Here is a 72,089-nt window from a genome sequence, read left to right on the forward strand (position 1 = left end):
ATCAACAAAAACTTTAAACAGCTATGCCTTTTGTTAAGGGATCAATAATCATAAGCTCAGTAGGAATATGCTCGACATGAGTTTTAAACTCTTGTTTTCTCTCTCTCATGAACAAACTTTATCTCAAAGTGCTTTGTTCACCTTGAGCTCTTATTGTTGAGAGAGAAGCTTACCACTGTAGAGTTATCGCAATGTATAATCAGAGGGTTAGAGATACTCTCCACAAAATCAAACTCAATAATAAAGTTTTTCAACTATATTACCTGATGTGTTGCCTCATTACAAGTTATATATTATGTTTCCATGATTGATATGACTGTAAGAGTTTGTTTGACACTCTTCCAGTAAATAACTCTTCCAGCTAACATGGATACATAACTTGATGGGGACTTATGATCATATAAACAATCACCATAATCAAAATTACAATAATATATCACCTCAAGGTGATCTGACCTCATATGTGTGTAAAGATATAATTTTTGGTACCTTTCAGATACCTCAAAACACGCTTTGCAACATGCCAATATGTCATACTAAGTTTACTCAAGTATCTCCTAAGTACACTAACAACAAAAGCAATATCACACATATATAAACTTGAATATACATAAGGCTGTCAACATCAGAAGAATAGGAAATTTTCTCCATGTCTATCATTTCACTTTCAGTTTAACGATACTTGGCATTATAAAATTTCTCACCTTTTTTGAATGGGTGCAACATAGGGCTTAAAAATTGCATATTGAACTAGTTCAGGATTCTATCAATATATCCTTTTTAAGACAACTCAAGGATATTGCAAGATCTATTGCGATAAATCTCAATGCTTAAAATAAAAGATATATCACCAAAATCCTACATATCTAAATGAGTTGTAAGCATCTATTTAGTTTCATTTTGAAAACTCACATCATTACTAGCCAAAAAGATGTCATCAACATAAAGAATAAGAACAACAAATTTTTAGCCACTATTCCACAGATAAATGCATTGATCAATTGTATTTTTCTTAAAGTCAAGAGAACTTACAATATGATCAAATTTCAAGTACCACTGTCGAGAAGCTTGCTTCAAACCATAAGTGGATTTTTTCGATTTACAAACCATATGTTCTTCACCATTTTCAACAAAACCATCAGGTTGGTTCATATAGACATTCTCAAATAAATTACCATTCAAGAATGTTGTCTTAACATCCATTTGATGAAGTACTAGATTGAAATGAGCAAACAAGGCCATCACAATATGAAAGGAGTCTTTGGTAGAGATAGGATAAAACATTTATTTATAGTCTATGTCTTCCTTCTGATTGTACCCTTTAGCAATAAGTCTAGCTTTGTACCTCTCTATCTCTCCTTTAGCATCATATTTGGTTTTAAAGACCCATTTAAAACCAACAGGTTTGCAACCTTCGACAACTTTGTCAAATTTCATACATCATTCTTTCACATGGAAGACAATTCATCTTCTATGGCAGCTAACCATTGTGAACCATGAGAATTAGAAATGGCCTCATAAAAAGTAACGAGGTTTAGAACCCTCAACACAAGTAAACTCATGTTCTTGCAAATAAACAAAATAATCCCTGAATCTAGTAGGTCCAGTAGATTTATGAACATGTTCAGATTACCTCTATTAAGGCAAAACATCACAATTATGAACATTATGATTAACATGTGGATTAATATCAACATCAACAATGGGATCAACCGTTTCATCATGGACAACAACAGTTGGCATAGGCCTCAGGCAAAGAAGTAATAGGTACAGGAATAGTGACACACTCTTCTCTGAAGATAACAATACATGACTCCTGATTTACAACATGTTTTGAATTATTTTTAAAATATATAACAGAATCAAACTTAGCAACTTTGATGGTATGAGCATGACAATAAAATCTAGAACCCCTAGAGCCTTCATAATATCTTACAAAGAAATTGCTAATTGTCTTTAAATCAAGCTTCTTTATTTTTAAATTATAGTATCACTTATGCCTTACAACCCTAAACATGAAAATGCTTCAAAGTAGGCCTTTTTCTTGTCATAAGTTCATATGGAGTCCTTGGAACTGACTTATTAGCCACATGATTTAAAATGTAGGTAGCTATCTTCAAAGCTTCTCTTCATAAAAAAATCAGGAAGAGTTTAAGGCTAAGCATACACCTAACCATCTTTATGAGAGTATGATTTTGCCTTTCAACAACATGATTTTATTGTGGAGTGCCTAACATAGTATATTGTGCTTCAATATCAAAATCCTATAAAAATCTTGTAAAGGGACCAGGATTCTTACCATTTTCATCATACCTACCATAAAATTCGCCATTTCTATCTGACCTAATACACTTAACTTGTGTGTCAAATTTCAACTCACTAGCAGCTTTAACGGTTTTGAAAGCATCCAAAGAGTCTGATTTCTCATGCAAGAGATGAACCTAGCCAAATCTAGAGAAGTCATCAATGAATGTGATAAAATATCTAAATCCTCCCAAATTTATGGGAGTAATTGGTTCACATATATTTGTATGAATCAATTGTAGTATCCTTTCAGTCCTGACAACTATTTTCTTCCTTATTCTAGCAGTGAGCTTCACTTTCACATAATCAAAACAAGTATTAAAATATGAGAAGTACACATTATGAAGAAGGTTCTCCTTGATCAATCTCTCCATCCTTTCTCATGATATATGTCCTAATCTTTTAACCACAACATAGAAGAATTCTTAATAACTTTTCCATAGTTTTTACCCAACAGCATTATTAACATTGGAATGTCGTTGTTCAAAAGAAAGAGGGTTAATATTCAACACATACATGCCATTCAACTTAATATCATAACCAACAACAAAAAATTTATAATATAAAACATTATTAGATCCAAATTGAAAAGAGTAACCACAATCCTCAAAAATAGAAATTGAAATCAAATTCCTTCTCATAGAAGGTACATAATCAGTGTCTTAGAAAATTAACTCATGTCAACTATTTAATTTTAAAGCAATACTCCTATATATTCTACTTTTACATTTATTCCATTTCTAACTGCAACAAACACCTCCCTTTCATTTGGCTTTCTCTTCGTTCTTGGTTCCTGATATAGTTTGTAGTATGAATAATAGTCCCAGAATTTAACCACCAAGTATGAGAAGGTACATCAACAAGATTATATTCAAAACACATTAGACCTAGATGAATACCCATCTTCTTCCACTCTAGCCACATCTTGAACTTGAAGCAAACAAATTGTTTATGCCTATACACATTACAGTGCTTGCAAGTGCCACTGAATCTCCATTCCACACCAGATGGTTCACCATCTTCATGAACTGAAAGAGGTGTAGAATTGTTATTCCCCGTCTTCTTGAATTAAGGCTTACTACACTTTTTTTTAATGTGAATCTTCTTCTTGTCATAACTTTTATGAGAAACCAACTTAACAACTTAAGTCTTACCTTTCCTTATAGTTTACTCCTCTTAATTATAAATGGTTGCAAGCTCATCAATAGACCACTCTTCTTTTTGTGCATTATAAGAAGTCTTCAAAACATCAAATTCAGAAGGAAGAGAGTCCAACACTTGTCAAACTAGAAAATCACTTCCTAGATCCACTTTCATAGATTTCAACTTGTTATCCCAATTAGTGAGCTTTATAGCATGCTCACGAACACCAGATACACTATCATAACTAGTGTTCGTCAACAACAAAAGAAAATAAGCCTTCTTTGTCTTATCAAACTTCTTAAATTTCTTACGCAAAGACTCAAGAAATTCCTAGCATTCTTCTTCTTGGGAATATTATCTTTGATAATCTTGTCTATAGTGAACTTCATAGTCATTAGACACACTTCATTAGAATAAGTCCACTTATCATATTTTGTTCTAGCAGTAGTGAAAGATTCAGGTATGGGAGCATTTGGCTCCTTCTCAATTAGGGCAACATCAACATTAGAAAAGGTAAGGAACAATTTAACATAATTAACTTCGTCCTCATAATTACTTCCATTCAACTTTGGTAAAGAGTTCATGGTCATTGACAAAGCTGAAATTTATACATTAATGGGAGATTTTTTATCAAGCAAACCTAATAGACAAAATAGAGCTTATGACAATAATAAAATTACCTCATGCAATTATAATCCTGCTGAAGGATCTCAAATTACAATACGAGAGTTAACTCCCACATTACAAAAGATAATTATATTCTTAAAACTAATATCAAGAGAATACTGAAAACTTTAAGTATAACTATTAATCATTAGGAACTTTATCAATAAAGACAAACTGATAGGGTAGGTGCATTGTTAAAATAATTATCAATGTCACATCAATAATTTTCATATAACAATATTTTATCACAATTCGTCCTATGAAAGTGAGCTCACAAATGTGAAAAATATCCAACAATAGTACAAAATGATGTAAAACAATAAGGTATACCTTTGTTATTCAAATGACCAAACATGCCCTAAAAGCGCATTAAAAAAGGCAGACCAGAAAGTCAGAACACCCCTATTTGGAAAAAAATGAAATTTTACAAAGTTATAATGGTGTTTTTTTGAATAAAGGATTTTCATATAGTTGAAGTGTATCTAAGGTATCTTACTTGAAACACATGACGTAAAGCTTCATTATTCTTTTCAAAAAGTTATGGCTTTTATTTAGCCTAAGTATGCATTTCTACTAAAAGTTAGTACAATATAACCATAAGGCTCTTTTTACTTTTTATGAGTTTTTTGAAGTAAGGAAAGACTAGATAAACACTGATTTCTAGTTGAAAAGGGACTCACTTTTCTTCAATTTTTTATGAAACAATGATGACTAAAGAAACACTGATTTCTAATTAAAAGGAACTCACTTTTCAACAAGTTTTCCTAAAAATATGAGGATTTAAGAAAATATGAAGTTTCTAGTCAAAATAGAGGAACATGGAATTTTAGTCAAAATTAAGAGATATTTTTTGATTAATTTTTTGTAAGAAATTTGTGACTAGGATAAACACAATTTTTAAGTTAAAAAACATTTCAATTTTTTGGCAAGTTCATGATTGGTTTGTAGGTAAAGCTGCAAAAGTCTAAGAATGTTAATAGTAAATCGGAAGAAGGTATTTCAACTTGTTTCCTCAAAGTTAGTCAAAAGAAGATATTTCCCAAAGTTAGTTAAAAGAAAGTATTCTAACGTGTTTTTTTAGATTTAGTTGAAAGTTATTTCCTCAAAATGAATTGAACTGTTTTAAGTACAAAAGTATCTAAGTTCAAATAACAAAGGCATCTTAAAAAGAGATTGATTTATGTCAAAAAGAATTCAAGTGCATTGAGATAGTTATCCACTGTTACTATTAGATGACGATCAAGACACATGGTAATGATCGTTGACGACAAGCAATGGCGATTACAAAGAACATTTTTTAGGCCGCTGTAATTAAGTTCCTGTGTAAAAGGCAATTAAGAAAAAACATTTATAAATAGGTTTTCATTTTACTGTTTAAAGGTTACGACTTTTCATATAAACACGAGCAGTCACATCTTTGCATGCTAAAGTTTTACACTAGTTAGACCCAACTATTAAGAAATTCACGGGTTCTTTGTGTTAATCGTTATTGAAGTTGTATGTTTACATTCTGCAATTCAATTTAATTTCAATTGTTTCCCTTTAACTTTTTATCGCTTTACTTTGATATTGTTTCATAATTATTCTTCTACTCTTTCTATTTTATTTTTCCTTTCTTACGACGTTAATTTAATCATTACATTGAGAGTACACTTAAAGAACTAAAAGAAGATTTAAAACGTAATCCCAAAACGCTTTTGAATTTATTTGTTTGTTGAAACTAAATTCATTGTAAACATCTCCATTACATTTTGGGGAAGTGACCAAGGAATGATCAAAAGGGGAAAGCGTGAATAAATTAAAAGATAAAATGCACTCCATGTAGAAATGCATATCAATGTTGTCTAGAAAAAGTGAGCAAAGGACTTAATTCTAAATAAAGATGTAAATTTGGGCTTGACCCGTCAGGCCAGCCCATATAAGGGCAGGTTGGCCTGTCGAGCTACTATTTAAAAAAAAATTCTTGTGTTGGACAAGACTTCACCTATTAAAAATTTTAGAAGAACTCTTTTCCCCACCTGCCGTGAAACATCCCTTATTTATTTAAATAATTTTTCTCTAAAGAAAAATAGAAATATCAACATGATGTGATTACAATAAGTAAAAGATAAATAAATAGAAAGGATTTTATGTGTAAAATCTAAATCACTTAAAATGAGCAAAACTTTAAAACTTGATATATATAAATCTCGTTCGTAATAGAACTGAGGATATAATTTTGAGATTATCAATTTACAATTACAGGAAAGCTAAAATTTATATATTGACAATTAATTATTAAATATTAGACATGTACTTTGAATCATCATTTACATTAGATTTATTAAAATACTTCAAACTCTCTGTAGAAACTTAATCAATGTAATTACCTTTTTCAGAATAATCAGTCCTAAAAGAGCAGTCTCTTTCTACCATCCCTTACGAGTATGATCTTAGAACAGATTGATCTTCTTTACCTAATAGAATCTTCTAGTCTAAAGTTCAGCATATTTCACTTTTTCACCATTCAACACATATATTATATATAAAAAAAAGTAACTTATCCATAAACTTCGTCTCAAGTGATTTTAAACGGATTAAAAACCTCTTTTATACCAAAAATCCATTTCAAAAATATAAAGTTTCAAGAAAAAATTATGGATTTACTTTTTAAAATAAGATAGTCCCCTTCTCTCAAGATTAATAAACATATTTATGTAGAACTTAGGGTTCAGAAGTAACTCCCCTTACCTGAAAATAGATCTCAAGTACTATGTTATTCGTGAGTTCTAGAGAGAAACTCCACATATCGGCCAAAAACACTGCCCAAGGACTAAAGTTCTTCCTAATATCACAAAGTAGATTACTATTATGAAAAGAGAGAATAGAGAAACAAGAACGAGATTCAGGGGATGAACTTCAGAAACTTACTTAGATTCAAGTATAATGGATGTTTGAGGTCAAATCTGAGGGAGATCCAGAGTTATTAGAGATTTTCTCTAGGAAGGGAGAGGGAGAGAATGGAGAGGGAAAAATGATTTCGTTAACAATGAAATTTTTAGGACGAAATTTCTTTAAATATTTTTCAAACTCACGACTTTTTCGCTACAGTGAAAAAATTAGACAATATTTTTTCTTTGTTATCTGTCATTCTAGCTGCTATAGCGAGAGATCCTTGCTACAGTGAGAAATTCTAACTTTAACAAGAAGGTTGTTAGATCATCCTTATCCACTTCTCGCTATAGCGAGGGGACTCTAGAGAACCTGATTCTGGATGACATATCTTGCTACAGCAAGAGATATGTCGCTACAACGAGATATTTTGTAGTTCACATCAATTAAACACTTCAAATTTCAAAAATACACAAATAACTAACATAAATTGCAATAATAATAAATAACAAAATAAGGGTGTTACAGCCATAGCCACCCACCGCATAGCATTTTTCTCTCCCTCTGCTTCTTCAAATCATCGCGGTACCGCTACAGTAGCCACTGGATAACAACTTCTCTCTTCTTCGGCACCACACAGCAGCGCGCCTGGTGCCTCAACTTGCTCTCTCTCTCTATATATATATATATATATGTGTGTGTGTGTGTGTGTGTATATATATATATATATCTCAAGCTCTCTCTTCTACCAGCTACAGCCACCCATCGCATAGCATTTTTCTCTCCCTCAGTTTCTTAAAATCACCACAGCACCATTGCCGCAGCCATTGAATAACAACTTCTCTCCTTCGGCACCACACAGCAATGCACCTGGTGCCTCAACCTCTTGATGTCTCTCTCTCTCTCTCTCTCTCTCTCTCTCTCTATATATATATATATATATATATATATATATATATATCTTAAGCTTACTCTATAAAATTTGTAAGTTGTAATGTTGTAATATATTTATGATACAGGGAATTATAAAAATCTATCACAGTGTTGTTATCTATTATGCATGAATACATATTATAAACTAATAACTCAATTTGTGTTTAACCAATCCCTTCAAACATATTTGATTTTATAGTATTTGTTTTTTGTCTAAATCCTTCCCATGTTACTTATTATGTATTACACTACTTATCCATCCTTGCACCAAATTGAAATGTATGATATACAATTAAATAAATAATTCATAACTCGTTATTTTAGTTAAAGATTTTAGTACCCTCGGAGTATGAAGAAACCAAACAGAATCAAGGGAAAATGGTTTTAGTATGGTGTGCAATAATTTAGTTAATTATAGATTTTTTAGGAGAAGGAAAATAATGAAAAAGTTTATTTGCAATTATGTAATTACGTTGTTTCTATTTGGCTATGAATGATCAAATAAGTTTGATTATTATTTTTAAATGTTAATATAATTATAGTTTCAATGCCTATTTAAGAAATTTGATGATAAGAATTATATCACAGACACAAAATTATAATTGTATTCTATATTTTATTTTATATATTTTTTTAATTGTTTTGTTTCTAATAATCTTACTTCTAGTGATAATAATATGGAGTGTATTGTATCTAAATCTGTTAATGCTATGAAAAGAGTTAAAGCAACCACATTTGATTGTTGGAAAATTTTCACCAATATAGGATTAGGTGATGATGGAATTGAAAGGGCAAAATGTGATGGCTGCAAAAATGAGTATAAATGTGGAGGTAATAAGTATAAGATATCACATTTAAATTGCCATGTTACAATGTGTAAAGAGATTAAATTTGAAGATGTTGGTCAAATGATGGTAAATGTGCAAGGAAAACTAAAATCTCATAAGGTATTCCTTTTAATTGAATGATATCGCGTGATATGTTAGAAGCTACAATCATTGAACTTGGTTTTCCTTTTAAGTTTGTTAAACTTAAGAAGATTAGGACTTGAATGCAGTATGTGAATCCAGATTTAAATCTCATTTCTCAAAATACTATTAGATCTGATGTATTGAAAATGTACATGAAAGAGAAGGAGAAACTTAAACAAAAGATGTCTATCATTCCTTCAAGAATATCTTTAACTTCTGATTTATGGACTGCTTGTACAACTAAGGGTTACATATATTTTTCTGCTCATTTTGTTGACTCAAATTGAAAATTAAAGAGTAAAATTCTTAATTTTTGTCATATGCCTCCTCTTCACATTGGATCTGAGTTGTCTAAAATCATACATGAATTTTTAATTGATTAGGGGATAGAGAAGAAAATATTTTGTTTTATCTTGGATAATTCATCTACTAATGATGTTTTGCAACAACATTTAAAAATTCAATTAACCTTACAAAAGTTGTTATTATGTGATGGAGAGTTCTTTCATGTGGGATGTTCTGCACACATTTTAAATTTAATTTTTCAAGAAGGATTGAAGGTTGCCAGTGATGTTTTACACAAGATTAGAGAAAACATAAAATATATGAAGGGTTCAGAGAGTAGAATGAGAAAATTTAAGGATTGTATTGATCAAGTTGGTGGTGTAGATAGTTCAAAAGTACTATTTTTAGATGTTCCTACAAAATGGAATTCAACTTATTTGATGCTTCAGAGTGCTCTTTATTATCGATATGTATTTTCAAATTTTCATTTGAATGATAAAAATTATAGATTTTGTCTTTTAGAAGAAGAGTGGCAAATAGTAGAAAAAATTTGTGGATTCTTATTGCCTTTTTATGTTACTACTACCTTGATTTTTGGCACATTGTATCCTACTTGTAACTTGTATTTTATGCAAATTTTGAAGATTCAGTGTGTACTTGTTGAAAGTTTAAATAATGAAGATGAAGTTTAAAGAGCATGGGTGAAAAAATCATTGTAAAGTTTAAAAAATATTGGGATGAATATAGTATTGTGGTTGCATTAGGAGCTATTCTTGACCCAAGGATGAAGCTTGAATTATTGTATTATTGTTATTCAAAAGTTGATAGTTCTACTTGTAAAACAAAGGTGCAACAAGTTAAAGAAAAATTGTATAAACTATTTGAACATTATTATAGCACAACTTCTAGTGTGCACAGTAATATTTATTCCTCAACTTCTACTTCTAGAATGCCTAAGGAATCAAAGATTAACACATCTCTTGTCTTTTGTGTAAGTGTAAAATTTTATTAATTAATAATTGTATGATTTTTTATTATATTTTTAAATATCTTTATCTCACATTATCTACTTACTTTTGACATGTTGACTATGTCAAGGACTTCAAATTACACAAGTCACAACAAGCTTCTAAGGTTAGAAAATCTCAACTTGATCTTTATTTGGAGGAGTCCAGTATTGATATTAATTGTCATGATGATTTAGATGTTATACAATGGTAGAAGAATAATAGAAGTCGATTTTCTAAACTATCAAGATCAGCACGTGATGTGCTAAGTATTCTCATTACTACTGTTGCATCTGAATCTGCATTTAGCATTAGCTCACATGTCCTTAACAAGTATAGGAATCATCTCTTGTCAAAACATGTGGAAACTTTAATTTTTACTCGTAATTGGTTGCATGAATTTGGTAGTGATGGTAATTATTTTGTTTACATGTTACTATTATATCAATTTGAAGCATCAACTTTTTCATTTTAAATTTAATGTTAGTAATTTTTTTTTAATTGTGATGTGCAGCCATAGATATAAATGATGATGACTTTGGCGATGAGAATGACAATCAAAATATGCAAGTGTTTTTTTTCTAATGCAACATCAAATTCAAATATTCTTAATTTAGAGGATGATGATTAAAACTTTAAAGTTGTTGTAATTTGAGACTTTGTTTTACTTTACAAATTATGTTTAATGATGTCAATTTTGCTTCATATGTAACACCTTATGATCAATTTCAATAAATCATAATTTTGCAAATTCTGAATGAAATAAATTTCATTTCAAATAAGGTTCTCAACCCTTGGTTTCATCAAATATTTTTAAAATAAGGAAAGGGTTATAATTTCTATCAAGTTACTACTACAAGACCCATTCAAATACATTAGTTTCAAATTAAACTCCTAGTCTTATAGCAGTTCCATCCACCCCTTTCACTGAATCCGATGCTGATCGTCTTGATTACCTGAAAAATGAATATAAGGGTGAGTACTTTACACTACCAAAACACAATCAAACATAGAGTATCACCTCCAACACATTTCCAACACATTACACAATCACAATCACAGGCAGCATTTCACATTCATAATTACAAAATACAAATCTATGCATACGCACACCAGCCACACTCATTGTAGCACTGTGATCACAGATTTACACCATGAATGGTCACCAGTTACTCCCGCCTCACGGATACCACGTGGGTAGTCACGGAAGAGAGTGTGTGGCCCGTGGTGCACCCATTCCACAGTCGGTGTCACCACCACTTCCTCTTCCCCAAGGTATTTCTACCGTCCTCATCTCTCACACCCCTAGTGTATCGCTGAACCATTCATAGTACATTACAACAGCGTTAACACGCCAATTCACACATATTTCATTCACGCATGCAATAATCATGCTTATACATGGCACACAACCCACGTTGCATTCAAATACACAGCACTAGGCCCACATTCATTTCACATTACACGGCACATAGCCAACATTCATCTATATTACACGGGTCTCGGGCCCACATTTGTTTACACACCGCAATACATAGCAAAATTCCATCAACCACATATTCTCTCATCCATACACATAATATTCATATATCACGACACATGACCCACATCATATTTCATAGTAATTTCCTATCCTCTAGTTAGCCACATCACAATATTCAACTAAATAACGGTAAATTGCATACAAAGAGTAGGGTAGAGTCCCCCTTACCTCAAATCGACGTCCCACATGCTAAATCAACCAAGAAGTGCTCTCCCTCACGAATTTTGCCCTAAACACATGGAGAAACTCTATGAGAACCCAGGGAAACCACGAAAACAGAGAAAAGAGGTGAAAAACCAAAACCCTAACCATTTAAAACTCACCTCCAAGTGTTTCCCACACAAATCCGAGCTCCAATCTCGCTCCCGAATGGCTTTGGAGACAATTAATCGGTGGAATAGGGCTTTGGGAATGAGAGAATCCAAGGAATTTCGAAGGGAGAGGGAGAAATCACTCTCCCTGAACCATAACCCCCTTTAAATCCTTTTCTGGTCGCGACACTCTTGCTACAGTGAGATATTCTCGCTACACTCGCTACAACGAAAAAACCAGAGAAAATTGCACTATAATTTCTGCAGAATCTCGCTACAGTGAGACTGCACCCAGAAATGCACCACAAACTGTCGCTTTCTCGCTACAGTGAGAAGGTGACAGTTTCAGTCCTTTTCCCAAGGCCCTCTCGCTACAGCGAGAACAGCCAGTGTTACGCCCTATACTTAGGCACTTAGCCCATTTTCACCTACATACACGTATATACACACATCCATGAACTTAATATACATAAACATCATTTTCAAATAAATCAACACATATATGAAAAAAAAAAATATATATATATATATATATAAGAACAATAATAATTAATATTACCAAAATTCGGGGTGTTACATCATAGACTATTTATTTTGATTAAAACTTCAAAATTGTGAATTATTACTTTGTTTTAGTTTGTGAATTAATGAATTATGGTTTATGATTTAAGTTTTTAAGTTGTGAAAATTTGTGTGTTTTAAGATTATAAAGTTATAGTTGAATTATATTTTATTGCTTTAAATTTGTAAATATAATAATTTTAACATTTTTTAAATTTAATATTTTTATATTTTAGTAAATTAATTTTTGAATGGGTTAGTGCGCCAGCCCATGGCCCAATCCTAAACGAGACAAGCTACACTTTTATGTTCACATTTAAAAATAGGCTAGCTCAACTCAGTCCATTTTTAGGTGAGCTAACCTATATTGACATGCCTGATTCTAAACCATCTTATGAATAACTCAATGATAGTAAGTAAAAAAGTAACAAGCACTACTATGAACAATATAAGAATAAGTTACTAAAAAGTTCATAGAGTAGCTAGGTGTGACATATAGTATAAAAATGTTGAAATTATATAAAAGTTCATAGGGGCAGGATCTTCTTAAAGCAGTGTAAGTTTAAAAACTCTTACATCTAATCTGAGCTTTTCATTTAACTTAAATCTAAAAGATTATAATTTAGTATTTCATTGGTCGTTAGATTTAAGTTAAATTAAAGACTCAGATTGAGTGTAAGAGTTTTCAAATTTTCACTGGTGTAAAAGAATCATTTTCCATATATATATATATATACGTGTATGTATGTATGTGTAATTAATATAAAATGATTTAACAATTTTGATTAATTAATTTTTTATTTTATAAAATATTATTAGTGTAAGTATACATCTATTGTGAACAAATTCTCTTTCTCAATAATTTCTATTAAAATCATATTAACTAATATAATAATATTATTAAATAATATAATTTTTATAAAAATATATTGTTTTTAAAATTTATTATTATGTGTCTTTAAATGCATATTAATCTTTTGAAATATTATTCACTTAATGTGGTTCATGCTATGGTCTACATTTGTGCATTCTCTTAATTATGTCAACACAGCATGAGATTCCAGTCTTTATAAATTTTCATAAATGGCGAGAATGACTCTTGAAGACAACTTGTTAAGACTATTCATGCCCTGCTTTTATTATGACCGCATTTGGACGGCATGAGACTAAAGACTGATTAGGAAACTATCTTAAAGACTAGATTATGAGTAAATGCTTTCCCCTCCTTCAGACTCGCTCAATTAAAAATGTAAAGTTAAATATTAAATTTGCAGTCTAAATTAAACTGTATTTTTTAATTTAATTTAATCAAACTTAATACTTGTTTATTATTTCGCAAAAGAAGCCAAAAGTCGCCACCAAAAGTTAAACTTTATCAAATTTAAACCCTACTTTTTGAAGCTCAAATTTCATCTATATTTTTTTATATGATCCTCTAAAATTTATAATAGATAAAATGTAGCCTTTTGTGACATTGAATGACGTTACCGTTAGGGAAGTCGATGGTAATTCCTACTGTATAACGTATTGTCACAATGTCATTTATAAACAAATAAAAATTATCAAATGTTAGGATAATTGTGTTTCTGTTAGAAAAAATTTATCCTTAAAGACGTCAATTTAACATCAAATTATTAGTATATGACAAAACAGTGCGTAGCAACTATTCTTATGTTAGATATATTAAAAAATATATCATTTGGATGATGAATACCTAATCAATATATTAAATTTATGTAAATATATCATTTTATAATTTTTATTTTGAAAATATTAATTTCAAATACAAAACTTGTCTTTTCAATTTTATTTTTTTTCACTAAAATCCTTCTCGAACACAGCAGCCTAAGACCCCCAACGAACTACTTGATTTTAAGGGAAAGAAAAGTCAACTAAGAACCTACTAATGTCACCAAAAGGCATGAATTATAGTGCAATAGGTAGCAGCCACAGTAACCACGAATAGAAACAGTGTTAAGCAAAATTAAGGTAGTGTAGCATTAGGTTTATCCACGTCATCAACCTTTTTGGAACGCACCGTTTCAATAATTTTTTTATAGCAAAAAAAAAAAAAAAAGGCCAAGAGAATTAGTTAAGTGTCACTATCCCCATTTTCTTTCTTCCTTTTCATATCGACGCAACTGCCAGTTAATTATTTTAAACATTGGATATAAGTAATTTAATTACAGAAATATAGTGTTCACGGGTATTTGAATAATTTAAATATTTTTATATAGTTTTATCTTTATATTTTTCTATGTTTATTTATAGTCTAATTTTAATTTTAATTTTTTTATAATTATTAACCACTTATACTAGTTTTATTAATTCCTAATAGTCAAGTAATGTTATTAATCTTTTTTTTAAATTATTAATTTCAATAGTTATGTAAGATAAAAAAAAGAAAAAATATAAAATGTATATGGATTTGTTAATTTAATATTAATTTAAAGAGAAGGACTAAGCTTAATCCACTAGTCATTTGTCTTGTTTTTGCTTATTATATAATTAATTATAAGATGTTAAGAGTGAATTATTCTTAACATACATTAATGTGCATTAGAATAAAAATCAATCACCAACAAAAACTAAAATTATTATTAAATGTAAAAATCATATAAAGTCATGTAAAGGGTTCATAATAATTCTACCTAAAAATGTAAATTAGAAAAATCTCTCAAGAGTAAAGAATGAGAAGAGTTCTTGTTTTTTAAATTTATTTTCAATTACTTGCTTAGACTTCGAAGAAACCATTTTTTGTCTTTGCCAATGACTTTCGCTCTCAATGACTCAAGTATTATCAAAAGTGTGTCAAAATCAGGATTTTAGGATGTCCAAGTTGTTGTTTATGAGATTCCTTTTATAGGATTTATTAAACTCATATTTCTTCGAAGTTTAATTTTTCAAAGGCAAGTATAGTCATGCAAAGCCATAATCACGATCAAGCATGTGACTAGAAGCACCATATTGGTTGTTTTGGCATGGGCGTATTAGCTGTGACAAAATCTTGTTTTTCATGTAATTTGGACAAAAATCCAATTATAAAATTTTCATATTAAACTACACAATTAATATAAAAATTAGTATAAAAACTTAATAAAATAATAATTAAACATAAAGATTTATATAGGATACACTTACAACATGATTTATGTAAGGAAAAGACTATCTATTAAATAAAAGAAAGACTTATTAACAAAGCGAAGTTGTCTTTATCTTTGATTCTATCATGAGTAACCTTTACAGTATTGTATACATGTTTCTCTTATGATATTTTAAAAAATTATTATACATATTTTTGTATGAGTATTTCATTACAATAACTTTAATTGGAAGAATATTTATGTTTAATTCTTATAATTGAACATTTAATTTAGGACTAAACTTTTAAAAAAATAATTAGTAGTTATATAAAAATCTATTAAAAAAGATAATTTTTTTAATACTTAACAATAATAAATTGTCAGAAAATTCAAGATATGAACAAATTAATAATATTGTATTATTAATTTATGAGATTTTTTAGTGATTAAAATAAATAATAACTATATAAAAATAGGGTATTTCTTAGATATTCTTTATTTTAAACCACTAAATGAGGTCTCTTTTAGTGTTTATAGAAACCTTGCTAAACAATCTTTACTAAATATTAGTGTGTGTTTTTTTTTATAAATAACTTTAGCAAGTTTTTATATACCACTAAGATAATGCAATATACTCTATCAATTTTATTTGGTTAAAATAGGTTTAAGATTTATTTTATAATAGTTTAAGATCTTTTTAACTCTTAATTTTTATTTTTTTGGTAAAAAAGGGGGCTAAAAACCTGGATAACTAATCATTAATTTGAAAGAATAGCAAAATTATCTGCCAATAATAATTGATAAATGAAAGACACAGAAGACTCGTAAACAATAAGGTTTTCCTCTAAAAACAACCTACTTTTAGCAAGCAAGTTAACAACTAAATTAACTTCTCTCAAAATATGGTAACATGACAACAAGGATAACTGATTTATCAGCTCTCTTATCTCTTAAACAAGATCAAAACATGGATGAGAACCAAAACAACCTTCATTAACAAACTTCACTACTACAAATGAATCCAATTCGATTATCACCTGTTGACCCAAATTCCTGCTGACCAGAATGTGCATGCCAAGTAGAATAGCCCATAGCTTCGATTTAAGTATGGAGCACCTACCTAACTTCCCTGTGAATGCCACCACAAACCTGCCATCTGAGTCACGGATCACTCCCCCATATGAGGCCACATTATCACTAAACATAGCTCCATCACAATTTAATTTCAAGACCCTTTTGGAGGACGCTTCCATTGGAGTCGAGCGCTGTAATTAGCACTCCCAATCTGTAATTGTTAATTAAGAATATCCATGGTGGCAGATGTAATTTGAGCGTTAATTTTAGTCACTACTTGATCAACTGTGATGAATTGGCCTTGAAAGATAACTCTATTTCGACAATGCCACAATGAATTTAGCATAATAGCAAATCTCTAGGTCCACTCAGGAGGAAAACTACTAGATCTTGATAAATTCTTCAACAACCAAGGTTACAAATTATCTTGAGCTGCAAACATCCGAGATGAATCTGTACATGATTTGGACCACACTTCCTAATCAAAGCTACAATCCCTAAATATGTGAAGACCATCTTTTGCGCCCTGTAAATAGATACTGCATAATGGATTCATTATCATTCCACGTTGAGCACAACATGAGTTTGTTAATAAATTTTCATGTGCTACTCTCCATAAGAACACATGAATCCTTTCAGGACCCTACCACTTCCAAATAGTTTTGAATAGAAGGGATCTTAAAGGGAGGGTAGGATTTGCAGCAACTCCATAAGCTGATATGATCATAAACTCTCCATCCAAGGATTGATTCCAAACCACCCTATTCGTGCCAGCCTCATTAGTTGGTGAACATTGACACTAACTAGCTGTCCATAACTCATGTGGAATCCACAACTAAATATGTGAAAGCTTTGATTCCCCTTGCTCATTTCTATAATCTCGAACTGATTTGAATAAATCAACTAGAGGAATATACACCAAAGCTTACTGAATAGGAGGAAAGGTGTCAGTTAGCCAATTATCAAACTAAAATTTAACCCTTCGTCCATTACCAACTCTTCATTGAACCTGAGGATTCATCAAATTCCACGGATCACAAATAACTTGCGACAAGTTAGACATGTTGGGTCTCCTCCCAACCTTTGGGATAAAGTCAATTAAACATTTATACTTGGCTCTGACGACCTTCATCCATAGTTTTTGAGGCTTCGTGATCAAACTCCTCCAATAGTTTTCATCAAGAACGATGTATTGACATCACATACCCCTCTCAATCCAAGCCCACTATGTTCCTTTGGAAGACATAGTTTCTGCCACCCTATGACATGATACCTCCTATGATCTACATTACCACCTCACAAAAAATTGTGACAGATACGGTCAACTTTCTTACACAACAAATGAGGAAGTAGAATTGTTTGTATGGTATAAGATGGAAGCGTTGCTAGAATTGATTTGGTAAGTGTAAGCCTCCCTACAAATGAAAGATTTCTGGCCTTCCAACCACTTAATCTCTAATGAAGTCTATCTATAATACCCTAATAGTAAGCCCTACTTACCCGATTATGATGAGCTGGAATACCTAGATACCTACCTAAGTCTTCTATTGGTTGGAACCCAAATGCAGAACTAATAGAGGTTTTGACAAAAGATTTCATAATTTTTTAGAGAAAAATATGCACTTTCTCAATGCTAATTTTTTGGCCCGAGCTTGCACAAAAGGCATTCAGACAAGATTGGATAGTTTTAGCTTGCTCTAAAGAAGCTTCAGCCAACAACACTAAGTCATCAGGAAAGGCTAGATGAAATAAAGCAAGTCCATCCTTAGAGATTTTAATAGGCTTCCACAATTTCTCAGACACCTTTACGTTAGTCAACTGGAAAAGTCATTTCATACATAGAACAAATAAGTATGGGGACATGGAATCACCCTGTCAAAGGTGACATATAGGTCTAAACTCCTCTAGCGCTTCTCCATTCCATAGCATACAAAGTTTTGAAAATGAAATCCAAGTTCAAACTATATCAATGAAATTTTGGGGCAAACCAATATCACAAAGGGTTTCTTTCACAAAGCTCCATTTTAGACGATCATACGCCTTTTCAAGATCAATCTTGATAGCCATCCATCTCTTTCTTCCAGATTTGTCATAAAGTGTATGACTTCTTGAAAAATGATAATATTGTCCTTACTATTCCAATGTGGAATGAAGCTACATTAGTTGGGATGTACCAAATTTTCCATAACCTGTCTTAGACAATGAGATAAAACCTTTGTCAGGATTTTGTAGGATGTAACGCCTCAAATTTTGATAATATTAATTATTATTATTCTTATATATATATATATATATATATATATATATTCATATGTGTGTTGATTTATTTGAAAATGATGTTTTATGTGTATTGAGTACATGGATGTGTGTATATATGTGTATATATGATTGGATAGGCTAAAAATAGGCTAAGTGCGGGGCGTAACACTGGGCTGTTCTTGCTGCAGCGAGAGGATTCTCGTTGTAGCGAGAGGGCCCTGGGAGGAAGAACCAGAACTGTCGCATTCTCGCTCTCGCGAGGGATGTCTTGCTGTAGCGACAAAGCGACAGTCTGTGGTGCATTTCTGGGTGCAGTCTCGCTGTAGCGAGATTTTGCAGAAACTAAAGTGCAGTTTTCTCTGATTTTTTCTCTGTAGTAAGAGGGCGTATCACTGCAGCGAATATCTCACTGTAGCGAGAATGTCGTGACCAGAAAAGGATTTAGGGTTAGGGTTCGGGGAGAGTAATTTATCCCTCTCCCTTCGAAATTCCTTGGATTCTCTCATTCCCAAACTCATTTCCACCGATTAAATTGCCTTCAAAGTTATTCGGGAGATAGATTGAAGGTTAAATCCGTGTAGAGAGCGCTTGGAGGTGAGTTTTAATGGTTAGGGTTTCGATTTTTCACCCCTTTTCTCTGTTTTCATGGTTTCCCTGGGTTCTCATGGAATTTCTCCATGTGTTTAGGACGAAATCTGTGAGGGGAAGCACATCTTGGTGGATTTAGGGTGTGGGACGTCAATCTGAGGTAATGGGGGACTCTACCCTATCTCAATGTATTGTAATTCTTGTGTATTTCAATGAATAATGCAATGTGGCTAAAATAGAGAGTAGGAATCGTGTGTTTGATTGAAATTGGTGTGCAATGTGATGTGTGCTGGAATAGTTAGGCCCCGTGTGGGTGATTGTGTGTGATGGAATGCCTTTGATTGGTGAATTAGTGATATTGTGAATGGATGAAGGCTATGTGTCGTATATTGTGAAATACCTTGGGGAAGAGGGAGTGGTGGTGACACCGACTGCGGAACGGGTGCATCACGGGCCACACACTCTCTTCTTGACTAGACCTCTTACCATTACCTTTGCTAAGCGACCCGTGATTGTCCATGTGGTATCCGTGAGGTGGGAGTAACCGGCGACCATTCATGATGTAAATATGTGATCACAGTGCTGCAGTGAATGTGGCTGGCGTGCACATGCATGGGATTATTGTTAATTGTGTTGATTGAATGTGAAATGCTGTTAGTGCCATGTGTGCATCGATATTGAATGATAATGTTGTCTGTGTTTGGTTCTACATAAATGTATTGAACTTGATTTGGAGGTGAGACTCTATGCCCAGTTGTGTGTTTTGGCAGTGTAGAGTACTCATCCTTACATTCATTTTTCAGGTAATCAAGACGATTAGCACCGGACTCAGTGAAGGGGTGAATGAAACTGCTATAGGACTTAGGATATATTTTGAAAACTTTTGTATTTGAATAAGTCCTGTAGCAACTGTTTGATGTAATTTGTAACCCTTTTTCTTTATTTGAAATGTTTGATGAAACTTGGATTGAAAATAGAAATTTATTATTTTATTATTTTAAAAATTTGCGAAACTCCTTATTTATTGAAATTTAACTCAAGGTGTTACATAGGACACATTACATAATCCTATAAGCCTCATCTGTTTCAGATGTGTTACATTGTCCATCTTAGGAATTAGAGTAATCAATGTAGAATTAATATTTGCAACTACAGATGGAGTATCATCAATATCATGAATTAAACAACAAACCATAGGTCCCATAATATCCCATTGAGATTGATAAAAGATAGCTTGAAGGTTATCAGGTCCTAGTGCCTTAATCCACCTATCTGTTTGACAGTAAGCATGACCTCTGTGTCACTAATAGGTCTCCCAATCTCTTGCAACTCTCGAAGCTCTAACAGTGGAAAAGCATGCAATAGGCAATAAGGAGAAGAAACAGTTGTATCAGAGAACAGAGCTTTATAAAAGTTTGTTACCATAACTTCTAAAGCTCCTGATTGTGATATGATCCAAGTCAATATACTTCTTCTTGCACTGGGATATGATCCAAGTCAGCCCATAACACAGCTTGTAATCTTTCCAAATAAAGGCTCGGTCCCTTTAAGAGTTTGCGAGCAATGCGATGTAGCCGACGTAGGAGTTGGCGCTTGGCCTGAAAAATATTTTCAAAGGTGACCTGATTCCACTCCTTCAAGGCCTTTGTAGTATGATCAATATGAAGACTCTAATTATGATGAGTATTCCATTGTTGTCTCAAAAAAGCTGGAAAAGAATCATGAGTAAGCCATGAAACTTCAAAACGAAAAGGTCTCCTACCACTGCGAACATAGCTACCCGATGAGAATCACAAGAGAATTAAAGCATGATCAGATTTCATGGGGTTAAGATGAGTGAGAGAAGCCTCCAAAAATAAAATACAGTAATCAAAAGAAGCTAATGACCTGTCCAATCTTTCAAACACTGTACTCCTATGCCAAGTAAATGGGGCTCCATTATATCCAATTATCAAGAGTTGACAACTAATAACAAACTCTCAAAATGCATTATCACCTCTAAGGCTAGCACTAACAAAACCACCTAAACGTTCATGTGGTTTGATAACATCATTGAAATCTGCCATCAAGTTCCAAGGCCCATCTACTAGATTTGCACTAAGTTCATTCCATAGTGAAATACGACCTTAAGGATGTGGACTAGCATACACCAAAGTACAATACCATGACAAGTACAATACCATGGCTCTTCCCCATTGAGAATCTTTAAGTGAATAAATTGTGAGTTATTCTTCAAAACATCAAGACACCGGTGACATGAATCCTACAAACACCAGAGTCCTCCTACTTGACCATTAGCATGAACTAGAAAGGATTTATCTAATGAAATCCTACGTGTCATACGTAAGGCTTTTTCACCACTAATATGAGTCTCCATGAGGCAAAGCATGCCTATATCATATTCTTTAATCAAATCATTCATCAATGAAGAGAATCTTTGGCTTCTAGTACCTCTATAGTTCCAAGTCATTAAATTCATTGAGAACTAAAAAAAGGATGGGACTTAGAAGCCCCTAGTGAAACATTGCACTTACTCATAGACGATAAACCACTTTTACCTTGGTAGCCAGGGTCAAAATGTTTGCGCAAAACATCCACAAGCACTTGAGCTTCCTCATCAGGACCAACCACGTGTGTCATGAAATTGTTCATAAATTGATTTGAATTTTTTGAAACAATCATCGAGTGAATTCTATTTAACACTTGTTCAGTGTTGTTTTGTTAATCCACGACTGGTGTGGGTATCATTCCAATATTGACATTCAAACTGTGAAAATTTTCATTGGTTTTAACCTTCCTATCTTTCTTTTTGTTAGTCCTACTCCATTTGTAATTAAATGGTTTGACTTTTTACGTAATGGTTGGCTATTTTTTCATGTAGCTTAACTTAAATTTGCGTTGCATGCTTTGGTGTATGGTTTATAATGTTACAGTGCATTAATAACATTATTATCATCAATTTTCTTTCTTTATGAAAATACTTTTTAGCGAAACAGTTTTTCTTGTCGTATTATTATATGCACAGCGTGTATCGTTGGGAATCTTTATGTCAACTATTACTTTTGTTAGCTATCAAAGCACTTTTCTTCCTTGGAGTAAATTACAACTAAAGTTAATAAATTTACATATATTTTATATATTTTTTGTTTTAAGAACTGAAATTCACATTTTATATATAAAGATATAAAAGTGGATAGAATAAAATTTTTTTACGGAAAATTACAAACGAAGATTCAACGGGTATAACAGTTTCATTGCAATTTATAAGAATTTATAATCTATAACATATAATTTAGAACTCCATATTATCGAGGTTTAAAAACGAGTAAATACTTTTATATATTAAAAAGAGTTAAATTTAATAGATAAAATTTCATATTAAAATCATACTATCGTATATATAATCGATCAAAAAACAAAAACTAATAATTTTGAACTCTCACTTTAGATAGTGAGTTATAGTTTTAATGTTGGTTAAGGGAAAAAATATATTTTATTTAAGAATCGAAATAGGACATCATAAAGAGGGAGTTATTAATTGTACAACATCACATACAGACATTTTCATATTTTAAAAATATTCAGCAAACATGAGCAATATTCTTATAAATAATTTGTTAAGAACAGGTTTATGAACTAAAGTAAAGCATGCAATTCCCAGAAAAATTGCAAAAGAGAAAGAAATAAAACATATTATTGAAACTTGGATGTATATGAGCTAATTGCCATTCAAATGATCTTGTGTCAACAAATAAAATAGTGAGAACCAATACCACATAGGCATAGTCTATTTATAGAAGAATTTAAAGGAAGTGTACAATCTATTTATAATACTTAAATTTAAAGGATGAGCTATATATCATGATAGATTCTTGTAATCGTTTTTTTATATATGTCATGCAAGTAAATAATTACGAGTTTTCATTTCTTTTATAACCTTTCAACTCTTTTGATCGAGCATAAGTTTAAGTATATTTTTTATCATCACATTTTAATAATTTTTTATTTTAATAATATTTTTATAACTTTTATTTTTAATTTCTATTGTTGATTTGATTCTCTAGATGTTATTAAATATCAGTTTTTATTTGAACCACATTAATTAGAAAACTGAAATTATAATTTGTTAAAATATAAAAATAAATAAATAAATATTTAGAGAAACTAAAACTCAAAAATTGCTACGTTATAGAAAATAAAGAATAATGCTATTCAAACACTCCGTTTAGGTGTCTATATATATCAACAGTGTCTATTCCCAAAAAATTTAAATTAAAACCTCACTCACATATGGTGTTGGGTATAGACACCTAAACGGGGTGATTGAATAGCATTATTCAAAAATAAAAGTATATTTACCCCTGTCAACGTATTATTACCTTTTCTTTTTTATTAAGTTAATTGTTCATTATCATTCTTTTTGTCTTTGACTTTTCATTTAATTCTCAATTTCAAAACTTTTTTCTTCTCAACATTTTGTCCAATCATTCTGTTTTCTATTTTGGACCATTTGTCAATGTTTATGACATTTTTATTGTTATTTTTATATCACTGTCACGTGTTAAGCTGGTTAATTAAGATGAAATTCATATGCAAATAATAAGTTAGCTAGAAAAGAGTTTATCTAATATCTTGCTTCCTAAGTAAATTTTATAGTTTTTTAAATTAATATTTATAATTATGTTAATATTTTAAAAATTAAAAAATATTTATGTATTTAATATAATACTAATAATGATGTGTAAAATTATATAAAATATTTTTTTAATCTTTAAAGCATCGTAAAATTTCTAAACATTTAAGAGGAACTGATGAGACTCACCAAAATTTAAGAAGTGTATAAGATATTATTTCAAATTTATCAAAATGCGTTAAGCACTTAAAAAAAATTCTTTTCTTTAATTTGTTTCCTTTGTTGGAAATCATAATTTTTGAAAATCTAAAATGATGACAAAGAATAGAGGAACTATTAATGAAATTAAGGGGATGCATTGGTTTAGGATGTCATAATATTTTGAAAGATTTTTTTTAAGTAAAGAAGTCTGTTGGTATTTAATCAGAATTTTATGTCACTTAAAAACAATTCAATTGTATTCAATCTGGATTTTCAAGATTTTTTAAATAGTCTATTAAAATCTATTGATATTTATTTGAGACTTTTTACAACTTAAAAATAATTTATTGATATTAAAAAAATATAAGAAATTTAAAGGATTGTTGTATTAAAGAAATTTTGAAAGGTTTTTTAGTGGTATCTATAAATAGCAAATTCATAAAACAATCACATCCAAACCCATTAGATTTTGGAGGATTGTTTGAAATGACTTTTTAAGTGCTTCAAGAATTTTCAAGTGAGTTTTTTTATCTCTTTTTTTTTCTATGCTCTTATCTTCTCTATTTTTCTCTTTGCAAATAATACTGCACTACTACTGCTCATATATAATACTATACTACTATTCCCTTTTCATTCTCCTATTTGGTGAAAATATAAATGACAGTGTCATTGACTTGTTCTATTTAGTTGGGTTTATTCCTTAGATATATAACATAGAAAACACTTGAAATTTTAACTTTTAAGTAGTAATTTTTTAATAACAAGTGTTAAGAAAAGCGAAAGGTGAAAGCTGAAATTGATATCATGATCTCTACAATCAACTGTAGATCTTCAAATAGTTAACTAGCATCTCTAACTGTTAAGTTTGAGATATTTTTCTACATCATATAACATTTTTTAATTGAATAAATAGATGTTAAATATCTAAAATATAGAAATAATAATGTATATACCCTATTTATCTAAATAGCAGTTTAGCCTTTTACGAGACTATAATATTGTTTTTAATTATACAGGTACCTATTAGGTGAGATATAAATTTAATAAGTATTCTTATCTATAATTATTTATATAACTAGTTTCTAACATATGTTGTTTTAGTAATTCAAATGGGAGATTACAAGAAAATAATAAATGAAAGGAAAAAGAGAAAGAAAACTATAAAGTTCGGACTAAGGAGGACTTAGATGAATTGTTACACTTGATATTGTGTAATTCGTAACACATTTGGCAGATCACAATTTGCTATAAGTGAAAATTTTCACAAGATTTTGAAAACTTTGAATACGATAGCACCTACTTTGATGGCTAAACCAGGATCAATTGTATCGGCTAAAATTAGAGAAAGCACAAGGTTCTTCCCTTTCTTCAAGGTATGTACTAATTATCTTACAATAAAAATTATAATTAAATTTGGCACTACTATATTTATATTTTTCATATGATGAAGTGTTATATATGCTAAATGTTAGAATTGCATTGAAGCTATTGACGGGACACATATTCTAGCAATGGTGAGGGGACAAGATGTAAGTAGTTATCGTAATTGTCATAGAAAAATATCACAAAATGTATTAGCTGCTTGTAATTTTGATTTGAAGTTCATGTACATTCTTAATGGGTGGGAAGGTTCTATTCATGATTTTAAGCTATTAAATGATGTTATAACAAGGAGAAATGGACTTAAAGTAGCTCAAAGTAAGTGCTTATTTTTTAAATAATAATAATAATAAAATTATTATTATTATTATTATTATTATACTAATATTATATAGATTGCATATGTAATTAGGTAAATATTTCTTGGTGAATTGTGAATTTCTTAATCGATGCTAATTTTTAGCTCTATTTCGAGGTGCAAGATATCATCTACAAGATTTTGCAGGTCAGGTAATAACCCTGAAAATAAGAAAAAATTGTTCAATCTTCGTCATGCATCTTTAAGGAATGTGATCGAAAGAATATTTAATATTTTTAAATCAAGGTTCACAAATTTTAAGTCAGCACCTCCATTTTTATTTAAGACACAAGTAGAACTTGTATTAAGATGTGCAATACTACATAACTTTCTTCTCAAAAAATGTCGTTATAATAAATTTCTAGTTGAACCAATGGACGAACCTTCATCTTCAACATTACCGATTAATGAAGATCATAATTTTGAGCTTATTATTCAAATCCAGGAGCAAGAGCGAGAAAACGCTAATGCTTGAAAGACTAGTATAACTATGGATACGTAGGTGAATGCTATTTAGGAGAACATGATATTTTGAAGAATTATTATTATTATTTATCTAAACATTTTTTTTTGTCTTTAACTCTTTTTAAATTTGAATGTATGAAAAAAATTAAACTTTTTATGTTAAAAATTCATGAAATTCTACAAAGTCGACAAAGTCTCGTAAAATTTATTAAAATCATGAATTAAAAGTCTTGCAGAATCTATTAAAATTTTAATTTTAAAATCTTACATAATTTATTAAAATCTTGATTTTAAAACTTGCAGAATCCTGCAAAGTCTACAAGTTCTTTAAAATCCTGCAAAGTCTACAAGTTCTTTAAAATCCTAATTCAATACACCCCCAAGAAATCTTGTTCCTACTATGATCATTACACTTCAAAGGGGATAGTATCTTGGGAGGGATATCTTGGTTTACAAAACCAAAAATATAAAATTTAGGTCATCTTTTAGATATTACTTTTCTCCTTTTTAATTGAAATTAAAGATTTATTTTAATAAAAAAAATAAACATTTAATATTGTTTATTGATTTTGAAACATGCAGAAGACCGCCGTTTACCATAATCCATAAGCAAACAAAGTAGACATGTTTGAATAATTACACACATTCTGACACAAAGCTTCCATTAGCTTGCACTGCAATTGCACACGAACATGGCTTTCTGGATCCCACTCTTTTTACTTCTCTCAATTTTTTCATTCCAAAGTTCATTTTCTTTATCGTCATTGAACATGGGCTCCTCCCTCTCAGTGGAGAAGCCTGAAGAAGACGTTATTGTCTCCCAAAATGGAGTGTTCTCTGCAGGCTTCTTTCAAGTTGGGGAAAACGCATATACCTTCGCCATATGGTTCACGGAGCCTCGCACCATCGTTTGGATGGCAAATCGTAACCAACCCATCAACGGAAAGCGCTCAAAGCTTTCACTATCATACAGTGGTAACACTGTCTTGGTTGATGCAGGTGAAAGCAACACGTGGTCTTCAAACACAGCATCACAAGCCCCAACACAGTTGTATCTTAGAGATGATGGAAATCTTGTGTTACATGAACTGCCAAGTACGAATAGCATTTTGTGGCAAAGTTTTGATTTTCCAACTCATACTCTCCTTCCCGGTCAACGTCTTAGTGCATATACACAACTTGTGTCTTCTAGAAGCCCAAGTAACCATTCCTCTGGTTTCTATACGTTGTTCTTTGGTGACAACAACGTTCTTAGTCTTGTTTATCATGGTCTTGATGTTTCAAGCACTTACTGGCCACAAACTTGGTTACTACCTCGGCAAGTTGGAAGGTTTGATTACAATAGCAACAGAGATGCAGGGTTGGATTCTCTTGGAATTTTCACTTCATCCGATAATTATAATTTTTCCACTAATGATCATGGCACGCTGATGCAAAGGAGATTAACACTGGATTCTGACGGCAACGTTCGTGTGTATAGTAGACATAATGCCTCCAAGAATTGGTACGTTTCATGGCAAGTCATATCAGATGCTTGCACCATTCATGGAATTTGTGGAGCTAACAGTACCTGCAGTTATTATCCTGAAGGGAGAAGGAGATGCTCGTGTTTACCAGGGTACAAACTAAAGAACCATAGTGATTGGTCTTATGGGTGTGAACCCGTGTTTCATCTTACTTGCTATAGAAATGAGTCTACCTTTTTTAAGATGCAAGGTGTTGAGTTTTATGGTTATGATAGTAATTATGTCCAAAACAGTACTCACGTGAATTGTGTGAATTTATGTTTACAAGATTGTAACTGTAAAGGGTTTCAATATAGATATGATAGGAACAAAGGCTTTAGCAGCTGCTTTACAAAGTTACAGTTGCAGAATGGAAGGCGCTCACCTCGTTATAATGGAGCAATTTACATGAGAGTGCCTAAAAATACTAAGATCTCCGAGGAAGAATTTGAGAGTGCATGTGATCATTTATGTTTCGTGGAGCTTCACAGGGATAAAAAACAGGTAAGCCGTTTGGTATGGTTGCTTCTGTGGCTAGCTATAGCATTTGGAGCTATAGAAATAGTTTGCATTTTGGTGGTTTGGTGTGTATTAAGTAGTAACCGCCAAAAGATTGGTGTAGATGAGCAAGGCTGTCGCCTTTCTGCAGTAGGATTCAAAAAATTCAGTTATTCTGAGTTGAAGAAAGCCACAAAGGAGTTCAGTGAAGAGATTGGAAGGGGAGCAAGTGGGATTGTATACAGAGGTATTTTGTCAGATCAAAGACACGCAGCAATAAAGAGACTCAACGAAGCTAAACAAGAAGAAGGGGAATTCCTTGCAGAAGTGAGCATCATCGGAAGGCTTAACCACATGAACTTGATTGAAATGTGGGGATATTGTGCTGAGGGAAAGCATAGGTTGTTGGTGTATGAGTATATGGAAAATGGTTCATTGGCAGAAAATCTCTCATCTAGCAGCACACTTGATTGGAGCAAGAGATATGAGATTGCTCTTGGAACGGCTAGAGTTCTAGCTTATCTACACGAAGAATGCCAAGAATGGATTTTGCACTGCGACATAAAGCCTCAAAACATTCTTCTTGATGGTAATTATCAGCCCAGGGTAGCTGATTTTGGCTTCTCTAAGTTACTGAACAGAAACAACCTCAATAATTTAAGCTTCTCAATGATAAGAGGAACGCGAGGTTATATGGCACCAGAGTGGGTTTACAATTTACCGATTACCTCCAAAGTGGATGTTTATAGCTATGGAATTGTTCTCTTAGTGATGATAACTGGGAAGAGTCCTACAACGGATGTTGAAACAGTTGATGGAACAGAGGCATGCAACGAGAGGCTGGTAACATGGGTGAGAAAGAGAAAAAGGAGCACATATTGGGTGGAGCAAATCATGGATCCTGCAATTGGTCCAAATTATGATGCAAGTAAGATGGAAATTTTGGCCAGAGTTGCTTTGGACTGTGTAGAGGAAGACAAAGAAGCAAGACCCACCATGAGGCAAGTGGTTGAGATGCTGCAAAGCCATGACAGCAATATAGAGTGATGAAAGCTATGCTAATAAATTATTGGTGCATGTCTTAAATATATGTGGAGCAATGCGTTTAGAATATGTTTAGCTGTGTACTAGGCAGATTTATTTCTTTGTTTCAGTATTTTAGGCTATGTTGAGAATTTAATCCTTTAGATTGATGGTGCATATATATGTCTAGTTAATCTCGGTCAGTGTTTTTAATTGTACTTTTTTGTGTTGTTTTTTTCTTCTTATTACATCAATAATAATGTTTCTGTCACGCATTTTTATAATAATTTTACACAACAGAAAGAGATAAAAAAATAATAATGATAAAATGGTATACCAAAAAGTGATAAAAAAAGAAAAATAAGAAGTGTGTAAAAATGGTTACAACCATAACATTATTCGTATTATATGTGTTAGTAAGATTGCTTAATCTAACAAAAAAGACTTGTGAGTTTTGAAGTTTGCTAGGAGGGGTATCCACGAACTGGTTTGGTTTAGATTTGGGGAAAAAATAATCTAAACGAATGAAAATGGATTGCTTTGGTTTGTTTTAGATTTGTGTAAAAAATTTTAAAAATCAGAATCAATTCGAATTAAACATAAATAAGTAGGTTCAGTTTGCATCATTGAATTATCCGATTAAATAACCTAAAATAAAAAATGTATAAGAAAACAAAAAAAAAACTATTTTTTCTATTTGAATAATTCTTGACACATAATTTTAACATAATTACACATTCTAACACAAATACACAAATTCAAAATCGAGTTTGATCACTTTGGATCGAATCAGACTTGTTAAGTGTTAGTTTAGATTGTTTTTCAATTTAGATCGATTTGGATCATTGAGTTCATTAGTTTATCTGATTTGATGGACACCTCTATTTATCGGTAATATAAGTAACGAACACTTCTATTTATCGATAATATAAGTAAAAGATAGTTTCACCTTTGTAATTGATCTATAAATTAAAAGAAATAAAAAAAACAGCTGATATAATTTAAATGTAACAACTAGTAATTGACATAAAAAAGGGTGTAAAGTAAGTATAAATTTGGAATAAAAAATTAAGATTGTGAGCAAACATTTTCTTTGCAATAAACTAAGATACATATATTTCTTTTCAAATAAAAAAAATACTAATTTTTTAAATTAAATGATAACAACAAAGTCCTAAATGATAAAAGAAGCTAGCACATAGTGATGACTAAAGATACAAATATATTAGATTTTACACAAATAAATTTAATTTATTCAATAATTTTAAAGTCTGACTTATTATTTATAATAATATTTTTTTATTAACTTTAGTCTAATCATTTTAAAAGTCTAATTTTATTTATTAACTTTTTTAATAACTTACTTTAAATTAAAATTTTTATTAGATCACTAAATATCTAAAATTTGACTATCAAATTATTCAAATAGGTATATCTCTATTAAAGTTATAAGATTTATATATAAATAACTGATAAAGAAAAATAGTTCAGTACTTTAAATATTTATAATAAAATTATATATTTTTATTTATTATTTTAAAATCATATATTTAATTTAAATAAATGAATAACTAAATATTCAACAAATATAAATACATATCAACTTTACACATCTAAAATAAATCAAGCAACAATAACGTATAAAATTCCAACAAGGGACATACTCTCTTTGTATGTAGTAGGAAACTTTCTAACTTCAACAAAAATAGGATTAAAGTTTCAAATTTAAAATTTAATTTATTATAATATTATATTCTATAACTTTTATAAAATTATTTGATATATTATTATTATTAATCTTATGAATTTTAAATAAATCATTTTATTAAATCTATTTTTTTAAAATTCAAACTTAACTTTTCAATTATTAAATATTTTAAAAAATTTAAATTAAGCATATTATTTTAATAAATTATTAAATTAAGTTTGAAAAAGATTAAGCCGACAAGCTTCCGTCGGCAGGGACATATTTTGTCCACTCAGTCTCTTTTCTCTACTGAGCCGTTTGTCATTATCTATGGCATTCCTTATAAAATGCCATATAGTTATTTTCATTTCAACGTCTATTACTATTTCTTCATGACGATGACTATTGTTCATCAAGAAAAAGTAAAGAAAACTATATTATATTTTATTAAAAATGTTATATTTTCTAACCCTTATTATATTTCAGCATCGTGCTTTTCTTTAATCATGATCATACACGTGTTAAGTTCATTAAGATGGAGTCCATAATAATAAATTAAAAAGTATTCGTATAATGTTATTTAACTAGTCTAAACATAGTTGTGAATTGATTGTTGATATCTTTCTGTTGACAATTAAAATAAATTATCTAATTGAAATATAATTACTACAAAATTGTGAATACTCAAGAAATAATTTTTTTACTAAAAAATTAATATACTCTAAAAGATTTTAACTTTGTTAATAGCTAATTATACACTTAAATAACCACAAAAAAAATTATTATATTTCTGTAAAACAAACTTGTGTCCAACAAAGATCAAGTAATAAAAACTAAGTAATAAACTATTTCTTCATTAAACTTAATATTCTGAAGCATCACTTATTTATAAAATTTAGAGAAGATTTTTTGTTTAATAATTGAATAAATAACTAGCAAATTAATTTCTAACATGCACTTTCTCAGAAGACACGGGCTTATCTCTTTGTTGCCCAATTGTTGACTTTGACTTCAAAAATAGGAAGTCGTTGATGGATGTAACACAGTGAATGCAGTCCTAACCCAGTAATGGATCTTAGAATGCGTGCACAAAGCTTTATGTATTTGGGGTTCGTTGCAGAATTATGACGTTTAAGGTTGCACACAGCCGTGTGGTTTGAAAGGGGTAAAGGTGTTATATCTCGTGCGCCACCTTTTCAGACGCCACCAATGCTCTTTGCATGGACCACTTATGCACATTTATGGTCTAATCACTAAAGATCTAAATTCGTTGGCTGGCATGGAAACTGGGATCTCGCGTAACTCTGAACATTTCGGACATCTCGAATTCTATTCTTTTACTAATGCTGCTCCAATGGCGGTGCCAAGACTCCATCACTGCATCACAAGAATTATAACTTATTTTACATTCAAACAAGCTTTTCTTACTTGGCTACTTCTTCCTCCAAGTTAAATTTAGAGGAAAAAAATTAAAATTTAAGTTGAATAAAATTTCACAAATTTATTATTAGAAAAACTAACTTTTAGATTAATGATATTTTAAAGTACTTTTTTAAACAAGAAAATTAAATTAAAGCGTACATATGTATTTAAACTAAATATAATTTTACATAATTAGTCCATGTAACCTTTTTTAAAAGTTGGGGCACCTGAGAAATAAAAAAAATTAAACAATGTTTTACATAATTTAGTCCAACAAAGAATGTTGTTTTCTTTAGCTTCTGTCAACCTCTGTTAGAAATTAATCGTGCCTTCCTACTATCCCCATGATTTGAAAATATGACATGGAAACAAAATCTATAGTATGCAACTATCAACGGAAAGAGACGCTCATAGAATTTAAAAAAAATAAAAAAGTCTTGGAGAAGACTTTCCATTTACCAAAAACAAATTATATATGCTTTGATTCCTTACAATCACGGGCATCACTTCACATTCACACGCAGATCATCCATAGCTTTCACTGAAAATTGCATGGCTTTCTCAATCCCACTCTTTTTCCTTCTCCTGGTTTCATTTTTCTACTGTTCATCTTCTTTATCTTCATTGTACAAGGGATCCTCCCTCTCTGCAGAGAAACACTTAGAAGACGTTATTGTCTCTGAAAATGGAGTGTTCTCTGCTGGGTTTTTTAAAGTTGGAGAAAACGCATACTCCTTCGCCATATGGTTCAACAACGACCCTCACAACAACAACACCGTTGTTTGGATGGCAAACCGTGACCAACCCGTGAATCGAAGGTTCTCGAAGTTTCTCTCTTAAACAATGGTAACATTGTCTTGGTTGATGCGGGTCAATACTCGACTTGGTCATCAGACACAGCATCACAAGCCCCATTAAAGTTGCATCTCAGAGATGATGGTAACCTTGTGTTACGTGAGCTTCAAGGAACCGTTTTGTGGCAAAGTTTTGATTTTCCAACTGATACTCTTCTTCCTGGTCAATCTCTTACCAGACACACACAACTTGTGTCTTCTAGAAGCAAGAGTAACCACTCTTCTGGTTTCTATAAACTGTTTTTCGACGATGACAACGTTCTTTGTCTTGTTTACGATGGTCCTGAGGTGTCAAGCACGTATTGGCCAGCCCCTTGGTTGCTACCTTGGCAAAATGGAAGGTTTAATTACAATAGCAGCAGAGTTGCAATGTTAGATTCTCTTGGAAATTTCGTTTCATCAGATAATTATACTTTTTCCACTAATGATCATGGCATGGTGATGAAAAGGAGATTAAAGATGGATTCTGATGGTAATGTTCGTGTCTATAGTAGAAATGATACATCAAAGAAATGGTACGTTTCATGGCAAGTCATAACAGATGCTTGTACTATTCATGGAACTTGTGGAGCTAACAGCACTTGCAGTTATGATCCTAAAAGGAGAAGGAGATGCTCGTGTTTACCAGGGTACAAAGTAAAGAATCAAAGTGATTGGTCTTATGGGTGTGAACCCGTGTTTGATCTTACTTGCAATAGAAGTGAGTCTACATTTTTGGGGATGCATGGTGTCGAGTTTTATGGTTATGACAATAATTATGTCGAAAACAGTACATACACGAATTGTGTGAATTTATGTTTACTAGATTGTAACTGTAAAGGGTTTCAGTACAGATATGATGGGGCCAAAGGGTTTAGCAACTGTTACACAAAGTTACAGTTGCTGAATGGAAGGCGTTCACCTAGTTTTACAGGAATAACTTACTTGCGAGTGCCTAACAGCAATAACATCTCCAAGGAAGAATATGTGAGTGGCAGTGAAATTGATCATGTTTGTTCTGTGCAGCTTCACAGAGACTACGTTAGAAAGCTATCAAGCCGTTTGGTGAGATTTTTTCGGTGGCTGGCTACTGCAGTTGGAACTTTAGAAGTGTTTTGTTTTTCCATGATTTGGGGTTTCCTAATTTGGAACCGTCAAAAGTCTGGTGCGAATCAACAAGGTTACCATCTTACTGTAGCAGGGTTCAGAAAATTCAGTTATTCTGAGTTGAAGAAGGCCACAAAGGGGTTCAGTGAAGAGATTGGAAGGGGTGCAGGTGGGGTTGTATACAAAGGACTTTTGTCAGATCAAAGACATGCAGCAATAAAGAGACTCAATGAAGCTAAACAAGGAGAAGGAGAATTTCTTGCCGAAGTGAGCATCATTGGAAGGCTTAACCACATGAACTTGATTGAAATGTGGGGATATTGTGCTGAGGGAAAGCATAGGTTGTTGGTGTATGAGTATATGGAAAATGGTTCATTGGCAGAAAATCTCTCATCTAGCAGCACACTTGATTGGAGCAAGAGATATGAGATTGCTCTTGGAACGGCTAGAGGTTTAGCTTATCTACACGAAGAATGTCTGGAATGGATTTTGCACTGCGACATAAAGCCTCAAAACATTCTTCTTGACGGTAACTATCAACCCAAGGTAGCAGATTTTGGCTTGTCTAAGTTACTGAACAGAGACAACCTTGATAATTCAAGCTTCTCAATGATAAGAGGAACTCGAGGTTATATGGCACCTGAGTGGCTTTACAATTTACCAATCACCTCCAAAGTGGATGTTTACAGCTATGGAATTGTTCTCTTAGAGATGATAACTGGGAAGAGTCCATCAATGGATGTTGAAACAGTTGATGGAACAGATGCATACAATGGGAGGCTGGTAACATGGGTGAGAGAGAGAAAAAGGAGCACATCTTGGGTGGAGCAAATCATGGATCCTGCAATTGGTCCACATTATGATGCAAGTAAGATGGAAATTTTGGCCAGAGTTGCTTTGGACTGTGTAGAGGAAGACAAAGAAATAAGACCCACCATGAGGCAAGTGGTTGAGATGCTGCAAAGCCACGACACTGATGCTATTCCTCAATGATGGAGTTATGCCAACGGGCATTCAATTGGTTTTAATGAACACTTCGTTTACTGTGCAAATAAGGAAGATTCGTTCCTTTAGTTTGATGGTGCTTTTATCTGTATTTAATGTCAGTAAGTGTCTAATTTTACTTCCTTGTTTGTTCTTGTCTTCCCATCTCCAGGAATTATATGTCTGGAAGGTTTCTTAATCAAATGAAAAGGCTTGTAGTTTCAAGTTTGTAACAATGCATTTTCTTTCCAACATACTCTGATAAAAATCTCTTTTACAATTCATTGGCCACAATACAAGTGCCAAATAAAACAATAGCAGACCCAGGTATCATGAGGATTATAGTATTCATTAATTTGCATATCTTTCATAGTTATAACCTCATGTCAAGCCTTTTTAACTCTTGAATATATCACCAACCTTTTCTATTTGTTCAATAGTTAACTATATTCACTCTCTCCATATTGAGTCTCGTGAAACCAAACTCGTGTTAAAATAAGATGAATGAAAATTCATTTAAAATTATTAGAATATAAATAAACTGTGAATATTAATTCTTGAATAAGAATATATTTTAAATAAGATCGTTTTTAAAAATTATTTTTTATGCTGCCAATTTTTTTTTTACATTATATATTTATTTTACTTTTATTTAATATATTAGAATATTTATTATTTATTATTAATAATTATAATATTTACTTTTTAAAATTTATAAATTTAAAAAATTTGAAATTTTTCTAAACTTATTTATTTTAAAAAGCCTTTTAATTTAATAGTACATGGGAAAACTGTTACTTTGCCTAACTGTTGACTAAGACATAAGGGTCCAAAATCTGCGGTCGAAACCACTAACTAATTCAGACCAAACAAACAAGGCGGAAGACCAATAACTAACGGATTCAAATATGCGGACCAAAATGATGCATGTGGGTGTAGTCAATAATGTCATTAGTGTTATCTCAGAATGTGAAGCGTCCATTTTTGGTTTAACTGTTCTGATAGTGATTACAACAAATGCATCAAATACTAACTGCACTCCGTCTTTCCACAGCCGTGTGGTTCGAAAAGTCTAAGGACTCCCATCCTTTGTTGGAGGCAATGTTTGGAAGGAAAGAACGGAAAGAGTTTAAAAAGAAAAGGAGGGGAGAAAAATACTCTCTCTTTAAACGTAAAATCTGTGATAACACTAAGCTGCTTTAAAGTTTTATTGTTAGCATATGTTTGTCTTTTTTTTTTTTTTAGCGATTTTGTTAAGAAACTATGAGCTAGTGCTAAAATTATTATGCATATCAAAATTTGGTTTTTCTAATTTATCTTTTTATAACAAATCATATTATATATGATCATTGATCTTATTTTGTTTTGATACACAACAAAATAATTTTTTATCTTTATTTTCTTAATTTTTCTTTTTTTTTCTGACCAATCTTTGATATTAGTTTTCCCTGTTCATAGAGTAGTATTTCAACAGAATTTACTCAAGTTCTGTGAAGTCTAAATATCCTATCACCATTGGTATCACTCAAGGGGTTTCCATGGTTGACACAACGCGAAATCTGATAACTATCCAGGAAGTTAAGTGATCGTTGACCAAAAACGTCAACAAGTACAATACAGCGATGCAGGACAAGATTGACCAGGTTACGACTTGTTTAGTAGAGCTCAAGGGTTTGCTCACTACTGACAATCTCGCACATAAACAAGGTGGTGGGCTTCATCATGAAAACCATGGAAAGTCCCATGGGGTATTCAGCCAAATTCTCCATCACCAAAATCTTACTTTGCAGACTCTATATTTTATGCGTATTTCTAAGGTGAAGTTTCTTCGATTTGACAAAACTCGAATCAAAGAGTGGTTGTACAAATGTGAACAATTCTTCACTCTTGACAACAAACCTCCTGAGTCCAAATTCGTTTAGCTTCTATGCATTTGAACGAAAGTGCATTGCAGTGGTATCTTAATTACTTGAGGTTCAATTTAACATCTACCCAAGATGGTCAGAGTATATTGCAAATATTACCATGAGATTTGGTGCTATCTACAAAGACCCACTCTCGAATTTGATTCAAGTGAAGCAAGTAAGGTGCGTTCACAATTATGTGGAGGCATTTGAGTTAGCCTTGACCCAAATAATCCTTCCCCCTAAATATTCTCTTAGCATTTTCCTTGTTGGGTTAGACCATCACACCCAGATGAATGTTCACATGTTTAATCCCACATCCATAGCTTAAGCCTCGAACCTAGCCCAATTACATAAAGCTTTGAAACTAACACACCCAGTAACCAAGCATTTTAATTGGTCCCCTACTTTTCCCACACTAAACCCAACCTTGACCTGTCCTACCTTAACCTGATGACCTAGAACCCCAAACCTCATATCACTAACTCTGTCAAACCCCTCCTAACTAAAACACCTTGTTCTTTTAACTCAACTAAGATGGCTAAAAGAAGGACAAAAGGATTATACATGTTCTATGATAAAGTTCTACACCTGGTCATCAACTCAAACATAGGCGCACACAAGTGTTTGTGATAGAGTTAGATGATGAAGACAAGGTATATGCAGACTTAACTGTGGATAAAGACCAAGGCAATGTGACTAGAAGTACATCTATTGGTAATACCCCACAACTGTCCATGAATGTCTTATCAGAATTGTATCAGACTATGAGAGTTAACGGGTTGCACAACAAGAAGTTGCAGATTCTCATTAATAGTGGTAGTACCCACAATTTCCTTGATTTGGATGTGGCCAAAAATTTAGGATATAAATTGGAACAACTTTCTCCTTTGTCAGTGACAATCGCAAATGGCATAATAATTGATGCTTAGTTCATGTGCAAGGGGTTCCAATGAAAATTGCAACAAACCTTATTTCAATCCAATGTCATGGTCCTTCCACTAGGGTGTTGTGATTTGGTCTCGGCATTGATTACCCTAGGCCATTGTATGAGATTTCACTAAATTACAGATAGAATTTACCTATTCTGGTAAACTCTTTGTGCTGTGTGGGGCTCAACTATCTTCCATTAAACTCATAAACAACAAAACTTTCACTCTGGCACTGCAGCAAGGAGTCCAACTAGGTATTTTACAACCTGGCTTGCTTGTAGATCTATTTATGGTCCCTACTTGCAACATCAATTTTTGTCTAGACAAGGACCATAATTCATTAGTTCTTCCTTTGTTTGTCGATCTACTCTTGGAATTCAATGATATTTTTCATAGCCCACTTATCTACCACATTTGCGAGGTATTTTTTACCACAAAATACCTTTAAAGGAATCCTCACTATCTATTAACCAAAGACCATACCATTATTATGTAGTTCAAAAAGATGAAGTTGATAAATTGGTGAATGAAATGTTATATCAGGAAATTACATAGTATAGTAACAACCTTTACTATACTTGTAAAAAAAAGGATGGATCTTAGAGATTGTGTGTGGATTATCGCCGCTTGAATTCTCAAATAGTTAAGGATAGGTTTCATATTCCATTAATCGAGGATTTAATGGATGAGGTAGGTGGCTCAGCGATTTATTCCATGTTTGACCTATGATTCGATTACCATCAAGTTAGAATGCGATGTGAGGAGTTTAAAACTGCATTCAAAACACATGTTGGACATTTTGAGTACCTTGTGAAGTTAAGGTTCTTTGTCTCTTTGAAATACCAAAACAAAGGGTGGAGTTTTCATGGACTCATAATCTTTGGCAACAACATCTATTCGCAGAGGGGTTAGACACCCATTTTGTTATTGAGGAAAGGGGTTTTGGGACGTAGAAACTATGAGGTAATTTTGTAAGATTATCTTAGAATTGAGTTTTATTTTTGTGTATAAATAAATTTAACTAATTGGTGTTATTAAGGAAAGACGATAAAGTTGAAGATAATTAAATTGTTGTACTGAGGCAAAAGAGAAGAATTGTCCATCTTGAGAACTCACACAAAATTAGTAAGAAAAAGATTAAGATTTTAAGTTATTTTTTTAAGTATTAGTGTGATTATTAATGGATTAGTAATGATATTATTTTTCATGTTGTTTAGCAAAAAACAAATATAGGAATGTAATTTTAGTAAATACACTATGAAAGAGTGCTTTGATTAAGTCATGGTCCTGTTGTTGTGCTATTGCTTTATATGGATTGTTCTATCTTTAATGATATAATATTTTCAACATTTGTTTTATCTTGAAATATAGATGTGAGAATAAGAAAGTATAATGAGAATAAAAATATTTATTAAAATATAATGTTATGATAATAACAAAACATGGACAAAATACAAGCTTTACAAAATGTCTTCTAACCAAAAGCACAAAACGTAAAGTAAAATAATACATTGTCCCCCTTACATAAGACATTTAATTATGTTGATGCCTTTGAGTACACATCTCCATTCTTGTTTGACCATCAATTGGAACTTGAGAAGTTCTTGAACTTTGAGTTTGAGTTGTTGGTGCATTTGTTCCAGCAGGCTATATAACTTTACAAATAGCTTTGTTATGACCACTTATTCTACATTTGCTGGATTTAACAATCATTTCTTTCCTATTTAATTTGTTTCCATCAACAACCTTCTCAGTTGTATTTTTATTCTTTGAATTTTTTTGCCTCTCAAGTTATTTCTTTATTGGTGAGGATAAGATGTCGGGGTAGTAAGTAGATTTTCACAAATTAGGTCCATTTGCTGGATATATGATAGATTGGTAAACTGGTGCATAATGGTGTTTCTTATAATAAATAGAAACATAATCTACAGGATTAAGATTAACATAGTTCATACAAGCAATAGAACGACAGTAAGGTATTACACGTTCCCTTAATACTTTTTTTAGAATAAAAAATGTAATTGAATCATGTGATATTTTGCTGATTAAGCATGTCAAATATTGATTAATTAAAAATTTATGTGTATGTATTTTTGTAGCCGTTATATATATATATATATATATATATATATATATATATATATTGTAAAGTATGTTATGCATGAACATAAAGTTTATTTATAAAGCATCAAATAAATTTAAATTATCTAAATTTTTTCTTATTAATTTACTTAATAAAAATTATTCAAATGGTTCAATTAATAAAATTTAATATCTAAAAATAATTAAAGTAAAATAAGTTAGATAATACTATAAATAAATAAATAAATAATTTTTCATAAGAATGAGAAAAATAAATATTGACTATTAAATTTTACGATGAGAAGTTAAAATAAAAATATAAAAACAATGAAGATTTTAAAAAAGCCACGTGAATTTTTAAAATAATTATACAACGATACATAAATTGTCAAATTTTACTTTTTTCATAATCATATAAAATCTTTTAAATACAAGCGCCCACACAGGTGCCATTCTTGCCTCTTGGGAAGTTGGATTTTGAAGGGAATTAAGGGAAAAATAATAATTTTTCTGTTTTAAATAAATATATTAAGAATTAATTTTTTAAACAAAAGATATAAATTAATATATTAATATAAACTTAATATATTAATTATGTATATTTATTATCATAAATGATGCATAATTATCTTAATTTAAAATTAAAATATATCCTCTTCTCCTGTTTTTCTTCAAAAATTCTCTCCCAAACTTAATATATCTATTTAAAAATATTAAAAAAAACTGGATCAATCATTTTTCAAAAAAAAAATTGTTATTTGGTTTGATTTTCAATTTTCTTCTTTAAAATTGAATCAAATAGAAAATATATTAATTATTTTATTCTATTGTTGTATAAATACTAATTTAAAATATATTTTATTAAATATACTTATATTTATTTAAGAAAAAACTTGAAATTATTATGCTTTATGATTGTAATTAATTAGACCAAGTTGTTATTTCAGATGAGATTTAATTTATGACTTTTTCTATATTATTATACATTTAAATTTTTATTTAATAAGTATTGTTTCTTAAATAAAAAATTAGTTACTAAAAAATGTATGTAATTAAAACTTTATTTATAATCTACTTAATGAAATTTTATTTATTTAATAAAAATTAAAGTTGTTTCTTTTTAAAAATAAAAAAAATTAATCTAACCCAAATTGCAAATATTAGTTTGAATTGATTTAATTTTAGTATTAATTATTTTCAAACTAATATAAATTAAACCACAACTGTATTTATAATCGGTTATACTATAAACATTAGTCTATATTCATAATTTGACCTTCATTGTTTAGATTTAAAGGATAGTTTTGCTTGATTTTTGTTAAAAGCAAAATTTCTCGTAATTACTATTTTTTTCACTGAGATAAATTAATTTCTAATAGAGAAATATACATGAAAATTTATGTAAACTAAATTCACATCTTAAAAAAAATAATATTAGAAGTTTATCTTGTGAATTTAAACACCAATTCCAATCCATTGAGAGTGTGACCTTATTAGGTTCCATCACTAATACATGTTAATTAATCCATGATGAGAATATTGAGAATGAATGTACCTTAATTAGAAAAATAGAGAGAATCCAACTTTTGAATTTTCCACAAAACATAGAATAAGGGCCTGTTGGGCTATACAGAAAGCCACAAGAGTATATGTTACAATATTAGAATGAAGTATTTAGTCATGTACATAACAATAGTGAATTTACAAAGAGGAAAATCAGCTTTCATGCTGATGTGCTTTCTTCCTAGTATTTGAACCCCATTCAATTGCTTCAGCAACTGCTCTTTGGCGTTCCATGACACTATCATCATCAAGAAGATTCAAAGTGGCATTATTATTGGCTTCTTTGTCTTGTGGTGGGGAGGGCATGTCAATTGGTGCAGTTAGTGCGGGGTCTTGACTCCCAGGAATTGTACCAAGGAAACTAAGAGCTGTGACAACATCACTGATCAAGGGTCTCACTGATGACTCCTCATTGAGACACATGGCTGCTACTGCCACTGCTTGATGCAATGATCTTATTGGATAGTTTCCTTGAAGAATGGGATCTGCTAATTCTGAGTATCTATGAGGGTCCTTGAATACTGGATATGCCTGGTTGGTTTGGAAAGAATGAGAGTAAATTATAACTTCATTGCCAAATTGGAATAATAAAACACAATATATGCTCTTGACGAAATCCATGTGGTTCTGGGGTTGATGAAACAAACGCTAATCAAAAGGCACTTCCCATCATATGCATTTAAACAATTTCCTTATATCTAAGTTTTCAAGTCAAACAGTAAGTCAGGTGTTTTGTTTAACAATAAATAGTACCCATTAAGAATATATAATTCAATAAGGGAACAAAAATTGCCGTGTTTAACGTTTGGCTTGTAAACTTGATTATATAGAAATTTGATCTAAATTTTATTATGAGTGTCTATTTTCACTCTCATGTATCTATTCTGACTCCTATTTAAGTAATTTTTGTTTAAAATATTTTTACTATTAATATAATTATAAGAGCGAAAAATGATATTTTAAATAAAAAAAAATCAGTTAAATAGGTGGTGGTATAGATACACTCTTTTTGTATTAGTAGGAAACATTATAAATATTGCATGTGTTTTATAAATATCGAAGACAATTATCTTTTCAAGTGACAATTATTTTCAATGATGTAATAGAAAGAAAATGTTTTCAATGGTTTAATTTGTTATCTTATTAGAGAGAAGTAAATCAACAGCATGTGAAGTACTAACACTTCAGGAATTCTTCCTTTTAATTAAAACCATGCACAAAGTATAGAAATTTCTTAATAATGTGGTCCTCCCTGAACCTTCTTTTCTTTAAAATTTTGCTGGAAACTCGTTATCAAAAGTAACCTTAAACAAATATGTCAAACACTTCAAATTGATCCATAGACAAACAGAATAAACTCACCCATGAAACTAAATTTTGCTCCCTTGTTGTTCTTGTGTTATCAATGGCTCTCCTTCCAGTGATCAATTCAAGTAGAACAACTCCAAAGCTGTATACATCTGATTTTACAGTTAGTTGACCAGTTCTTTGATACTCAGGTGCACAATATCCATAAGTGCCCATTACTCTAGATGAGACATGAGACTTGTCCCCTGTAGGTCCCAACTTTGCTAGTCCAAAATCAGAGAGTTTTGCATTGAAATCTTTGTCTAGCAAGATGTTAGAGGATTTTAAATCACGGTATATGACTGGTGGATTGGCCTTGTCATGCAAATATTCTAGACCTTTTGCAGCATCCAAAGCTATTTTCATTCTGGTTAACCAATCTAGAGGCTTTTCATGTGGCTGGAGATCTGCATTAAAGTTCAATAAATATTCATAATGATGTAGCATTTTTATAATCTTTAGTAAGGATAAAAAAAATTACATTTTCATACTAGTAATAAGTTGTTAATTTCTTATTGATCCATGACTTTGTTCTTGATCTTGGTTTACGACTTTGGCCTCTCTTTTTTGACAGAGAATTATTTATATGCAGAGTAATCTAGAATGTCAAAAGTGAGAAGAAAATAAAAGAAAGTCCCCTTTAACCTATAGATGTCCTGTGTTCTGTTTTCTTGGAGAGTCTATCTAGAACTTATGTATTCTTAATTATTAAACTTCGATAACTCTTCTAATGTCAATGCTAAATATCAACATTAAAAATTTCTGTTCAAATGACACAGGCAAGGAGAATCTTACCAAGCAAATGGTCCTCAAGAGATCCTAATGACATGTACTCATATACCAATAATCTTTGATCTCCATCAGCACAATATCCAATTAAATTCACTAGATTTTGATGGTGCAAGAGGCTCAACATTAAAACTTCAACAAGAAACTCTCTGTTCCCTTGCAATCCATTCCTGTCAAGTTGCTTCACAGCTACATCCTATACATTTAAATGACCAAATGTCAAAGCCAAGTCCTTCAAAATTTTACCAAAATCAATTTAAGCAAAAAACTTAATGAGAAAAGTAAATTAAGTGACATTATCCTACCTGGTTGGTTTTTTCTAGCCTTCCTCTATAAACCCTCCCAAAACCCCCTTCACCTATTAGGCAATCCTGCCTGAAGTTCTTGGTGATAACAGCCAACTCCCTGAAGGTGAACGTTTGGGCAGCAATGTTATTGTTTCCATTATCTTTGTTGGCCTCTTTGTTCACTTGAGGTTCTGTTTGCACCTTTTTTTTATGATTCTCTGTGCAAAACAAAATGATCCATCAAGCATCCCCTCAGGAACTAAATTTTCGTCACAGAACACACTCAAATGCTTCTCTTTCTAAGAAATATCTTGTATAAACATAGTACAAAGAAACATTATCTTAAGAGACTTACTAAGTTGATTAAGAAATTAATAAATATATACAATTTTTATTGAAAATCACGTTAAAGATGTATTCAAAATTACAAAAAAAAAGTACATTGTCATGCTTTTTAATAAAAAAAGATAATTTTAATTTCTTAATTAAGGTCTTAAAGACACTGTTAGTATTTACCAATAAAGCTTTTGTGATCAGAAGAAATAGTAAAATTGATGCATGTGAAAGCATGTAATAACGATGTAGAATTCCAGCTAAAATCCTCAATAGAAAAAAAAATGTAAATGATTTGCTAAACATATTACAAAGAACTGAATTATCTTCAAAGTTAATATTCATTATTAAAACTACATAGAAATTAATGTCAAATTGATGCAGATGAAATATTTTCATCTTTAAATGGTTTTTCACCTGGCCTTGGTTGAGCTAGTTGGGATGGTTCCTTGGGAGATTGGGTAGCAAGTTGTTGTACCCTCTTTCCATTGTTAGGCCTCTTTGATGCTTTTTTTTCGTTGGAAGAAAAACATGAAAAGCAACTCATTTCTCTGCGATGTTGATTCAGATACCAAAGCTAAAGAACAACTTAATATTTTTTTAAGGTGAAAAAGGAAGCCCTTTAGATATTTGAATTGAAAAATCCTAGGGACCCCAAATTGTCAATCTATCGTAAGCTTTCTCACCTCTATCTTTCCCACGAACACAAAAAAAAGTTGTGTACAGATTCTAACGATTTTACAATCTTAATATAAAGTTTTGGGGGTTTAACAAAATTTACGTGAAACCAAAAGTTGAAAAGCTCCAAAACATTGATCTCGGTTCTTTAACTCGAGAGACTTCTAAGAAATTCTGAGAAAAAAAGAAAAACAGAAAACTAAAGGGGTTCCAAAACCAATAAAAAATATGGACAAAGTTTCAAAGACAGCCCTATTGAAGATGCAAAACCCACCAAAACCCAAATGCCATGCAACCAATGAGGCCTAACGAACCATGAAACAAAGGAACACCAAGGAGCAGTGTGTTAGGTCAGGTCAGAATAGGAACAAACATGGTTGACGACAGTTTTTGGTGTTTCCGCACAAAATGGCTATCGAAAGGGTAAGTCTTAAACATGCTTCAAAACTGCATGAGAGATAAAGAGAAAAACCAATTCCAACGTGTGGAGTAGAGTTCATGATGCCGTTAAACCATTCTAGAATGGGAGAAGACAAAGATAGACGCAGATCTCTCTTTGCAAGTGTCTTGACCCGATTGACGCAGATCATGACAAGTGTATGTATCGGTACATAACAAGTTTTAATAAGCCAAATTCTCAATAAGTAAACAATAAAATTAACATTTAAATTCCTATGTTTCAGATAACTAAAGTTTTGGTTAGATGTCTCAAAAAATGTGGACATCATAGAATAATACAAATACTTAATTAAAGAAATTCAACATGTCTATTTAAATATTTAAAATCCTACATTTCATATAACTAAAGTGTATGTATTTCAAATTTGTGTATCTACTTTAGGTATTTTCTTCTTCTTCTTTTTTTTAACTTTTTTTTTACGTTGCATGTTTATTTATTTTAACCTTTTATTTTTTGTTTGACTTTACTTTTTTTTTCTTAATCATTGTTTTTAACTTCAAGTTTTTCCTTTTTCTATTTTGACCAAATTCTAATATTGCAGAATTTTAAATTTAAGCAGATTAAGTGTAAGTGAACTTAATTGACTTCTTATCTTAAAAATTTTATTAATTTTAATTTATAATTATCTTATTTATATTATTTAATTCGTTGACTTACAATCACAATGACATATATATTAAATAAAATAATAGTTAAAACCAATTTTAATTTAGAATTATCAAAATTTTCAAGCATTACTCATGTTGAACTCTATTAATACAACTCCCTTGCTCAAGTTGGAAAAGTGGAGTAAACTAATTTCAATTTAGAATTATTAAAATTTTCAAGCATTACTCCTATTGAACTCCAACAATACAACTTTCTCGCTCAAGGTAAAACACGAACCATGATATATAAAGTCATATATTAGCAGTATATATCATATATAACTTTGTCTAAGCTAATATGAATTATTTAATAGATTTTTTATTGTTGGGAATCAAATATTCATCATGAACAAAATTTGAAGCAAATTACTTGAAGAGTAAGGAAAAGCGCTACTTAGAGAGCAAGGAAATATACTACTTGAGGAGCAAGAAAATACTGACTATAAAAGAAGAAAAGGATGAAAGACTAGGAGCATCTTCTCTCCCAAGTTTTAGGGACCTCTTCTTCTCTCTGGTATTTTGTTACTTTAAGGTCTTAGAAAACCTTCCTAAGAGAATAAGAAAGAAGAATAAAGGAACTCTAAAGGGCTTCTTCTAAAAAGATGTCTTCTCATAAGTGTGCTCTCTAAACTCACAGGTTGAGAGCGCGACATAGAGATGAAGGATGAAACTTCAAAAATTAACGGATGTGCAAAACACAAAGGAATGTATTCGAACAAGCGTTCCTTGGAACGTTTGAGCGAAGGGATGACGCTCAAGCAAAGATGAGAGAACACTATATTAAACAAGAACTCATGGGCAGTATTTGGGCATAGCTACATCTCGAGGTATTGAACAACCTCCTATGATAATGAGGCAGCTTGAGAGATGGGGGTAAACTCATTCCTCCATAAAACACTTGTTACGTTCGCTTGATTCATCCATGTTGGTCAAACATTCATGAGCTCTCATTCTTTCTTATGTACTTCATAAGTTTACGAACCTACTCCTTGTAACATTTTCTGGTTTTGAAACCTCTATTAAATCATTAAACTAATATTCAATATTTTTAAAATACTTAAGCAACGCAAATTCAATAATTTTAACAATAATCATAATGTCATTTCCTACTTGTTCTTAGTGCCACAAATTAAGCACAAACAAGTATCATAGAAATTAAATCATTCAGCTAATATTACAAAACTTTTTAAATGCTTAATGAAAATGCAATGATTATGATATCATTGTAAATTTAATCAATATTTTATATGTAGACAATGATTTTAGAGGAAGTGATAAAAGATAGATGACACATTTTATGAACTTCACACAACCGAGAAATCACTTTATCTAATTTTAATAGTAGTATTGTTGGACAATATTGACAAGCAAATAACTTAATTGTAAGATATAATTTTTATTTATCTTTAAATCATAATTTGTATGTGTCAAATTAATATGTTAACAAATAACTAAACTTTTGACAATGTTAGGATTGATTGTGGAGTTTAGGTACGAGAATAGATGAGATATTGCATTTGAATTGATAAGTACAACAAGATATTAATATGACATCATTTAAATTTTTCTGCCAATTTTGCTTAAAACACTATATCCATATTTATTAACTAATATTTAGTTTTATAAAAACACATGTTAATGATGTGACAATAATAAGGATGGCTCTTGATTTAATTTGGTTATCAAACTAAACAACAAATCAAGGATGAGCTTATTAGAAAAGCATTTCAAAACTTGAAAAGGATAAAGGAAAAGAAGAATATTTAGTTAAGAATAGTTTCTAGCAAAATAAAAATTTTGCTGTTAACATAATCCCCGTTAACATAGGGATTATGTTTCCTTAGTTTTCTTTTTTGCTTTGGACCATACGATGACATTTTGGTATTAGTTTCATGACTTCTTTTAAATTTTACTTTTATTTTAGTATTACTTTTTAAATATCAATCTATGTTAAGTTAGTTTGATATATAGTTTCTATTTGATAACTTGTATTTGAGAGCTTTAACATGAATGTCCATTTCATATTTTGTTGTCATTGGTCATTAAGTTTTAGTTTATCTAAACCCTACCCGCCCCTACTTAGCATTGTAACGCCCTGAATTTTGTAATATTAATTATTGATAATTATATAAATCTAAATGTATATTCATGTGTGTATTTTTAGATATATGTTGTGAATATGTATGTGTTTGTATATATATATATATATATATATATATATATGTGTGTGTGTGTGTATGCATGGGCTGAAATGGGCTAAGTACCTAAGTACAGGGCGAGATACTGGGTTATTCTCGCTGCAACGAGAGGGCCCTAGGAGGAAGGACTGAAACTGTCACTTTTTCGCTGTAGCGAGAGACGTCTCATTGTAGCGAGAGAGCGACAGTTTGGGGTGCATTTCTAGATGCAATCTCGTTGTAGCGAGAGGGTCTCGCTGTAGCAAAATTCTGCAGAAACAACAGTGCAGTTTTCTCTGGTTTTTTCGTTGTAGCGAGAGGGTGTGTCGCTGCAGCGAGGTATATCTCACTGTAGCGAGAGTGTCGCGACCAGAAAAGGATTTAAAGGGGGTTAGGGTTTGGGGAGAGTTATTCCTTCCTCTCCCTTCGATCCTTTCATGCTCAGAGCTCTTTCTACCTATTAAATTGCCTCCAAAGCCGTTCGAGAGCTTGATTGAAGGTTGAATCCATGTGGGGAACGCTTGGAGGTAAGTTTTAATGGTTAAGGTTTCAGTTTTACATCCCCTTTCTCTATTTTCGTGATTTCCCTAGGTTCTCATGGAGTTTCTCCATGTGTTTAGGACGAAATCTGTGAGGAGAAGCACTTCTTGGTGGATTTAGCGTGTGGGACGTCAATCCAAGGTAAGGGGGACTCTACCCTACTCTTTGTATGCAATTTACCGTTATATAGTTGAATATTGTGATGTGGCTGACTAGAGGATAGGAAATTACTGTGAAATATGATGTGGGTCATGTGCCGTGATATATGAATATTATGTGTATGGATGAGAGAATATGTAGTTGATGAAATTTTGCTATGTATTGCAGTGTGTGAACAAATGTGGGCCCGAGGGCCGTGTAATATAGATGAATGTTGGCTATGTGCCATGTAATTTGAAATGAATGTAAGCCTAGTGCCGTGTATTTGAATGCAATGTGGGCTGTGTGCCGTGTGTAAGCATGATTATTGCATGTGTGAATGGACGTGTTAGCATCATTGTAATGTGTTGTGAATGGTTCAGCGATACACTAGGGTGTGAGAGATGAGGACGGTAGAAATATCTTGGAGAAGAGGGAGTAGTGGTGAAACCGACTGCGGAATGAGTGCACCACGGGCCACACACTCTCTTCCTAACTAGATCTCCGACCATTACCTTTGCTAAGTGACCCGTGACTGCCCACGTGGTATCCGTGAGGCGGGGGTAATCGGCGACCATTTATGGTGTAAATCTGTGATCACAATGCTGTAGTGAATGTGGCTGACGTGCATATGCATTGAGTTTTTGAATTATACTTATGGATGTGAAATGCTGCTTATGTTTGCGCTTGGTTAATGTATTGGAAATATTCTGCAGGTGAGACTCTACGTTTATTGTGTGTTTTTTGGTAGTGTAGAGTACTCACTCTTACATTTATTTTTCAGATAATCAAGACGATCAGCATCAGACTCAATGAAGGGGTGGATGAAACTGATATAGGACTTAGGATATTATTTTGGAAAACTATTGTATTTAAATAAGTCTTATAGCAACTATTTGATATAAATTATAACACCTTCCTTTATTTGAAATGGTTAATGAAACTTGAATTAAAAATGAAAATTTTATTATCTCAAAAATTTGTGAAATTTCTTATTTATAGAAATTAAATTTAAGGTGTTACAATAATGGTATCAGAGCAGGCCTCTCCCAGTACGGTGTGGTTCGAGGACGAACCAAGCGAAAACTGATGGGCATATGACACCCAAGCACTAGGCGAGGGCGGGGAGTGATCACCGGTGCAATGTGGCACAGACAATGAACGGCTACCTGGTAAGCTTCCGGCGGTAAGGGGCACATGAATGAATTGAACTTACATTGGAATGAGAGGGAGATCCAGAGACTGTATACAGGTGAGGATACCTTAAAGGAATTGATTAGGACTACCTATACCAACAAAATGCATTTACTTTTTGGTGGCCTATCACTTAAGAATTCCAAAGTTAAGCGTGCTTAACTTGGAACAATTATGGGATGGGTGACTTTCTGGGAAGTGTGCAAGTGAGGACAAAGCATACTGAAAAGTCTCGTGTTGGTTTGTGGGGACAGTCGTCAGTCTCGAATAAGTTGTCGGGTTGTTACAAGCATGTTTCTTAGTCTTAATATATATATTCAATCATAAAGAAAATATTGTTTGATAACAATTTTTAGACTTAACAAAAAAATGGTCAACAAAATTAAATTTATTCTTAGAGTCAAGGTGAAGAATAAGTTATATATATGCCTCTTTTATTTGTGTTGTGTAATTTGGTACTTAGTAATATACATAGACTAATTTTTATTAGTATTGATTTATTGTAATCAAAGGATGTAAATTAATAGTTGAAAACAAGTAGTTAGTAACTGATCATTAAGTCTTACAAAAACAAGGTATACAACTAAACATTCTCTAAAGAGTTTCACCTCTAATAGCTAATAGTATTGATTTGAAAGTTGTATTTACAACACCTATACGCTTGGCAAACAAAGTGATATGTCAAATATGCCCTTTGACAATTAATGTGCCTTCTATATTTGAATGATAAATTTTCTATTCTTTTAATTATTGTGCATCGATTATGTACATTTCAATTCTTATTGGACTATTTTAATCTAACTCTATTACTTAACTTATGACAAAGAATTATATGCACTTGTTAGAACTTTATAAACATGGAAGCACTATTTTTTGTCTAAAGAATTTGTTGTTCGTAGTGATCATAAATCCTTGAAGTATTTGAAAGGACAAAGAAAACACAATAAGAGGCATGCCAAATGAGTTGAGTTTCTTGAATAGTTTCATATGTTATCAAGCATGAGAAAGGAAAGGTAAATGTGGTAGCAAATATTCTTTGTATAAGGTATTCCTCACTTATCACTCTTGAAACTAAAATATTTGGTTTTTGAACATGTTAAATAACTATATGTGCAAGATGATTATTTCTATCCTATATATGCTTCTTGTGATAAATTTGCTCAAAATGGGTTCCTTAAACATAATGACTATTTGTTCAAAAATAATAGATTGTACATGCCTAAGAGTTCTATAAGAGACATTTGTCAAAGAAGTGAATAAAGGGAGTTTGATGGGTGATAAGTGCCTAATTTGAGTTATTTTTTACATTAATTTGAGTACTTAATTGCTTTAAAGCTATGAATTTGAATGTTCATTCCCTCTTTAATTGTAGAAATTCAAGTTAGTTAGCCTAGTTAATTTAACAATTGAGATAAATATTCATTCTTATTCCCTTTTTGCTTAATTTTTTATCTTCAAGAGCTTATTAAAGTGGAAGGCATATGGCAGCCAAATCAATTCTCGCTCAAGCAAGGTATTTTTAGTTGAGTAAGAATTTGTGCACCAGAACTAAGCCTTTGCTTTGTTTTCATTCAAGCAAGACACTTTAGCTTGAGCAAGAATGCTATTTTTGCACAAGCAAGAAGGTCTCGCTTGAGCAAAAATTCATTTATTCCAGTTTAAACAAGGAGAATCAAAGGGAAAAAGAGAAGCAAAGTAAGGGACACAATATCAAGAAGAGATTTAGGGCAAGAAAGATTGGGGAACTGAACATCTCATCTATTTTTTCTTTTCTTTACTTTGTAATGACTACTATGAGTAGCTAGAATTATTGTGGGATTGGATGTAATCTTCTACTTTGAAGTATTTTAATGTTTTATTTATGAAATTTCTTTCTCTTCATATAAATGTTGTTTCCATTGGTGCTTAATGCTTGAGTCTATTTCACAAAATAGTCTTATGATCTAGGATTTATGGTTAATTGGAAAATAGACTTTAAACCCAGATTTAATGGAATTCATTTGATATGTTATGATTCTAAGGATAAAGTTTAATATATTGATTGCTTAGTAACTCATGTATTTAATGTATGGAGGATTGGTTGAATAGTTGAGGAATTATTGTTCATTTAATGCTCTTAATAACTTTGTATGGAGGAATCGATATAAGGAATCTACATTTATATGCTAGTATTTACATGTTTGGGCATCAAAATATGTAAGGGAAAGAATGATGAAGCCCAATCCCAGCACAACTCAACTTTTTATTCATTACACTTCCATCTTGCTTCTTAGTTAATGCTACTTCTCTTTCATAAACAAACTTTCAATTTAAAATTTTAGAAAGGATAGTAGAAATTATTGATATATATACCATTCCTTATCGAAACTTGGTACATTTGCCAAATCTTTAACAATGGGATATTTTGGGATTCAAAAGACTTTAAATATATTTCATGAACATGGTATGCATAAACATTGTAAAAGATGCATTATATGTAAAATGACAAAATCAAAAGTAATGCCTCATGGACTTTACACTCCTTTACCTTAATCATCCTTGTATTGATTTATCTATGAATTTTATCTTAGGTTGCCACAAACTAAAAATGGAAAGGACTCAATATTTATGGTGGTTGATACGTTTTCAAAGATGACACACTTTATATCTTATAGGAAGATTGATGATACTTGTCATATGGTTGATTTGTTCTTCAAAGAGATAGTAAAAGCTTCATATAATGCCATGGAGTATTCTTTCATATCATGATAGCAAATTTCTTAATCACTTTTAGAATACTTTGTGGAATAAAGTTGGCACAAAACTTCTCTTTTCCACTACTTATCATCCTCAAACTGATGGAGAAACTCAGATAGTCAATAAAACCTTCTCTACTCTTCTTAGAATTTTTATTAAGAGCAATGTTAAGTCTTGAAAGATCACTTGCCACATGTTGAATTTGCTTACAATAGGGTAGTATATAATACTGGACAACATTCCCTTTTTGAAATTGTTTATGGATTTAATCTTCTAACTAGTCTTGATTTATTGTCTTTGCCTAATATTTCTTCTTTAGTGCATAAGAATAGAAAAGACAAAACTGAATATGTGAAAAAAAAATTACTTAAATTGAAAAGAAAATGGAACAATATGTCCAACAAGCTAGCAAAGAGAAAAAGAAAATAGCATTTGAATCTGGAGATCAAGTATTAGTTCTCATGAGAAAAGAACGATTTGTGATGCAAAGAAATCAAAACTCCAACCAAGGGGTGATGGATCATTCCAATATTAGAGAAGATCAATAACAATACTTATAAAATTGACTTACCAAATGAGAATAGGGTTAGTGCAATTGTTAATGTTTCTAACTTGTGTCATTTTGGTTTAGGTGATGAAGATTTTAATTCAAGGATGAAATAACTTAAAGAAAAAGGGAATGATGAGAATCAATAAGGAATAATGATGAAGAAAGAAGAAAATAAAGGAATGGATCTATTACAAGAATTTGGAAGTCCTATGACAAGATCAAAATAAAAGAAATTCTAAGAGTTTTAAGAAAGGTAGTTAAAATTAGGATTTTATTTCAAGTTCTCAAGGGAAGTAAAAATTGCAAATTGAATCATAAGATTTTACAAAAAATCATATATACATGCATATAAGTTCACATTCTACAAATAAAATAACTGAAACTAAAAATATATATTAAATCACTAAAAGCACTTAAATAATTCATATTTCATAAGAAGACTATCAAACCTAATTCGTAATATAACAAGTTAATAATCGAAAATAGCTAAATCACCTTCTTTTATATATAAATTACAAGGCATTAACACCAAAATTAAATCAGAAATACTAACTAGTAATATTTTAAGATGTTTAATCTAAACAATTGTACCACATTAAAATTATAAGGATCCACCATATGGTGTTCATCTTCAATCAATTTCATCATCCAAATTTAATATATCAACACCATTCTCAATAACATTTTGTCCAGTTTGGTTTTGAGCCAAGTTCTTATCTCTATCCAAGTCTAAAATGTGTACATCTAAGTCCAATCCTTTAATATCTAATCCTTCAATATTTCTAACATCATTTTTTGCAACCCATTCATCATAAGATGAAACATCATCAAGGTTTAGCTCATGAGCTCTCTTAAGTTACTTTTTTTTACTAATTTTGAATTAGTCATGACAAAAACATCATCCATTGTTTTTTACTTCAAGTGATTTCTACTCTTATCATAGACCTAAACACATTCAAATATAATTATTATAAGCAATATGTAGGCTTGTAGTTAATTGAAGACAACTTTACTAAAAATCTTACCATCTCAAATACACTTCAATTATGTTCATATCCAAAGGAACTACACGTTAAACTTAATATATAAATAGAAAATTTTTTAAGTTCTAGATATTCATCACCATACGACTCCCACCAATTAGTTGGAGTCTTCTTATGAAGTGTTGCCCTACCTAAGGGCTACCAAAAAACATTTGTTATTTTTTGAAATTATCAATTTAAACATTAATCTTGACATGTTCTTCAATATTAGACATTATCCTTACCATACAATCATATAGTTGTTTGTCCTATCTATTATCAATGATATTCCATAGAGGCATGAAATTAAAGAATAAATAAAATAGATTAGTTTTTAAACAATGAATAAAAGACCACAAAATATTAATTTTAACTAAATTTGATAGATAATTAATTACTTCTTGATACCATTAAAAGCTATATGGATAACCTCTTTAACTTGGTTCACTGTCTCATAAACAAAACTCATGGTTGGCTTCTCATCTAAATTAACCAAATAAAGGATTTTAATTAAAGAAAATGACCCTTTAAACATATAAGAATATTCTTCCAAAACAACTTCCTCCACCTCCTATCTCTTGTCTTAGAAAACATACTGGACTTCCATTTATTACATGAGAACATTCTTAACAAAGCTCTTTTGTTCTGATGAAGGCACCCCAAAGTTTAAATATGAAGTGACAAATCGAGTGATACTGGTCTCACCAAATCTTTTCTTTTTGTAAACCATTGCAATAATAAAATGAGAGAAGTTCTTAAGTAAATATAGGTTGTGATTTTTCTGCTCTTTAGAATAGTTTCTTCATAGAGGGGTATGTTTTTCTCAAAGTCTTCCAACATTAGATCAATGTAATGTGCAACACAAAAAGTTCAGTATAAATTCATCCTTTTCTCCATAAATATTTCTTTAATAGCTTTATAGTTTGTTGCATTATCATTTACAATTTGCACTACATTTTCCTCACCAAGCTCTTCCATAACTTCATCAAGCATCTTAAACATTTTGTCAGATATTTTGGTTATGTGAGAAGCATCAATTGACTTCAAAAATATTATACATTTAAGATTGTTCACTAAGAAGTTCAGAATGATTTTCCTTCTTTTGTCAGTCTACCTATCTATCATATCATGCAATCAACACTCTTCCAAACAACCTTATGTTCCTCAATAAGGTCCATTGTCAATTTCACTTCTTGGTTCAAGTACTTCACTCTAATCTCATGATAAGAGAGTGGCTTAAATAATGTGTCGTGTCATGCAATTAACTCACACATGTTAGGAAATTATTCACTTCTTACTATGGCATTGTTGTAGGAAAAACCTTACAATTTCCTGACATATATCCTCCCTTGTACCCTTCTTAAATGTGTTGTTATTGTGGTTTATGGACCAAACACCCCTTTTCTTACAAAACTGACTGACCTCAGCACTCTTAACTTCAACACTTTTATTAACTTTTCTCTTTTCACCAATTTTTAAAGAGTCATTTGTGTTAGTTGATTTTTTATCAAGGAAGTAACAATCTCATCATCTCCTTATTCACTTCTTTAGAAGCAGATATGCAAGATTCAACATTTTGATTTGTTTTAGGCAAGTGGTGCTTTAAGCGATAAATACCTCTATTTAGCACTTTTTGGCAAAATTTGCACTGATCCTTCACAGTTCCTTGAAATAAAAATTCATATTTTAACCCCACATCACCCATATTTTCATGAGCATTTCAGAGAACCAACCTATGAGGCACACTTGACGAGCCCATAATAAAGGAGCTATTAGTTGCAGTTAGGAGTGACCCAGAATTACCACCACCTGAGCTTTAACCATTAGTCATGTTTAAAGAAGAAAACAACTTACAAGTCATTGTCTCCTTGTCAGTTTAGGATTCCACAAAGAAAAGAGAGCAAGATGAGAAGAAACTAACAAGAAGGATTAGGGCAAAGAAAACTACAAATAGATTGCAAAGAACACGACTAAAGATTGTACACCAAGTCACTTTGAGGAGGTTTAGGGTTCAACAAAGAAGAAAAGAAGGAATTAGAAATGTAGGACTTCATTCGTGACTAAGTATTAGTTGAAGTAGGCTCGAGTTATAAAGAATTTGGGTCAAGATCCAAATCTGACCCGCATTTTGCCAAAATTAGAAGTAAATCACGATTTCACCGATTCTATGATCTAAATTGCTATTTCATTGTGATTTTACCCTACTACAATATATGCTACGGTATACATCGTTTGGCTGACCAAAATCATAAAGTTGTAAGATTTTACAATTTAACTCCTGATTTTAACTATAATCATTCTAATAATGCTATTCAAAGCACTCAAGAATGTGGAAGAAAAGAACCCAAGGTTAGTCTTACATTTTAATCAAAGATTATGAAAATTAAGGTCTAATTCAATTCATATTAGCTTAATCCCTATTTTTGTTTGTATATTGGGACTAAATATTATATTTTTAATTTAAGTAGTTTATTATATTTTAAATTTGTAGGTTATATTACATTAATTATTAAGTCTTTAGGATTTTATATTTTATCATGTTTATTGGATTTGGTCATTACTAAATTCTTTTAGGGTTTCACTTTTTATTATAAGTATTCATGTAAGATTCTTTTTGGAGAAAACTTTAGTTTTGAATAAAAATTGAAGATTACCTTTTTTAGAGTACTTATGTGTCTCTTAGAATTCTTGGAAAGAACCATTACTTGAATCTTAACAAGAGTTCCTCACACTCTTGTGGCAATTGTAGATTGAGTTTATCATTCATCATTCTTCATTGAATTGAGTTTATGACACTTTCTTCTCTTCTTTTCTTTTCCATCTTTCTTATTTTTCTTATCATTACTATAAGTCATGAATATTTAACACAGCCAAATTGCTTTGTGGTTGGAGTGTTTAATTCTCCATATAAAAAATAAACCAAAAACTACAACATGTATCAAAATAAGCAACCTAAATAAAAAATTATAATCATTAAAATTCATGCAAAAGAATATTTTAACCTAAACAAAATAAAAAACATTCAATTTTGGTATAATTCATAAATTAATAGAAGGTAATTATGAACTTAAAATTAATTGTAGTTAAGATTTTTAGGAAGGATAAGGATATATATAATTTTATCAGTTGGCAAAATGCAATCAAACTAAAATCATAGAATTCTTAAAATTACATTGTTTACTTAAGTATATAAGTATATAGATGGGTTCAAGTTTTTATTTTAGAAATTACAATAGTTAGCAAAATACTATTACTGTAAAAATGACATTAAACAAATAATTCACTCCTGAATAAAAAGAAATGTACTAAGAAAATTACTTTTCTCTAAAGTATTTAGGTAAGAGTAAAATTCATAAATAATATACCTAAATATAATTATTTCAATTTTTTATACGATTGAATTACATTGTATGATATTTTTTTTAGCAACATTATCCTCATAATATATATATATATATATATATATATATATATATATATATTTAAGATAAGGTCTTCATCTCATTAAATTGAGTTGCAACATTGTCACTAAAACACAAAGTAATCTTAAACCCTAACAATACAATGTGACAAAAAAAAAAATACATTCATCAATTGCTATTTTTTTTTGCTAAACTACCTGAAAATATCTTTATGCAATTAGATAAAACTAAATATTTTAAGAAATTTAAGAAAATTGAATTTCTTGAAAGAAAAAGGAAATGTAAAAAGATTATTCTCTAAGAAAAATATTTAGATTTAATGTAATTTAACAACCTCATTTGACTGGCACTGTCTTAAGTGAAAAGTTGCAACTTGTCATCATCATCTTCGTAAAAAAATGGTGTAACATCGTAATTATGAATGCAAATAGGTCAAAAAATAATATCAATGTCCATAGGTGAATCAACTTTAACAAATATTCAATTATAAATATTAAAAGTTTAGATTATTTGTAAGGAATAAAATGCAAGAACTTATAAAAATTCCTTAATTATATAATATATTGATTTAATTCAGTTTTGTTATAGTAAAAATTAAATTCTTTTTAAAATTATTTATAAAAATCATTGTCATTTAAAAAAAAATCATCCTTCAAAACTCGTCATGATTAAAGATTAAAAATATGAAAATTTAATAAAAAAATATTGACATAATAATAAATAATAATAATAATAATAATAATAATAATAATACAATAATTTCTATACATAATCTATGAGTATTATTTTTAAAAGGGAGAGATTTTAGGAGTTAGGTCTCTTTTTTGTCAGGTCAAGTAAATTTCAATATTAAGTATTTATTTTTTATTTAAAATTAATTTGACTTTTAGCTATTTATATTTTTAATTTATACTTATCTTCTTAAATTTATTTATAATATAATAAAACATTTATTATTAATAATTAAAATATTTATTCTTTAAATTTTATTAAATTTAAAAATATTTATATAATATGTTTTTCATTATTTGTTGAAAAATATTTTAATTTAATAATAATTGTGTAATACATCGAAAAGCCATAGAAAAGTTAGAAGTTATCTTTAGTCTTGAAGTCATTTATTTATTCTAATACATCTTTAAAATATAAAATTAATTTTAGTTAAGTATTTATCCTATTGAATAGGTGATTAATTTATTTAACAAATTATTTTTTTTAAAATGTAATATATCTTAAATTAACTGTAAATAGTTAATATGTGAAAAATAAAGCAAATTCATGTTAGAGAGTGGCACTGAATGGTATAAATGTTTAGTATTAAGTTCGAGTGGGTTACAAACTATGAAATTGAGTTTTTATTTTGTAAGAAAAAATACTATAACATTATATTAGAGTTATTAATGACACCGAATTAGATTAACTAGTACTGTAAAAAAGGAATATAGATCAAAGTTAGTTTTATCCCATCTATGAAGTAGCTCATTAAGCCATGACCTTATTATTATTAAAAATATTAGTTAAATACTAAATTGTTTAACCCAACTCATGCAAATTAGAGTGAAGATATCTATGAGTTAGCCTTCACCTAAAATTACATTAAATTATCATTGAAAGAGATTAAGGTACAATGGGTGAGACTCAAAAACTAAAAATTTTAATCCCTTCTCGTTGCGATAATTTTGATTTCTAATATCCATGTGGGGCATCTTGTTTTAAGTTTCTATTTTTGATTTATGTTATGATAAATGTTAATTTCAATCTTATTTTTGAATTTTCTAATCTCAATAAATCTCGTTTATGAACCTGATTTGGGGTAATATGCTATTTTTGTGATGTGACGAGCTGGTCTTTTTGAGAGCTATACCAATGACACACAAAGTAGAAGTGGCCCAAATAAACCAAATACAGTATCTTAAATGGACTTGGACTCTCTTGCACAAAAAAAGAAAAGGACAAAATATACTGAATTTTGTAATTTGATCCAATTGCATATACTAACTCGGTGCCCAACGATGCTAGGCTCTCCTTTCTCTAAATCCCGTTTTTTCGGTCCAAAGAATAGTTGATGTTTTAATTTCACAATAACCCTAATTCCCAAATTGAATCACCCAAAATAACCAAAATTTTCTCATCTCCATTGATTCTCTTCATCAACCCAAATCGAAGTTCGTCGGTATTCGTTGCTTCGAACTTTAGCATTAGCATCACTGTTAGCTGATCTTCATCTTTCTCTCGTCTCTATTCAGGTATAGAAACAGATTCCATGATTTTCGAATTTGTTTATGTTATTGTTTTGGTTGCTGATTTCCTTCTTGCTTGATAAAAACTAACTGTTTGGTTGAATCTGACGTGATAAACTTTGCTTTTGTTTTGGGGTTTCTGAAATGCACGGGTCAGGTTTAGAAAAGGTTCAAATTTCCTGAGGACAAGTTTCCTGAGGACAGTGTAAGGTACTTTGTTGTTGGTGTTTTCATTGCTAGGTAACCAACCTCCCGTGGTCCATCATTTTGACGCGATTCCAAGCTTCACTAATGCTTCACGACTACATATTAGTAGTTTTTATTCATTAAACAGTCACATTCTCCAAAGTTTTATCTCGCTGTATGCTCTGAATTTTGTCTGGTATGCTTTCGACATCATAAATTTTTGGGTGATTGAGTGCATTTCTGGTGCCCAGTGCTTGTTAATGCCCTTATTGGTGTTTACATTCGAGCTAAATATTCTGTTCCTGTCGTTGCAAAGCAATTTTTTGACTCGTTATTATGTGTCATCGAACGCTAGTTGCACTTTGATTATGTTTAATGTTGCTTTCTGCTAATGGGATGTGGCTTTATAATGACATTCTAGGTTTATAAATTATAACAATTGTACACAGAAAGATCAACTCTTGAATTCATATTTTTTAACGTTGATTCTATTTGTGTGCTTTTAGGATTGATAAGGTTTTTTATTTTCGCCTTCGTCAGATACCAAGGGGTCTAATTTGTCATGACGACAGGATTTTTTCATGTACTGAAATAGAAAAATGTTATATAAGTGAGATCTTGTAAATAACAGTTAGATGAATATTTTTTTGTTTGGTTATAATCGTTTATGCTTTTTATGTTACTCTTATATGAGTGATTCTAATGCTTTCTGAAATAAGTAGTGCTTTAAAGCTAGAAAACCTACCGTTGAAATTAATACTTGATTGACTAGGGTGTTGCGACATCATGTTTCTGCTCTACCTGGTTTTAGATGGTTCTCACTGTACATTTTGCATTGTATTACTATTAATTAATGTTTTGACATTGAATTGCCTGCAGGTGTGAGGATAAGTGTGATAGTGATCTAAAAAGCAAGATGTCAGCTGGGCCTGGACTTGAGTCCCTTGTGGATCGTAAGCCATTTGTAACATATTTGTGTTTTGCTTTGATGTTTGATATTTTGTACGTAGATATATTATTAGCCGTGCTTATTACCGACAATTACCTGAGATATGCTATGCTAGTAGTTTCTATTTGCTACCTTTTATTTTACTGATCCTTTTGGTTGTTTACAGAGACAATTTCAGTGATTACAAATGATGGACGAAATATAGTGGTAAGCTTTAGTATCTAACCAAAAATAGGCTCTTGATGGTTTGTTGTATTTTAATAAGTGTCATGGCTCTAACTTCTAATTACAATGCATTACATTGCTTTTTTTTTTTTTCAGGGAGTCCTGAAAGGTTTTGACCAGGCAACAAATATAATTCTTGATGAGTCCCATGAACGCGTTTATTCTACAAAGGTATGCTTGAAATTATGCTGAAAATCTCCTTCAAAGATTAATAAGCCATAACTTCAATGAATGCAATGTAATAATATTTATATCTAGCTTGGCACTTGGCTGTTGGCTTTTCTATTGTGAGCATTCTCACTTTTGAGGGTAAAGTAAGCATATCTTTACCGTTCAGTGTTTGAATGGCTAAGATTGACACTTTCATTATAATTTTATTAAAGAATTAAATAATTAAAAAACACATGAAACTTTTCTCTGTTGCCCACTTGTTCTCTTTGTTAGACTACATACAAAGCTATCATGTGGTATCAGATTCTGCATAATATATCTGTGACCAAGAGACTTTTTTTTTCTATTTATAGTAATTACCATTTGTTGCAGAACTAGTTCAGTAATCCCAATTCCCCAAAATTAAACTGTTTTTGTGCCTTATATATTTGTCCATTTTATTAAAGAGATCTCACTGCCTTTGCATTTAATCAGTGTTTGCATATATTCATCCATTTGATTTGATAGGTATTAGGATGCTGTTGTTTCTGCTTCTATCTTGAAAACTATTTCTACAGATATTTATCTCTGCGTCAACAATGGTTGTAGCATTGTATTTTGTTTTGTATTGTGCTCCTCCTGACTATTTTTATTCTATACATAGCAAGCCTCCATCTTATTCTCCATATTTGGATCCTCAAGTGCAAGTGATCCAACCTCCAAATTTGTGTTTTGAATTAGAGTGCAAGAAATGTGCAGTGGGAGAGGAACTGTTAGATTAACAATAGCAGACAGTGAACTAAGCCTTATGTTTTTGGGTTACAAAGTCAATTGCTCAGATGTCTCCTGATGCCCAATCATGGCTTAGGTCATAGCCTAACAGGTGGAATGGGTGGGTGAAGGAGAATCTTATATATCTATATCTATCTATGTATCTATCTAAATTTATATATATTAAAAAAAGACTTTAATAAAATTATAATGAGAAGTGTTAATCTAAGTCATTGATACATCAGACAGTAAAGATGGTCTTACTTAAAGCTTGAGGGTTTTTGGTCATCTGTCTCAAAAAAATCCAAACTCATTAGTTTGTCTAAGCTCTATGTTTTGTTTAAGACCTATGACTTATTGTCAATTATGAATATGTCATGAATTTTGAGTACTTTTTAGTTTTTTAAGTATTTTTTTGCATATAGCCTAAATTATGTAGTCTGTATTAGAAATTTCAGAATAGCGGCTGTCCCATTGTAGCATTTTTACATGCTACTACCTATAATGTTCTTGGATTACAGTTGCATAAGTTTCACTTGTGCGTCTATCTACAGTTACATATTCTTTAATATATTTTATTAATCAAATCAGCACCTCATTGATATGGCAAATTGTGATTGTTAATTTTGGTATACCATCTCTTCCCACGATGACTGTGACTTTGAATCTTTCCTAATTATATATTAGCTGCATTTTTTAACTTTAAAGTATCATTTAAGTCAATTTTTTTGTCTTCCTGATGTCATCACCATTCTTGTTTCTAATGACAGGAAGGTGTGCAACAACTTGTTCTTGGTTTGTACATCATTAGAGGTGACAACATGTATGTCCTTTACTCCATCATTTTTCAATTTGTTTATCTTGTACATTTTAATATTGTAGCACTATGTAGATACTAGATACCCTAAAATTTGTATCATGTATGATTTCCCTTTGGTCATTGCAGAAGTGTTGTTGGTGAACTAGATGAAGATCTAGATTCTAGTCTGGATTTGTCAAAACTTAGAGCTCATCCCTTGAAACCTGTTATCCATTGAGGTGAAGTACAACGCATTGGTTGTCAATGGATGCATGCGTACTTTGTGGAAACAGTCTGAGTTTTGCTGCATTATATACAACAGTGTGCTGTGACAACAGCATAATATTTCTAAATATTCTGATTCTGTTTCTCGATGTTAGCATGTAAGACTTGCCAAACGAATGAATGCAACAAATTCCGCGACTATCTGAAGTGAAGAAACTATCTTTTATTTGGCCATCATATACATACAAACTATCTTCTATCTAACCGAACTATGTGAAAATCTCAGGTATAACCATTTATGTCAAACCTACTATTGTTGGGAGTACAGATAACAAAGCTTATTATTTTATTCTAATGAATACAAGAACTGATTAACAATTTTCAAAATTTTACTTTGAAAAAATTAAAAAAAAAAGTGATATAATTTAAAGAAAGTGCAAAATATAGAAGACCGATAAAGATGCTATGTTTCGTCCCCTTTTTTTGTTTAGTTGTATTACAAAGCGATGCGCAAAAGGAGAATACACAGTGCTACGGATATGCAATGATGAATGCTTTTTTCATCATTTTCGAAAGTTAATAATCCCTTTCAAAATCTTATTTTCAAAAAATAAAAAATAATGTATTTTTTAATGAAAAGTACAAAAGTAGTTATCATGTAGAATACGGTAATTAGCAGTTAGCACGCACTTTGATTAAAACAAATGAAAATTAGCACGCACGGGAACGTACAGCCACAGAATCTAACAGTTTAGATCAAAGAAAAAGTGAAAACAGATCTGAACAAGATTGTCCAAAGAACAAACTAGGGGAGTATAAAGTGTGGACCCGACTACTATCTGTTCAAACAGAATTTTAAAATTAACTTATTTGTGTAGATTTAGGTTAAGTAAAGTTATAAATTCAGTCTTGTGGGAATTTATTTGGTCGGAAACGGATAAAGATCGCTAACTAAACTCGACTAATTAATTTCTAGACAAAGTCACAGATAATAATTTATGCTTCTTTTCTCCTTTTTTCTCTATTTGATTTGTCTTCTTGAGCACACCTACAACATCCTTCGCTACTATCCAGCAATCTTCTTTTCTTCTTCATTTGCTTTTTCTTTTTATTGCACAAATGATGTTTCATCTTTTTCTGACTTCTAGTCACCCAACAACCTTCTTCCCTTCTTTCATTTTTTTTTCCCCTTTTCTCTTCCCTTCTCTTTTATTTTTTTCTTTTCTATTGCATTAATGATGTTTCATCTTTTCCATGTAGTGCTTCATCTTCACTAAACCCAGTTTAAACCACCCGTCCAACCTATTACATGCGTAACCTGTCACCCGCCTAACTCATTAGACTATTCAGACGGAAACGGCTTAAATTAATAAAAAATCAGATTATTTCGGTTCCATGCTTTTGAACCTGACCCACCCATACCCAACTGCTCTTCAGTTGTAGAACAAATCCTCCAATCGTACAATACCTACTAATTTCATCTATACACTACGTTAGTCCATTAACATTATTAATAATAATTCTTTGGCTTAATTGTACTTTTAGTCCTCCCAACTTTTAGCTTTTTTTTTTTTTAGTCCCCAAACTTTTAATTGAGTTATTTTAGTCCCCAACTTTTAAATTCTTTGACATTCAATTTTCAACTCGACGGTGACATAGACATTGGCGGTGTTGAGGTGTTAAATAGTAAGGATTACTAGTTATTGAGTTATTTTAAATATAATTATTTTATTTTAGTAAAATTACATGTATTTGTGAAGTGTTTAAAAATTAGGGTTACAAATTCAGATCTTTTGATTTGAAACTGTTCGTTAGACAAGTGTACCTGTCAAGAAATAATAAAAGATTCTAAAATAAGTTCTTGAAATATCGTCCTACAAGAATTGATTTTCAATTATTAAGAATTTTTAATTTAATCATTTGAGCCTAAAAGATGTGAAATTTCATAAGAATTAGAATTTAATTATAAAATTAATTATAAATAAAAGCAAATAAAACAACACACGTCTTAATTGAATTTATAAGAGAGAAACTTAGGAAGTATGAGTTTTCTCATTCAATCTTTTATTTTATTTTTTCATTTAACTCTAAATTTGATTTCCTTGTGATTACCAATCATTCATACAAACATTATTAATACCTAATGTTCATGCAATACTAATATTCTTTTCTCTAAATTAATATTCCAATGATCATGCAAGACATCAATTAAAGAAAGCATAAAATACCTATAAACTTGTTAATTTAATAACCATTGGAAGAGAAAAATTGATTTGGTCTACTTAATCCTTTGTCTCATTTTATCCTATAGATCTATTAACAAATCGAGGTATGGTCGTCTGACGATATAATTAATTAGGATTATAATTATGTGCAATAGGATAAAAGCTAATCACAAACGAAAATCAAATATAGATTTAAACTTCAAAATTTCATAAATTCATGAACAATAGTTTTCATCGCTCTAGCTATGGACTTAGTTACTCATGCTAAAGAGAAGAACTAAAGCAATCATAAACAAAGTCATAATCAAAAGAAATAGCAAACTAGAGTGTGAGATGAGTTCCCAGTTTTCAAGTACGATCGTTCAAAGCTCTAAGTCCCACCAAGAGTATGCTAAAGATCCTGTACAAGATAAACGAGATGAGAAATGTATCAGAGAGTAAAAAATAAGATGTAAATGATGTGTCCAACAAGATGCCTCATGTATCTCTTTTATAGGGTTTGAAAACCCTAAAAGCTCTTTATAATTGGGCCTTCCGCGGATGAGTATAGTCGTGCAAATCCTTGTTGAAAGGGTCTGGACATGCTGACTACTGCGCAACACAGCTCTGATCTTTCATCAATTTGAGCCCAAAACGCACCCAAAATTCACTTGTGGCCTCTTCATACTAAACTGCACATTTAACATATAAATTAGTATAAAATCCAATTAAAATAAAGGCTAAACATATATGGGCTGTAGAAGAGGGTCTAATTACAAACTTATCAGAAACTCAAGTCTAAGAAAACCTCAAATTAAGAAGATCGAGCATAAATTCGTTGAACGGAGTGAGAGGATTATTGCTAGATTTACATATAATAGAGTAACATCTTTAACAGAATATGAATGCTTATTAATTTTGAGAGTACAAGTCTATAAGAGAGATAAAGGAGAATCTCAATTTAGCAATCCACGGACATAGAAGGAAAGTAGGACAGAGAATCCTTTGGAAAAAGGGTTGAAAGATGTCAAAAATTATGTGTCAATGTATGTCATTTTTCACTTACTTTGCATATGTTGGAAGAAGCCATATATGTGGTCCTAACTCAAATGGTTTAGGGTTTTGTCAATTTTGATGGTCCCCTGGTGTGTAATTTTGAGTTAAAAGTGTGGTTTCTATATAATTTTAATTTTAAAATTCTTTTTTTATCATATTTTGTAGGTCAAGTGAACATCATGTCAATAAATCAAAGATACACAATGGTGAGTTGACAAAGTTACTAAAAAACATTATGCATCCCTTCTTCAAGCACTTATGGTACAAGGATCCAAAATTCAACCTTAGTGATGGTTTAAGATCATTAGATTGTTATAAAAATATGTTGAGGTTTTCAGAGGATGTCTGATAAGTATGTATTTTGGTATATTTTTATACCTTATATTTATATGCACAATGCTTGTTATATTAATTGTGCAGTTTAGAATTAGAATGACATAATTAGACTTTAGGTGTATTTTGGGCATAAATTAGATGAAAATAGTTTCACAACAATAAGAATGCCCATACCTCAGTAGTTAGCATGAGAGTGTTTTGAGTCACGTGCATAGTCATGCTTATGGTCTTACATACTCATGCTTACCTACAAAAAGCCCAATTATGAAGAAACAATATGATTTTGAAACTCTATAAAAGGGACTTCATAGGCAATGACTTAGGCTGTAACACCTTCTTTTTCTTAAATGCTTTATTTGTTAATATTTATTTATTAGATTTTATTTTAAATTAGAAGTGTATGAATGTTGGTAGCTGTAGAGGTCTCGCTCAAGCGAGACTAAGTTTTCTAGACCAAACGTTATACAACATTTTTACTCAGGCGAGAAGGGATCATGTCACCTCAACTGTCCTCTCTTATGAGCTTTCTAGACTCATTCTCACTCAAACGAGAATGTCAGAAAAGTTTGGAAAAACTATTGTATGATGTTTTCGCCCAGATGAGAGAGGTCTTGCCTAAGTGAGAGTTCACTTACTCAAACGAGAATTTGCAAGTTTTGAGGAGTATTTAAGGGATTTTCATTCTAAAACTTGCATTGCAATCCAAATTATCATTTCTCTCATTTCTCTTTGACCTCTCATCTTCCTTCTTCAAAGAAATCTCCTTTAAACCCCAAACCTTCCTTGAATCTGGACTTGGACATTCGTTTCGATCGAATCCAAGTAAGTATTTTGGAGCTCAGTTCTCTAATCTTTATCCTATTCTCTCTATTTTCTTTTTCTTTAAGGTACTCTCTCTTGTGATATCTAAGAAAAACTTAGTCCTTTAAATGATATCTTTTACTAATCTTCTATGAATTTTTTCCCTCAAGGTAAGGAGAGCTTTATCCCATCATTCAAGTGTAGTAAATATTATGTACTTATGAAAGTGCTATGATATGTTTCTTGCTTAAAAATATATGGTTGAATGTTATTTAACTATTTGTGAACAGTTAATGATGTATGTTTGGTTAGTTTGGAGTGATTATACTATATTTCTATATTATATGTGATAAAGACTTAGTCTGGAAGCATTTTGAGTAAGTACAACTAGAATAGTTGAATGATGAGAATAAGATGAAAGGGAGGATATTATGAGTAAGAGATAATGAAGGAATTAGTGGGTTACGCATGGAGGAACAAATTGCCATTGTTGGAATGCACATATTTGGTTCAGCTATTCTGTGGTTTAAGATGACACAACATGTGTTGCCTTTTATATCATGGACACAGTTGAAACGCTCCATGGAGATAAAGTTCAGACGCTCATTGTTTGAATCACCTCAATAGTCACTCTTCAAACTCTAGTAACAAGGTATTGCCTCGGATTACTATTCTAAATTTATTACACTAGCAAATCGCATGAATATTGAACCTTCAGAGGCTCTACAAGATTGTTTCATTAGTGGGTTATGCATGGAGATTAGAAAAGAAGTGAAGGCTCAATGCCCACCCTCACTGATGCATGCAGTAAGTTTAGCCAAACTTTATGAAGATAAATTCTCTTCAACCTTCTGAACAACTCTAGGGCCCAATACAGACTGTAACCCCACATAAAAACCCATAAATCAAACTACCCCCGAGACCACCACTATCACTACTCCTCCCCACTCTACTCACAAACCTGCATTTAATCCCAATCACAATCAAGTAAGAAGACTCACGACAGCAAAACAATAGGTTAGGAGGGATAAGGGGCTTTGTTTTTGGTGTGATGAGAAATTTACTCCCCAACATAAGTGTCCTAACTAGTATTTCATCTTTACCAACTAGAAGAAATGGAAGATAGTGTAGACCTATATCAAGAACAGAATTTGAATGCTGAGCAAGGGAATGACAATATGCAGCAGCTCAAACTAAAAGATTGGACACTATTAGATTTAAAGCTTTTATGCATGGTATGGAGGTACAAGTGTTGATTGATGGAGATAGCTCTGACAACTTTATTCAACCCAAAATTACTAAGTTTTTGAAATTGCTTGTGCAACCAACTCCGGGATTCAGATTCATGGTAGGAAATTTTGATGTTATGACAGTTGAGGGTTATCTACCTTCTTTGGAAGTATCAATGCAAGGACACTCTATTCAAGTTTCAGAGGTTTATGTATTACAAGTGGCAGGAGGGGACCTAGTTATAGTAGCTACTTGGTTGAAAACTCTTAAAGCATGTATAGCGGATTATGATGCATTGTTAATCAAGTTTCTACATGAAGGGAAATTTATCACTATCAAAGGATATGAGGCAGCTAGCCTCCACCAAGCTCAATTCAACCATATGAAAAGGCTTTTTAATACTAATGTTGTAGTTGAAGCCTTCATAATCTAGCTCACAAAGGAAGATTGCAATGAACTACAACTACTTGAGTTACCACAGGACATAGACTCCTAATTGATTCTATTATTACACATTTATGCGAGTACATTTGATCAATCCTTAGGTTTTCCCCCTCAAAGGAAACACGACCATTGTATTCCACTGCTTGAAGGAGCTCCACCAATAAAGATAAAGCCATACAGATATCCATATAGCCAGAAAGAGTAGATTGAGTTAATGATATAACAAATGTTGGAGGAAGGCATAATCTAACCAAGTAAGAGTCCATTCTCTTCCCCAATATTATTAGTTAAAAAGAAAGATGGAACTTAGAGATTTTGTACTAATTAAAGAGCATTAAATGCCATGACTGTTAAGGATTGTTTTCCTATGCCTATCGTTGATGAATTGTTAGATAAGTTATATGACTCTAAATATTTCTCTAAACTGGATTTACGATCTGGCTACCACCAAATCCTAGTAAGGCCAGAGGCTAGGCATAAGACAACCTTTAGAACTCACCAACAGTACTATGAATGATTGGTAATGCCTTTTGGTTTAACAAATGCACTAACCACCTTTCAAGGTCTAATGAATGATGTGTTTCGACCTTTCTTGAGGAAGACTTTTTATGGCATTCTAGTTTTCAATAATTCTTGGACTGCTCACTTATATGATTTGGAACTAGTGCCATAAGTATTACAAAAAGAAAGGTTGTATGCTAAACTTTCCAAATTTTCATTTGGAACTAATGTGATCAACTATTTGGGTCATAACATTGTTGGAGATGGTGTTCACATAGGCAAAGACAAAGTGAAAGCAGTGTTGAATGGTAGCAACCAAAGAACATCAAACAATTGAGGGGATTTCTAGGCATTACAGAATACTACAAGAGATTCATTAAAGAGTATGCTTCAATTGCAACACCACTCACAACTTTGTTAAAGAAAAAGTCTTTTCAATGGTCCGTAAAGGTTGAAGAAGCTTTCATGAACATGAAAAAAGCCATTACTTCAGAACCTGTGTTGGCCTTACCTAATTTTGAGTTGCCATTTAAAATTGAAACAGATGCTTCAGGTTTGGGCGTTAGTGCTATCCTTATTCAAGGAAAACACCTCCTAGCCTACTTCTCTAAGAAAATGTCTCCCACTATGTAGCGCTAATAAGCTTACATAAGGGAATTTTTTGCTATAACTGAAGCTATTGCCAAATTTAGGCATTATTTGCTGGGAAAGAGGTTCATCATTAGAACAGATCAGTAGAGCCTTAAATCAATACTAAATCAAAATCTTTCAACTCCTGAACAATAGAAGTGGATGCACAAAATGCTACAGCTGATGCTCTTTCCAGATGTTTCTTTACTACCTACTCAACTCCTTATTTAGATTGGTTGCAAACAATTAAAGAGGAATTAGTTAAAGATGACCAAATCATCCAATAATGGGCTAACAATGAACAAACATACAACAATTACAATTGTAGAAATGAGTTATTATTATGGAGGAACAAGATGGTAATTCTTCAAAATAGTAGCCTAATTCATCTAATTCTCCAAGAATACTATGACTCTTTGGTGGGAGGACACTCAGGGATTGCTAAGACAATGGAAAGGATATGTTCTCAATTCTATTGGCCCAACATGAAAAAACAAATCAGATAATATATGTTGAATTGCACAATTTGCCAACAAGCTAAAATCAAAACTAAGTTATCTGCTGAATTGCTACAACCTTTGCCAGTTTTATCATAGATTTGGGAAGAAATCTGCATGAATTTTATCACTGCTATATCTCCAGTACAAGGTTATTCAGTTATAATGGTTGTGATTGATAAACTCTCCAAGTTTGCACACTTCTTACCATTGAAACATGATTTCTCTAGTCAACAAGTTGCCAAAATTTTTGTACACCATATTATAAAGCTTCATGGTTTTCCTAAATCAATTGTCTCTAATAGGGATCGTATCTTCATAAGCAAATTCTAGTAGCAATTTTTTAAGC

The 72,089-nt window shown here is 31.2% G+C and overlaps 4 protein-coding genes across 7 annotated transcripts; 3 read left to right on the forward strand and 1 right to left on the reverse strand.

Annotated features, from left to right (window-relative positions):
• The first annotated feature begins 27,328 nt into the window (after window positions 1-27,328).
• On the forward strand, window positions 27,329-29,686 carry LOC113863689 (putative receptor protein kinase ZmPK1). The gene has a single exon (XM_027497344.1). It carries the CDS (start codon window positions 27,329-27,331, stop codon window positions 29,684-29,686), a length of 2,358 nt encoding a protein of 785 aa, XP_027353145.1.
• A 3,637-nt stretch (window positions 29,687-33,323) lies between these two features.
• LOC113862384 (putative receptor protein kinase ZmPK1) lies at window positions 33,324-35,704 on the forward strand. Its single transcript, XM_027495471.1, is given in 2 exon segments — window positions 33,324-33,582; window positions 33,585-35,704. Coding segments are annotated over 2 exon segments (2,379 nt in total).
• Window positions 35,705-42,329: 6,625 nt separating this feature from the next.
• Window positions 42,330-45,479, reverse strand: LOC113862385 (probable serine/threonine-protein kinase PBL25). The gene is made up of 5 exons (XM_027495473.1): window positions 45,350-45,479; window positions 44,618-44,817; window positions 44,319-44,508; window positions 43,539-43,930; window positions 42,330-42,707 (listed from the first exon to the last, which is right to left on the reverse strand). The coding sequence occupies exons 1-5, from the start codon at window positions 45,477-45,479 to the stop codon at window positions 42,330-42,332; spliced, it is 1,290 nt and encodes a 429-aa protein (XP_027351274.1).
• A 14,895-nt stretch (window positions 45,480-60,374) lies between these two features.
• LOC113863202 (sm-like protein LSM8) lies at window positions 60,375-64,387 on the forward strand. 4 transcript variants are annotated; one of them, XM_027496695.1, is made up of 7 exons: window positions 60,375-60,742; window positions 60,894-60,976; window positions 61,802-61,875; window positions 62,038-62,078; window positions 62,193-62,267; window positions 63,788-63,840; window positions 63,964-64,268. In XM_027496695.1, exons 3-7 carry the CDS (start codon window positions 61,839-61,841, stop codon window positions 64,052-64,054), a joined length of 297 nt encoding a protein of 98 aa, XP_027352496.1. In that variant the 5' UTR covers window positions 60,375-60,742; window positions 60,894-60,976; window positions 61,802-61,838; the 3' UTR covers window positions 64,055-64,268. The 4 variants fall into 4 exon arrangements, with proteins under 4 accessions (XP_027352496.1, XP_027352498.1, XP_027352495.1 ...); XM_027496697.1 differs by having other exon boundaries at window positions 60,894-60,946; window positions 63,705-63,840; XM_027496694.1 differs by having other exon boundaries at window positions 60,894-60,946.
• The last annotated feature ends 7,702 nt before the right edge of the window (window positions 64,388-72,089 follow it).

The sequence above is a fragment of the Abrus precatorius genome, unplaced genomic scaffold, assembly GCF_003935025.1.
Source record: "Abrus precatorius isolate BTA unplaced genomic scaffold, Abrus_2018 Scaffold3, whole genome shotgun sequence".
Classification (NCBI taxonomy): Eukaryota; Viridiplantae; Streptophyta; class Magnoliopsida; order Fabales; family Fabaceae; genus Abrus; species Abrus precatorius.

Excerpts from the sequence above, each read along its gene's own strand:
- LOC113863689 (XM_027497344.1), top strand. The coding sequence starts at position 27,329 with ATGGCTTTCTGGATCCCACTCTTTTTACTTCTCTCAATTTTTTCATTC.
- LOC113862385 (XM_027495473.1), bottom strand. The coding sequence starts at position 45,479 with ATGAGTTGCTTTTCATGTTTTTCTTCCAACGAAAAAAAAGCATCAAAG. Across the intron at positions 44,818-45,349 it reads ACTAGCTCAACCAAGGCCAG|AGAATCATAAAAAAAAGGTG; the intron begins GTGAAAAACCAT and ends TGTTTTGCACAG. Across the intron at positions 42,708-43,538 it reads AGCAAAATTTAGTTTCATGG|GCATATCCAGTATTCAAGGA; the intron begins GTGAGTTTATTC and ends CAAACCAACCAG.
- LOC113863202 (XM_027496696.1), top strand. The coding sequence starts at position 61,839 with ATGTCAGCTGGGCCTGGACTTGAGTCCCTTGTGGATC. Across the intron at positions 62,079-62,192 it reads ATGATGGACGAAATATAGTG|GGAGTCCTGAAAGGTTTTGA; the intron begins GTAAGCTTTAGT and ends TTTTTTTTTCAG. Across the intron at positions 62,268-63,787 it reads AACGCGTTTATTCTACAAAG|GAAGGTGTGCAACAACTTGT; the intron begins GTATGCTTGAAA and ends TTCTAATGACAG.